This window comes from Marmota monax, unplaced genomic scaffold (genome assembly GCF_021218885.2).
Source record: "Marmota monax isolate L192 unplaced genomic scaffold, Marmota_monax_Labrador192_F-V1.1 WCK01_AAM20220418_F8-fsc00073, whole genome shotgun sequence".
Taxonomy (NCBI): Eukaryota; Metazoa; Chordata; class Mammalia; order Rodentia; family Sciuridae; genus Marmota; species Marmota monax.
In genome coordinates, this window is record NW_026692846.1 from 1769197 (window position 1) to 1833095 (window position 63899).

The 63899-nt window shown below is 61.2% G+C and overlaps 8 protein-coding genes and 1 long non-coding RNA gene across 14 annotated transcripts in view; 6 read left to right on the forward strand and 3 right to left on the reverse strand.

The window, feature by feature from the left end:
- Window positions 1–2838: 2838 nt before the first annotated feature.
- Window positions 2839–10814, forward strand: LOC124095715 (lymphocyte antigen 6D-like). The gene is made up of 3 exons (XM_046448948.2): window positions 2839–2896; window positions 6215–6313; window positions 9495–10814. The coding sequence occupies exons 1-3, from the start codon at window positions 2845–2847 to the stop codon at window positions 9704–9706; spliced, it is 363 nt and encodes a 120-aa protein (XP_046304904.1). The 5' UTR covers window positions 2839–2844; the 3' UTR covers window positions 9707–10814.
- Window positions 10815–19419: 8605 nt separating this feature from the next.
- Ly6d (lymphocyte antigen 6 family member D) lies at window positions 19420–21136 on the forward strand. Its single transcript, XM_046449201.2, has 3 exons — window positions 19420–19570; window positions 20324–20422; window positions 20604–21136. The coding sequence occupies exons 1-3, from the start codon at window positions 19507–19509 to the stop codon at window positions 20834–20836; spliced, it is 396 nt and encodes a 131-aa protein (XP_046305157.2). The 5' UTR covers window positions 19420–19506; the 3' UTR covers window positions 20837–21136.
- Window positions 21137–22303: 1167 nt separating this feature from the next.
- LOC124095832 (uncharacterized) lies at window positions 22304–28979 on the reverse strand. The gene is made up of 2 exons (XR_006852625.1): window positions 28768–28979; window positions 22304–24177 (listed from the first exon to the last, which is right to left on the reverse strand). It is a non-coding gene; the product is annotated as an uncharacterized LOC124095832 (long non-coding RNA).
- Window positions 28980–29328: 349 nt separating this feature from the next.
- Window positions 29329–34657, forward strand: Lynx1 (Ly6/neurotoxin 1). Of its 4 annotated transcripts, none has more exons than XM_058580836.1 (4): window positions 29329–29478; window positions 30379–30531; window positions 30724–30825; window positions 30987–34657. In XM_058580836.1, the coding sequence occupies exons 2-4, from the start codon at window positions 30480–30482 to the stop codon at window positions 31181–31183; spliced, it is 351 nt and encodes a 116-aa protein (XP_058436819.1). In that variant the 5' UTR covers window positions 29329–29478; window positions 30379–30479; the 3' UTR covers window positions 31184–34657. The 4 variants fall into 4 exon arrangements, with proteins under 4 accessions (XP_058436819.1, XP_046305145.1, XP_058436820.1 ...); XM_046449189.2 differs by having other exon boundaries at window positions 29346–29478; window positions 30361–30531; XM_058580837.1 differs by having other exon boundaries at window positions 29351–29536.
- Window positions 34658–35787: 1130 nt separating this feature from the next.
- On the forward strand, window positions 35788–39624 carry Slurp2 (secreted LY6/PLAUR domain containing 2). The gene is made up of 3 exons (XM_046449190.2): window positions 35788–35923; window positions 38870–38974; window positions 39251–39624. The coding sequence occupies exons 1-3, from the start codon at window positions 35872–35874 to the stop codon at window positions 39385–39387; spliced, it is 294 nt and encodes a 97-aa protein (XP_046305146.1). The 5' UTR covers window positions 35788–35871; the 3' UTR covers window positions 39388–39624.
- A 5731-nt stretch (window positions 39625–45355) lies between these two features.
- Window positions 45356–48610, forward strand: Lypd2 (LY6/PLAUR domain containing 2). 2 transcript variants are annotated; one of them, XM_046449185.2, is made up of 3 exons: window positions 45356–45923; window positions 47908–48027; window positions 48330–48610. In XM_046449185.2, exons 2-3 carry the CDS (start codon window positions 47910–47912, stop codon window positions 48533–48535), a joined length of 324 nt encoding a protein of 107 aa, XP_046305141.1. In that variant the 5' UTR covers window positions 45356–45923; window positions 47908–47909; the 3' UTR covers window positions 48536–48610. The 2 variants fall into 2 exon arrangements, with proteins under 2 accessions (XP_046305141.1, XP_046305140.1); XM_046449184.2 differs by lacking the exon at window positions 45356–45923 and adding an exon at window positions 46557–46725.
- A 4934-nt stretch (window positions 48611–53544) lies between these two features.
- Window positions 53545–55020, forward strand: Slurp1 (secreted LY6/PLAUR domain containing 1). Its single transcript, XM_046448949.2, has 3 exons — window positions 53545–53708; window positions 54020–54139; window positions 54613–55020. Exons 1-3 carry the CDS (start codon window positions 53651–53653, stop codon window positions 54810–54812), a joined length of 378 nt encoding a protein of 125 aa, XP_046304905.1. The 5' UTR covers window positions 53545–53650; the 3' UTR covers window positions 54813–55020.
- A 2265-nt stretch (window positions 55021–57285) lies between these two features.
- Window positions 57286–60965, reverse strand: Them6 (thioesterase superfamily member 6). Its single transcript, XM_046449231.2, has 2 exons — window positions 60218–60965; window positions 57286–58795 (listed from the first exon to the last, which is right to left on the reverse strand). Exons 1-2 carry the CDS (start codon window positions 60728–60730, stop codon window positions 58682–58684), a joined length of 627 nt encoding a protein of 208 aa, XP_046305187.1. The 5' UTR covers window positions 60731–60965; the 3' UTR covers window positions 57286–58681.
- A 1754-nt stretch (window positions 60966–62719) lies between these two features.
- Psca (prostate stem cell antigen) overlaps window positions 62720–63899 on the reverse strand; it is an 8059-nt gene continuing 6879 nt past the window's right edge. For both annotated transcript variants that reach the window (XM_046449117.2, XM_046449116.2), the window contains exons 2-3: window positions 63740–63847; window positions 62720–63375 (exon numbers count right to left, since the gene is read on the reverse strand). In XM_046449117.2, coding sequence (XP_046305073.1) covers window positions 63164–63375; window positions 63740–63847 — 320 coding nt within the window. In that variant the 3' untranslated portion in view covers window positions 62720–63163. The remainder of the gene's footprint in view (window positions 63376–63739; window positions 63848–63899) is intronic.

Here is a 63899-nt window from a genome sequence, read left to right on the forward strand (position 1 = left end):
GAGACGCGTAGGTCAAGTGCAAATGCTGAGCCATCCTACGCGAGGGCCTCGAGCATGCAATCATGCCGGACCGACTGCTGCAGAGACCAGCAACGTGTGCTGCTGCCCCTGCCAGCTGAGCAGGAGAGGGCGGGGTGCCTGCCCACACGCCTCCAGCTCCAGCCCCCCCACAGGTGGGAGCAGGCAAAGTGGAGGCTGGGAAGGGCCTCAGGAGGGAGAGAGCAGAGCGGGCCTTGGCCCTGGCTCACTGGGAAGTCTTGGGGCTCCTAAGGGGACGCAGGGTCCTTCCTGACAGTCAGCTTGAGCTGGGCCTGGTAGAGCACTAGATGCTGACCAGTGCAGCACCCCACCCTGGCCCCGTCCCTCGCCTGCCCTGCACACCCCTGGTCAGGGAGGCCTATCCCTGGTGGGCTGCTCTGGGAATGGAGGCCAGTGCCTGGTTGGTGAGGCCAGGGGTTAATTATGGCCCTGAGTGAGCATGGGCTACAGTTAGTGCACACCCAGCTCATAAAGGAGTGAGTCTCTGATGCCTGATTAGATTAATGAAGAGGGTCACCGCCAGGCCGCAGCCTCCCCGGGTCCCCCGCCCCACCAGCCCCCAGATTAGAGGTCTCCCTTTTCTAGGACCACCTGAGCACCTCCCCCTGGGGGCTGAGGAATCTTTGCCCCGAGAAGGCCCTTTGAGATTTGTTGAGTGCAGCATTTCTCATTCCTTACTTTCATGGGTTCCTGACAATATAGACCCCAACCTAAGACCCTTCTTGGGCAAGGAGTAAAACCCGGCGACTTTGCCGGCACCGAGACCGTGGAATCCAGCAGGCCCTGGCTCACCCTGTCTGGGTGGCTTGTCCTCCACTGTCAAGGGTCCATTGGGACGTCCACCTTCTCCAGAAAGTGCAGCCTGCCCCTGCCCTGCTGTCCCCTGGCTGTGATCACTCCTGCTACTGTGGGTCCCCCCAACACACAAGCCACCCCAGGCCCCTTGTCCCTTCACTGGTCAAGAGTCCCAGCCTCCAGCAGGAGGCTCGCTGCCTGGGGCAGGGAAGCCTGGCCCAGCTGCTACTCCCCTGTCACTGCCCTCAGCTCTGTCCCTTTGCACTCGGGGCCGGTGGAGTCTGAGCAGGGTGTGTGGGCTGCGGGCGGGGAGCAGATCTGGGTGTGAGGATGGAGGGAAGCTTGTTCTCATCGACCGTCCAAGGCGCACACCGGCCACTGGCACAGCCTCCTGCTCGGGGAAAGGTTCGTCCTGCCCTGAGGGCCCGTCTAGAGCCCACCTGGGGGAGGTGCCCAGCGGGACCTGCTCTGGGCCACCTCCACTTCCCTCAAGGGCTAGGCCCAGGGCCTGTGTGCTGCTGGCTGCCGACAGCCTGTCCCACCACACTCTTCCCACTGCCTTCCCAGCCACAGAGCAAGAGAACCTCGGGTCAGGCCGAGGGCTGGGGCTGCATCTGAGGAGGAGCCTAGGCCGGCTCTAGACAAGGCTGGCTATGGGCCTGGGAGACTGGGGCTCATAGCACAGGAGGAATGAGCCCATGCCACTGGCCCCGGGTCAGCCAGGGCCTCCGGGGCCTGCCCCTCCTGGCTGGGCTCACTCTGTCGTGCCCAGCACCAGGGGCTCCAGGCTCAGAGGAGACAAGAGTGGGCTGAGCAGAGCCCAGGCGGTCAACCTGGGTGTGTACAGCCGTGTCTGCCCTCACAGCCCACAGAGGTGTCCCTGTCCCAGGAAAGCTTACGAGAGCCCAGGCCTCACCGTCCCCCACGACAAACAGCAGCTCACACACCATGTGTCCAAACTAGGGAAGTTCTAAGGAAGTCTAACACACAGTCAAATAAAATAGACCATCCCAACCCCCTGGAGTGCCTGGTATGTGGGAGGGGAGTCGCCCCAGCTGACCCTCGTCTTCCCTCCCCAACCCCATCCTCACAGCCCCACGTCCCTCCCTGGACCTGACAAATGCCCCTTCACCTGGGGCCCAGCAGCTCGGCTACACTCCAAGGGGGCGGGAAGAGAGAGCCTTGGGCACCCAGGTCCCCAGAGAGGGTGTGGGAAGGGGTCAGGCCCCATATGAGTGCCTCCTGGGCACAGCCAGGACAGGGGAGGTGGTGTTCTAGACAGAAGGAGTTTTCCTTGGGTTCCGTGTTGTGAGCACAAGGTCCTGAAGGGCCTGGAGGTAGGTGCCAGTGGTCCACACAAGAGGGCCAGAGCCACCTGGAGTGCAGGGAGGGGTCGAAAGGGACAGGGGGGCCTGGAGGCCAGCTATTAGAGGGATGGAGGAGAGACCAGGGACCAGCGCTCCTCCCTCAGCCTCCGAGACCCAGCGAGACCCGTGGACCAATGCAAGCACAGACCCTTTCCTGTGGCCCCTGGGCACCCTGGTCACACCCTGGTCACTCTGCCATCCCCAGTCCAGCCTGGAGGCCAGACTCAGGAATCTGGTGGGGATTGGCTGCTGGGTGCTGCTCGGCTCTGCCTCGGGTTCGGCTCTGTGGGTGATGGACCAGTAGCACCATCAGCCCCAGGACGAGCCCAGACCTTCACCCTGCCCGGACCTCCACGTCAGAGTCAGCATTAGTCCCCAGTAGGCCCAAACAGGTGTCCATCATCGACCTCAGGGAGGAGAGGTGGCTGGCTCAGAACCTAGGCACAGCCAGAGTGGGCACAGAGGACCTCCTGAGAGCCCTGAGCCCTGGGGGTGGGGCCAAGGGAGCCTGGGGGCATGAGTCAGACCAGCCCTGCCATCCCAAGCTCATCTTCCTGCTAAATTACCAGGTCCCACCCCGGCACCCGCAGCTGTATAAAGGCACCCTTACCCAGGCGGCTCCCAGTCCTGGCGGATGTCCACGATGAGGCCCCTCCTGGTGTTGCTGCTCCTGGCTACTGTGTGTACTGTCCTGGGTAAGGCCGCTGGCTGCAGGCGGGGGACGGGCTCCCAGACAGGGCGCGGGGGCCTGGGCACTGGCGAGGCTGGCTCTTTGCCGAGGAGACCGAGTGCTCCCTGGAGCCTCAGCCTGGGTTGGGGGTCACAAGGAGCGAGGGGAGCCCCTCAGGCAGTCCCCTGCCTGGAAAAATGTTGTGGCTCTCTACTTAGGGCCTGGCTCTTGTGGAGACAGAACTCTGGCGGAGGGCTGGAGAGGCAGACTGTGTGCCCGGGGCACCGGGGCTGGCCTTCGACTGGGGCAATTCCATCCCCTTCCCCCCCAGGACAGGGTGCAGGACTGTTCACTCTAGGAAGGAAGTTCCCAAGCAAAACAGAATGAGTGGGTCACCCCCACCAGCCCACTCTGCCCTGACCCTGATAAGCTGGTTTGGGGACAGAAATGAGGCCAGGGGTGGGAAGGGATGTTCTGCAGCAGGCGATTATCAGCTGAATAATTATCATTTGGAGGATAATTAGCCCCATCAGCTTCCCCTGGGGGTGTGGAGAGGGAACCTTGGGGATCCATCCAGCTGGAGGGACACCTTCAATAGGAGGCTGGAGAGGCAAATGCAGGGGCATTGGGCAAGGGCCTGAGGCTGACTCCAGAGGACATGGCAAGGACAAAGCTTAGGCACTCACCAGAGGAGGCAGGGTGCTGGAAGATCCCAGGCCACAGCACCACTCAGGTCTCACCAGTCCTGGTCAGGACACCGCTGTGGAAGAGAGGGGCTGAGAGACCTGGGTCAGGAGTTAGGACACTGGCCAGACCTTTACCCTAGGGCTTAGCATCTGTGGGTAGCTGATGAGGACATAGTAAGGGTTATCCTGGGTCTCTCACAAGTGCCCAGGGCAGAGGGTCTGCAGAATCTCAGGAAAGAGACTAAGGTAGGGTCCTTGCTCAGAGAACCCTGGGAGTGCCTCTCGGGCCTGGCAGGACCAGGGACCAGCTGCAGAGAGAGGAGGCAGAAATGGCCAGGGGTCACCCCAAAGGCAGCTATTTCTCCTTGGGTGGTTCCAGAGCCCTGACCTGAGAAGTGTGGCCTCTGAGCTCAGAGTGGGGACTAAGCACCTCCCCACTCTCTGCCCAGGGCCGTGACAATGGCTGTACATGGGCTGACCCATGAGTGGAAGGTGTGATCACCTCATTGCACAGGTGGGGCTCTTCAGTCACAGTAGGTGTGCATATCCAAGGGAACCAGGACACCCTACAGACCACCCCTACAGGACACCCCTTCAGAGAACCCCTATAGGACATCCCTACAGAGAACCCCTACAGGACACCCCTACAGGACACCTCTGCAGGCCATCCTTAGAGGGCACCCCTGCAGGGCACTCCTACAGGACACCCCTACAAGACACCCCTACAGAGAACCCCTACAGGACACCTCTGCAGGCCATTCTTACAGGGCACCCCTGCAGGGCACCCCTACAGGACACCCCTACAGAGAACCCCTACAGGACACCTCTACAGGACACCCCTATAGGACATCCCTACAGGACACCCCTATAGGACATCCCTATAGGACACCCCTACAGGACACCCTTACAGGACACCCCTACAGGGCACCCCTACAGAGAACCCTTACAGGACACCCCTACAGGACACCCCTACAGACACCCCTACAGGCCACCCCTACAGGCCACCCCTACAGACCACCCCTACAGGCCACCCCTACAGGCCACCCCTACAGGACACCCCCATATGACAACCTATGGGACATTCCCTACAGAACACTCCTTACAAGGCACCTCTCCCGGCAGCCCAGCCTCCACACAGGACACCGTGGGGGAGCCTCCTGGCCCCTGCATGCCCCCTTGCAGCCCCCAGGTCCCTGCATCTCTTTAACTAGCACGTCCCTTCCCCAGACTGCCCACAGAGATCCTTACTACAGGCCAAACTCTGGGCCTCCCACTCCAGAAGACCTTTCCAGGTCACCCTCTTCACTCTGTGGAGACAGCGTCCACAGAGTGACCACTGTACCTTCTGCTCCAACCCGCTGCAGGTCATACCACTGTCCCTGGGCCCGCCACACCCAGGCAGTTTGTCCTCTGTTAAGGGAAGCATTGACACAGTCCTTGTAGTCAGAAGTTGGGGTGTCTCCAGGGCCTGCCCAGCTCCTGACCACTGGCAGCCTGGACCAAGGCCTTTTGCTGCAGACTCTGTTCATCCCAGGGATGAGGGTCACCCCATCCTGGAGGCTTCTGCCCTCCTTCCTCAAGGAAGGAGAGGACTGGACACACACACGTCATGCATCACACCACTCCATGATCTGAGAACTCCAAGAGCATCATTGTTAATCCCATCTCATCGGTGAGGACACCCTGGCTCAGACAGGGAGGGGACAGGGATGGTGGGATTAGAACCCAGATCACCTCTGAAGCCAACCAACCCACTCTGCACAGATCCTGCTGCTGAGGACTGTTGCTTTCTACCACCCATTCATGCACCCGTGCATCCACCCACCCAGTCATCACCATCCACCCTCCCACCCATTCATGCACCCGTGCATCCACCCACCCAGTCATCACCATCCACCCTCCCACCCATTCATGCACCCACCCACTCGTTGCCAAACACCCATCAGGTCAAGGGGGTGCCCGTGGTCTGCAGTGGCCCTGTCGGCACTCTGGACCCACTGTCCTGACGGCTCCAGTTGGGCACAAGTTAGGAACAAGAGCGGCCAGATCCTGCCCTGCAGGCATCTTGCTGGGAGAGGAAACAAGGTGCCAACTAGAGAAACAGATGCCAGGCCCCAGGGCCACTCTTCTCCCCAGTGGTTCCCAGTAGCTCAGGACCACTCACCTACCCATCATCCACCCCCACCCCCCCCGCCCCATCATCCACCCGCCCATCCATCCATCTGCCCATCACCCATCCATTCACCAGCTATCTACTCATCAGGACCTTTCCTGGTTCAGCTGTCATGGCTCCACTACTCTCTCTAGTCCTCTCTAGAGGCACTGCAGGGCAGAGACAGAACAGGAGTTCATGGTGCCAGGAAAGCCTGGGCAGAGGGGCTGTGAGCCCAGCCCCAGGGCAGCCTGTCCACACCACACCCCACACCTACCTATCCCTCAAGCTGACGGCCTGGCACTGACACATGGGACCAGAGGGAAGGGAGTTGGGAGCATGTCCAAATCACCAAGTCCCTACCCCCCAACCCTCCAAAGACCTGGAGCACCCCTGGAGCAGGGAGGAGGAGACCCAGAGAGGAGACCCTGAGTGGGCCGCAGGGCAGGCAACTGGGCCTTCAGCCCCAGCCCAGCCCAGACTGACGGCCTGTGCTTCCCCCCAGCCCGGGCCCTGCACTGCCACGTGTGCTGCGGCCACGAGAACTGCGAGTCTCTAGTGGAGTGTGCCCCGACGGACAAGTTCTGTGTGATCACCAGGGCGAGTGAGTACCCTGGGCCACGCGGCCCCGGCCTGCCCACCTCCACACCCAGCCAGAGCCCAGTGCCCAGCCCCACCTCAGTCAGATCCCAGGGACACCCTCCAGTCCACAGTGCAACCCATGAATCTATGTAGGAGATGAGGGATCAGGGGCAGCTGTCCACACACTGGCACCTGGAAGACGCTAGCCCCACTCCACCCAGGCTCCTAAGCCCAGCCTTCCACATACTGTGTGCCTCTTGGCCTCTTCCCAGCTCCCTCTCAAATCAGCCATGACTGGACATGACCTCCTGCCCCAGTGCCCACTCCCTGAGCTGGATCTCTGCCCTGTCCACATGGTAGCAGAGCAGCCTCCTCCAGAAGTCACTGCCTGCCGCCCTTCCCACACCTCCACAGGCCAGAGCTCCTCCTTCCTGTGCCCCTCTGCACCCAGGCTTTGGGGGCTGAGCTGGGGCCAGAGCTCAGGTGTGGGGCCAAGAGGTGCCTGTGACAGGAGTCCGGGCAGTGCACGGGAGTAGCCCAGAGGTCACCTCACAGGGCTGAGCAGGACAGAAGAGAAGGTGCTGCGCACAGTGAAGCAGGTCACCGTTGGTGACCCCGAGGGCTGTAAGGCCTGACCCAGTTGCAAAGGATGAGACTGGGCAGTGGGGAAGCTGGCCAGAAGGGGCAGCAGGACCAGGTGAGACTGCAGAGAAGGAAGGAAGTGTACAGGCAGAGCCTCTGACCTTGGTGTGTCACCTCTGGGCAGTGTCACCTCTAAGCCTGGGGTGCTCTCCCCTTGCAGCTTGCTGCCACCATTGGGATCATGTCCATGAGGTTCTCTGGCCCCTGATAAATGGCAGCTGCAATGGTGACTGTCCCCAGGCTCCTGGCCTGCGTGTCAGGCAGGGGAACCAGGCAGCACTGCAGCTCTGGGCCACTCCCTGGGCCACAGACTCCTACAGCTCCCAGAGATGACAAAAGCCCCCTCAGACTCAGAGTCACCCCATCTACCGAGGCAGTATCCTCCCCGGGCCCTACAAGGACCCAGGTGGCCCTTGTGTACCTGCCAGCCCTGGAGAATGAAGGGGAAGCAGCATGTGCCCCTCCATGCCCCCTACTCAGCAGAGCAGGGCCCTGCCTGGAGACACCTCCTCGCCCCACTCTCCACCCTGCTCCACCCTGCTCCACCCTGCTCCGTACCCCGAGCGCGGGCACACCCGCCCTTCAGAGGCTCACGTGATGCAGGGGTGGCAGGTCAAGGGGGTGCCCGTGGTCTGCAGTGGCCCTGTCGGCACTCTGGGCCCACTGTCCTGACGGCTCCAGTTGGGCACAGGTAGGAACAAGGGTGGCCAGATCCTGCCCTGCAGGCATCCTGCTGGGAGAGGAAATAAGGTGCCACCCAGAGAAACAGATGCCAGGCCCCAGGGCCACTCTTCTCCCCAGTGGTTCCCAGTAGCTCAGGACCACTGGGCGCCCCTCTCCTGAAGCCCCGGGTCTCACAGCCAGACAGTGCCCAGTGCCCTGAGGGCCCTGGCCTCCTCGGGATGGGAGTTCTCTCAGGCCCTGCAGGCTCCCACTCCACGCCCCTTCCCCTAAATAGTCACTGTGTCCCTGAGTGCCAGCTGGGGGTGGGTTCAGAGATGGGTGCAGACTTCCGGTCCTCCAGGGACCTCAGGGTCACCGCTGACCGTGGGACAATGGGGTGCCAGGCTGACAAGCAGTCAGGGTCACTCCTCTGAGGGGCACCAGGAAGCACCCTGGAGCAAAACAGGAGGCTGGGGACACAGCCTTGGCAGGAAGGTCCAGGTGGAAGGACCCCACACCCTGGGCCACCAAGCTGACCCCAGCAGGGGGTGGGACTCCCTGACTCTCCTGGCCCTGAGGAGGGAGGGAAAGGCCATGAAGCTGCGTCGGAGACTGACCCTGCCGAGCCTGGCCCGCGTCCTTGCCCACCTCTGACTGGAGCCTGCAATGGTCCGGCTCAGTAGCCCATCTCTTGGGCGAGGAAGCCAGCTCAGAGCCCAGCCAGGGAAGGAAGGCCAAGCTCCGGCCAGAGCCAGAGCTTTCTTTCTTCAAACCAGTGCCGGCAAGGACACTGTGCCCGTCCATGTCCCCAGCAATCACTCAGAAATGGCCGGTGAACATTGCCTCTCCTTCACCTGACCCATCAAAAAAGCTCCTTGCTTAAAAACTGGGCATAATGACATACTGACCACAGGTCTCAAGCCACCACTCACGCAGGGCAGGATGGGAAGGGGTGCCACGGCCTGCCATCCTGTGCCACCCTGAGAGGCTGTGTCCTCAGAGCCTCTCAAGAGGGCCACTCAGCCTTAGCCAGCAGGTGGATTCGCACTGACCTCAGAGGCTCCCTGGTGTCCAGGAGAGCTTCGTTCCACCTGGACCCAGCGGCTCTGTCCTTCCACTCTGCCAAGGCCGGGAAAGGGCTGTTCAGACTTGGCCCCGAACTCTGCTGTCAACCACCAATGCTCCCAACACGACCCCAAGTTCACTTGTGACCCCAGAACAAGGGCAGAGGCTGCTGGCTCCACTGTTACCAGATGGAGAGACCGAGGCACAGGGACCTGGCCCGCGAGGGGCAGAAGCACCTTACCCCACCCACCTATTTCTGGGCCAGTTGTAAACAAGAGGCCCCTGGGGGCTGGCCCGCGTCCTTGCCCACCTCCGACTGGAGCCTGCGTGTCAGGCAGGGGACCAGGCAGCACTGCAACCCCACCCCACAGCCCCCGGCCTCCCCCGAGCCCTGTGCACACAGATGCAGAGTCACCTCCCAACAACAGCCGTGAGGCCTGGAGGCAGCGTGCAGGCCACGGGCCTTGCCACCCTGTCCCTTACTGCCATCGCAGGTTTCCTAATCCCCAGGTGACCAGGGCTGAGGGTGGGGTTGGTGCCTTCCTGAAGCCCAGAGGAGGAGAGGGGAAGGGAGGGAGGAGCCTCCAAGTTGCTCCTTGGACTCAGAGACCACAACGGTGCCAGGCAAGGGGGAGACAGGTCACTGCAGGTGCCAAAGTAGGACCCCACCTACTCCTCCAAGGCTCTACCTCAAGCCCTCGCAAGCATTCGAAGTCCCAGGAGCCCCCCAAAGCAGGCTGCGCCCTGGGTGTTTAGGTGGCAGGGCTGGGTGGGTGCCGGGGCCTCTGGGCCTGTGGTTCATGCCACCCATGAACCCTGTCCTCTCTCCACAGCCAACCCCGGCGGCATCCTTGTCATGAAGTCCTGCGCCCCGACCTGCCCCAACAGCACTGTGTCCTCGGACGGCCGCGCCCTCTCTGTCTCCTGCTGCGAGGGCAGCCAGTGCAACCGCAGCGCAGCCTCGGGCCTCGGGGGCAGCCTGGGGACCCTGGGGGCCAGCGCCGCCGCCAGCCTGCTGTGGGCCCTGCTCCACGCGGCTTGGTGAGGGTCCAGCCTGCATCTCTGCGCCTCGCAGCAGGGGTCTGTCTGCACCTGAGCAGTGCCCCACTCAGTCCCAGAGGGGGCCCCAGACCCAGCTAGCACCCCTCCCCCACTTCCCAGGACCACCCAGCACCCTCCCCAGCCCTTCCCCAGAGAGAAATGAAGGACCACAGCCCCTCAGTCCCCTACCCTGATGAGGAAAGAGCCCCTCCTGCCCTGGGGGCCGTCCAACAGGCTGCCCAGGAGGGGACATCTCCAGCCCTGCTCAGCCCTTTCCTGCTCCTGAGGCTTCCTGGCCACTTTGGAGTGGGAGGGGTGCCCCAGGTCCCCCAGCTGTCTGCACCCCCACTCAGGGCTAAGACCCAGGGGCTCAGGCTGGGGTTTTCCCTCTCAAGGGTGCCTGTAGGACCTGGTGCTCATGGCCGTCGGGCCCCTGGGCCTCTCCTGTGCCAGGAGTAGCCGTGACATGGAGAACATGGCTGTGAGTTTGGGGCCTCTCTCTGCACTCCCGTGCAACCCCCGTTCTTACCCCACTCACCCACCCGCCACCACCCACTGCTGTCACTCACTGTTCCTCACTCTCACACATCCTATCCACCACTGACCACAGCACTGACCAGTCACAGACCTACCTCCCAGGGCTTCCCAGGGACTCCAAATGCTAGCCAGTGCCCCCAGCCCAGGGACCACCACCAGCCCCTGTCCAGGTGAACACAGGCTTCTTAAATGGTCCCTTGGTGGCCCCCGTGGGGGTGGGGCAGGGCCTCGGGACCTGGTATCCGGCATTGAGACGTGGGGGGTGGGCTGTCCATTCCCACTGGGCATGGGGAGACCCTCCTATTTCCAGAGAGTGTTGCCTCCCAGCCCGTTCCCCAGGGTGTCCTGAGAAATGAGTAAAGTGGCAGAGATGTCAGGTCTGGGGGTCTTTCTGGTCCTTGGTCTTCGCACTCAGAGAGAAGACGGGCCTCAGCACCTCAGACAGCCGGGGGGCTTTGGGAAAGGCTGCTGGTTCCCCTGAGGCCAAGCCCAGGCATGAGGGAGAGCACTTGCTTCGTACCTTGGTCTACTGCAAGCCTCAGGAGGGCGCTAGGAGTGCGTGTCCAGTCAGTCCCAGTGGGGGTGCCCTTGGGCTGCTCTGGGGAGCTCTTCTGAGCGTTGGTGTCCCCCAGGGTGCCCACATCCTCCTTGGTGTCCCCACGTGGCCTCACCCTCCTGCTGCCGTGGGCCCCATGCCCTCACGGTCCACATCCCCTCCACCCCCTGACAGGCCCTGGGACTCTGAGGCCTCTCAAGGCCATGTCTCCTCCCAGGGCTCTTTCTGGGGAGCAAAACCAGAGCCCCCCAATTCTGGAGGAACTCTGTTCCCCCACCTTCAGCCCAGGGCTGGCCTGCAGGGGCAGCAGGAGGCCCATTCTCAGAACCCGCCCAGGTCCTACAGGCCATGGCTTGGGTTTCCCTGCTCCCGCCATGGGCCTGCCTGCCCTGCCCACTTTAGTGTCCAGTCCTGAGTCCTTCCCTGCTCTTCTGCCTTTTGGAGTTCAGAGGCTGGAAGAGATGTCGTTTCCCTTCCCCTACTTCTTTATCCCCCATATCCCTGCCCCAGGTGACAGGAACAAACACTGGGCCCAGGCAAGTGGAGGCAGGCCTCCTGCCCACCTGGCAGAGCCGGCTCTCATGGCCAGGTGTGGCTGCGAGATTCCCTAAGCAGTGTCTGTCTCCACTCTGGGAGTCTGGCAGCGGGGGAGGCAAGGCACCCAGCCTCCCCCACAGTCTCCCTTGGCCTCTACCCTCTTCACCTGCCTGCTACAGGGTCACACCCAGAAGGAGGAAGGCCCCACCAGAGCCCCACCTGTCCACTGGCCACTGCCCCTTTGTGCCCAGACTCGAGCCCCCTGCCCTGCATGTTCCTGAACAGCCTTGCCTGGCTGATCCCGTCCTGTGCAGTGGCCACTCTGTGGGACATGGGTGTAGCTGGAAATGAGGTCAGGACACCGAGATCTGGAGGGCACACTTTATTAGTGGAGCCACGGCCCAAAGGGATGATTCCCAAAGTCCGAGCCCCGAGCGCAGCCGGGTTCTTACTTTCATACATAAGCAAGTTTAGGGTGCAGCAAGGCAGGGAGTTGGTGCCATGTCACTGGGGGGTGTGTTCTACATCTCCTGTGCGGGCACAAGCTTGTGGACAGTCCGGGACTCCACATACAACTCAGGGACTTTCACTGCACTAAGTCTGAGGGGACGGTGCCGTTGCTTTGTTTTCCTGCTGCTGCTCAAGTTCCTATTGTGTCCTTCTACCACGTGGGAAGCGGGGGGCTGGGGCATGGGGTGGGGTTCCCGTTCGGCTCTCACCACACCTGGCGCTGGGAAGACAATGAAGGGCAGTGCCCCCACTCTGAGCCACCCCCTGGAAGCCAGCCTGTCGGACCCCTCACCCTCTGGCCCCAGCCTCCAGGCCCTGCGTGGCCTGCCACTCTGGGTTCCCTTGGGAGTGCTATGGCCCCCGGGAGGGACAACCATCCAGGAACAACATGGGTCTTCTCTTCTTAAGGGTGGCAAGCCCAGCATGACCCAGGAGGGACCCACCCTGAGGGCAGTCCCCACCTGCAGGTCCCCAGGGAGACCATCAGATGCCACATGGCATCACACCCACCTCCTCTCAGAGCTCCCTGCTCCACGGGCAGGCGGGACAGGGAGGCTATTCCCCTCCCACCTCCAATGGGGAAGTGGGACACAGAGAGCTTCCCACCCCAGCCCCCAGCTCCGGGGGAGTGGCGTGGGCAGCCTGGGTTCTCCACCTCCCACACACTGAGTCACCACACCCAGGCGCCCCCTGCACACCAGGCTCCTTGGACTTGGGATATCGAGGGACAGCAGACTGGGTCCCTGCCCTTAAGCAGGAGAGGCGGGGGGCACTGCGAGCAAAGCAGCTAGCCCACGTGGGCCCCGTATCAGAGAGGAGGGAGGACAGGCCTGGGGAGCGTGGCCGAGATGCTGCCCATGGGAAGACACTGACCGTGGGCACAGCACAGCCAAGGCCTGGAGGAGGGGGATGGGTCCCGGGACTAGGAGGAGCCCAAACGCTGGGAACAAATAGGGGTGGGCCCCTGAGAGTGGCAATAAGCCTGGCCAGCCCAGAGGGCGCTAAAGCAGGGCCAGGAGGCGGGTCTGACCCTAAGGCCCTCTGTGGGCAGAGGCCCTCCATCATCATCTGTGTCTAGAGTCTGGCCCCCTCCTTGGGACAACACTGGGGATCCCAAGGGGATGGCAGGGCTGGGGCAGCAGTCTCAGCCCCCGCCAGCCAGAGATGGGGCTACAGAGGAAAGAGAGGAAGGAGGGAAATGGGGGACCAGGACTTGGGGAGGGTTTAGATGTGCCCTCCTAGGTCCCTTCTTGCTGATAGACTGGTTCGGGAGGAGCCATTGCCATATGTGGGGACAGGAGCCAGCAGGCTGGGACAATCACCCTGAAGGCCAGGACGGGGAGAGGTATCCAGAGCCCACAGGAACTCGGCCAAGACTCAAAGTGCAGGCGAGCCAGACCCGGGGCCCAGCCCGTGGCGGCCCTGCTGGGAGGGCAGTGGGGAGCTCTGGAGCGGAGGCGGGGCCCTCTAGACTCTGCCAGCTCAGCTCATCAGACCTGGGCCCCGAGTCAGGCTGCACCTCTGTCCAGGCACGGCTCCTCTGCCCCACAAGGGCCTGCCAACGTCTCGCCCTACATAGCCCTAGGTGCTCACAACACACTGCAACTCTGAGCACTGTGGTAATGAGATCTCAGGTAGGGCCCAGTGTGGGAGCCTCCTCCATCTCCTGGGGTTGTCACCACACCCCAAGAGGGGACTTGTAACAACATGCAAACTCCTGGGTCAACTTCCCCGTCCCTGCCCCAGACAGAGCACCAAAGTGGGGTCCCTGGCTACCAGGCCAAGCCCACCTACTCCAGACTCAAAGCTCAGAAGCCACCTGAGCCTTGAGGGACCCCAGTCCCCCCGCTCCCATCATGCCATGTGCAGAGAGCTGGCTGCTCCCAGAGACGAGGACCAATGACAGAGGCCAACCTGGCAAGCAGGTGCACAGGCACGCCCTTTGCCCTCTGGGCGAGCATCCCAAAGCCCCTCCCAGACCCCTCATATCATATAATCCTTAAAAAGAGCCTGTCTGAAGACTGGGTGTCTCAAGTCCCAGAGCTACCGCCCTCCACCTGCAGACCCAGGGTCTCGGAGCCCCCCGTAGCTACTCTACAGCTTGAGAAGGACCGCTCTCCCGTAGGGAAGGTGCGTGTGGGTGGGCAAGGGCAGGGGAGACGAGAAGCAAGGCAGAGGCAACCTGGCATCTGCCCTATCTCCAGGGGGCACAGCCCTCCAGTGGGAACTTCTAGCTGGGGACAGGGCCTGGAGGAACAAAGCAGACCACCAGGTGGCCCTTTCCTGGGATGAGCTAAAGGTCTCCATGCCCCTGGGCCTTGTGGGACTCCACCCTGGGAGTTGGTCTGCACTGACTCACAGGGAGGGGTCCCTGGGTGGGGTAGGAACACTCCAAAGGCACAGGGAGGCCCTCAGGGAGAGTCAGAAGACCAAGGCCCATCCAGAGGGCGGGGAGCAGTTGGGAAATGGATATCACCGTCCTGGGACTTGTTCCCATGACTAAGGGAAATGTCATTGTGCAGCACTGCTGAATTCACCCAGGTCGTGACAAGATCCAAGTCACTGCTTCTTCTAGAACAATCAACCCACACGGCGCCCCACTCCTCATCCCCCACCCTGTTCTACTCCTCTTCATAGGCTCTGTCCATACCAGATGTCCCAGAATGCATTTTGCTTTCCTTATTTAACAAAATAAAACCTTCGGCTCAGTCCTGAAAAAGTGAATTCTGTGGGGAGGAATGCTCCTCGTTCTTGTGGGTCTTCCTGTGTGCTGTCCAGCAGGCAACCAGCCCATGTCGGTGCTCTTCCGACCATATTTATGTGACGGAAGATGGATGAATGGGCACAGTTTTGGATAAATGGATCAGTGAATGGATGGGGGATGGATGCACGAATAGATGGGTAGATGAAGGGATGGACGGATGACGGGTAGGTGCATGAATGGATAGATGAGGACCAGTGTGTGATGATGGATGAATGGGTGATGGCTAGATGAACTAGTGTGGGGGTGGACGTTGGGAGCAAGTGAAGGCGGGGGCAAGGGAGGAAGTGAAGAAGACGCTGTGTTCTCTTCCCCCATGGAGCTCAAGGCTTGGCAGCCACCATCTCTGGGCTGTAACGGAGGTGACGTGAGCTGCAGCTCGGCAGAGAGGTGAGGCCAGAAGCTGAGCATAAGCGCACACCCTCGTCCTTCCCTCGCACCTTGGAAGGAATTTATCTCAACATGCAGAGAGCAGATCACCTTCCAGGTACCTGGCCCTCGGGGCCTTTGTGTGCTACAAGCCCACACTGCCACAAGCCTGCCGTCCTGGTTTGGGGTCCCCATAGTCATTTGTGCCAAGGTCCCATGGCCCCATGGCTGTGCCCTCTGCACTCTGCCCCACTTCATCATCACTCACTAAAGTCTTCTCCGTCATCACCCAGACCGTGGCCCGAGGCACCCCTGGCTGAGACCTTGGTGCCCGTGTCTGTTGGTCCTACCACACAGGCCTGAGAACTGGTTGCTCCCTCTCTGAAGCCTAGGGCCCCAGTCTTGCCCTTCCCAAGAGCAGGCCCCACCCAAGGCAGGGCTGAGTTGCTCAGGCTGACTCCGTGACGTGCTCCTTGGATGTGTACCGTGGCAGGCAGAAAGGAGAGGCCCAGCAAGGATGGAGGGCCAGCACAGGGCATGGCGCCAGCCACACACCCAGACCCCGACCCAGTACCTGGACACTAACTACACCCAGCCCAGCCCAGCAATGGGGGGAGGGTACACTGGAGAATGACTGCTGGGGGCCAGGGTCCCAGAGAAGGAGCAAAGATGCAGGCAGGGTCATGTAGGCCCTGGGAAGCAGGCGAGCAAGACCCACTTCCAGGCTGTGGCTGAGCGCAAAGGTGACTCCTGTGCTCGGAGGGAGGGCTGTGGAAGAAGAACCCCAGGCCCCGGGGACAGGCCCAGCTATGACTCCACCGGCAGGGTGATGCTGGGAAGGCCCCACCCCTCCCTGTGTCACCGAGGCCCTGCCTGCCAAGTGTGTGATCTGGAGGGACTAAGTGGCCCAAGGGAAACCCTGCCTCACTGACTCCTCTGGGAGAGCCCCAGGTGACAGGGGACTTGGAACCAGGCCCTGGTGCACTTGTCAAGATGTCCTCCTTGCTCCACAGCTGATGGCCACCTCGGGTCTCACTTAGATGGCTCCACCCAGGTCTGCCCTCCCGCGGCCCCAACCTTCTGGATGGTCACATGTCTGCAGCGTTAGGGGCCAGGCTCTATGGGCCACGGCCAAACAGACTCCATTTTACCCGAGACTCCATGTCATGGACGACGTGCTTCTTCCAGGGAGAGCCCCCTCTGTGCCCAGGGACAGTTGCTTACAGAGCATGTTTGGCAACACAAGATGGTGATTCTCATACAGTGTAAAATCGTTCTGTTTTGGTTCCCATTTTTCTTGGACAATGTACCCTGTCAGAAATTGACTGTCTAGATGTTAGTAACCATTCTCTAACTTGTACTCAACTAGGGACATTTGGGGTCACTCCCCCTTCTGCTTATGATTTTAGATCTCATGACGTTTCTTTACGGTTTTAAATCATAGCAACAGCCACTTATGATTAATATGGTTTGGGACCATAAAGATGCACTCAAACCCCAGGAGGGGGTCAAAGGGTGTAGACTTGCAGCCTGCCCCTTGGCTTGCCAGCTGGTGGGTCCAGACTCCGGCTGGTGAATAGAGCTTCTGTCTCCTGCTTTAAGATCAATTTGGTGATTTATTGCAATCTCGCCTTAACAGCATAACCGCGTACACCACAGATCAGTCTGCCATCTCTCTTTCCCCCGCTGACCTGGGGCCTGAGACCTGCATATGGTATGTCCTGATAGAATGTAGACTGAATAAGTGAAGTGCCTGGAGGGGCCTGGGGAGTGGCCAGGACTCGTGCCTGCCCACATGGCAACCTTCCTTTGCCCCAAGATTTTTGGACATCTCCAGTCCAGGGGCCTGACCTGCGGCCTGGTGTCCGACTTCAGGCCAGGGCAGGACCAGGGCTACACTTTCAGAGGGCCTGGAGTAGCATGCTCTGCCCCCAAGCCAGGACCTTCCTTTCTGAGCTCAGGCACCTGGTGACCTCCTGGCACACACAGGGGGACCACAGGAAAGCAAAAGGGAGGGACGTCAGCAGAGGTCTCTGCTCCAGAGCGAGGTTCAGGCCTGTTCCCCAACTTCCTGGCCACCCAGCCAAGTTCAGGGAGTGGGCTGGGCGAGGGGCAGCACAGTGGAGTCCCTGCTCTCTGCTCTCCACCATTCCTATTGCCAATGTCCTGAGGGTACAAGTCACATCAGGGTCCTGGTCCCAGGGACTGAGAGAGAAGGGGCTCTGTGGGAGGAGGGTACTGGAGGGCCATGGAGATGGTAAGAGGGCTTGAGACCACTCCAGGGGTGCTGCCTGTCCTCTCTGCCCTCATTTCCACTAGTAGACGGGTGCTGGTGGGACAGAAGTAAGGCACCACGGGCTCCTGTACCTGCCATACCTCCAGGGCCCCGATCTGGCTGCTGCCTACAGAGAGCCCAGAGTCCACATTTCCTCCTGAGAGTGGATTTCCTTAGAGGCTGCTTCACACGTGGGCCAGGAAACTGCGCAGGGAAGCCAGCTCATGTCCTCTCGGGCAGCCCTGCCAGGGACAAAGGCCCTCCCCACAGAACTGGAGCCCAGCTTCTCTCTTGGCCTCGGGACACACAGCCATTGTGAATCCCGAGGCCCCACCAGCTCCATCATACCCATCAGAAATTCCAAACCTGTTTTTCCAGCAGATTCCTAGCCCAGTGAGTCACCCCTCCCACCTGCCATGCCCCATCTTCACCACCCTGTCCCCAAGCTCTGGGTTCTGCTTCCCAAGGCCTCCAAGTCATCCTCCCTCCAACCACCCTGCACACCCTGGGCCTGTTGTGCCCAGCGGGCCTGGAGCTGGGGTGGCCTTCTGGGCAGCATGGGCCCTGCATTGCCTGCCCACCCTGTGAGGCTGTGGCAGCCCTAAGCAAGCGCCCGGGGACCGGGATCAGCCAGGGAACAGGAGCCCTGACACACGCAGGCTGCAGAGGTGGGGCCGCCCCAAAGGGCTACTCCCGACACCCCTCCGGGTCCCAAAAAGCATCACCCGTGCCCCCTCTGTCCTTGGGCAGGTCTGGCAGGCCCAGGAACTGTCAGAGAGCAGCCTGTCCTCTGTTCCCCCGCCTACAGCCTTAGCTTTACCCCCGGCTCAACACAGAGCCAGCTGGCCCAGGTGCAGGCCACAAGGGCTCAGAGAATCCCGATGTTGTGGAGGGCTCGACTCTTGGAATCTAGAGCAAAACGAACTCCATTTCGACTTGGCAGAATCCCAGACTTAGGGCACTTCAGAATCAGGGAATTTTGTAATGCACCAGGAGAATCTCGGGCTGAGAGCCACAAAGCCTGGAGTTGTCTTGAGATGCCGCTCTTCCATGCCTTAATTGCATCTGCAGCAATTTGTGCGTATACGCCAGGATCATATGCAATTTGTTGCTGCTGATCCTCATAAGGTCCCTTTCCTAACAACAGCAGTGTCAGAACCACAGGGCTCCCAAGAACTTCAGACTGGCCCAGGCCCAGAGCTCCCTCCATGTTAGCCTGGCCCCCCAGAGCAGGGGCAGCAGCCGGGGGAGCAGGAGGACCCTGCAGGGTCCACCCACACTCCCAGCTGGGCCCATAGGGGAAGCCCCGGCTCCAGTGAGGTGGGTGCTTGAGAGACTAGCTCACGGGGAAAGAAAGTCCCTCTTACACATACAGAGCAAGAAGTGGCCTCTGCCTCCACTCGGCACCAGAGCCAGCACCTGCCAAGGACCCTGGATGCTGGGCCCAGACTTGAGGAACTCCGGCCTGGGAGGATTGAGCAGACGGGCAGATCAGGATGGTGCTGGTTCTGTGCCCCTGAGCAGGGCAGGGAGTGCTGGGTGGGGAGGGTTATGGGCTCCAAGGGAGGGAGGGGGTGAGTCCTGCCTCCACAGGCATCTGCAACGGCCAGATCTCCACAGCCTAAGGTCTCCACACCACCTTCCCGGCCCACACTCGACTTCCAAGAGCTGTTCCTGCCCAGTGGCTCCTCCTCTCCACCCACCAACCCAGCTGCCCCACAACCTCTGCCTCAGCAGGGATGCTTTACTCCCTGGGGTTCTTGCTCCAGGGTCCACGGGGCTGACCCAGCACCCTGAGTCAGAACCCAGGCAGGCAAGGTCAGCGCCTCTCCCCTGCCTCCCTGCAGTGGGTTCCCCAGAGCATCTGGGACAAGCTGTGGCTTGAAGGACCTCTCTGGGGTTGGGAAATGCAGGGCAAAGACACAAGGTGACAGACCAGGTAGATGGTTAGAGACAATGTGACCCAGGACCAGCAGACAGACAATGAGGGGACTGAGCAGAAGCAGGGAGCCGCAGGGCAGGACGGACACGGAGGCCCTATGCACACCCAGCCCTGGCTAGGCCCAGAGAGGTGGGCTAGGGGCAGTGTCCTTCCAGCTGGCAGGAGCCAGGCATGAGTGGGGCTGGTGGGTGTGGACCAGGCAGAGTGAGGCAGGTCCAGATGGCATGCCACTGGCTGGCGGGCTGCCACCCCACACCCTCCACGGCACCATCCCAACTATAAGTCCTCCCCAGAGGAGGGGCCCCCACTGCTCCCAGATGATGCTCGGTATGAAGACGGTCCTGCTGCTCCTCGTCATCCTGGCTGTGGCCATGGGCCCAGGTGAGAGGCTAGGCCTGGGGGTCAAGTGAGGGTGGGCAGCTTTGGCCTGTTTGCCAGACCCTCAGCCTCAGCCAGGGCAATCACCAAACACTGGAAGCCTGGAGGAGTTCAGGCTCAGAGAATCCCGATGTTGTGGAGGGCTCGACTCTTGGAATCTAGAGCAAAACGAACTCCATTTCGACTTGGCAGAATCCCAGACTTAGGGCACTTCAGAATCAGGGAATTTTGTAATGCACCAGGAGAATCTCGGGCTGAGAGCCACAAAGCCTGGAGTTGTCTTGAGATGCCGCTCTCCTGGGAAGGACAGACTCAGGGCCATCGGCCCCTGCTGCCAGCCCCTCCCTGACAGCCCTGGGGTGGCTTAGCCCCACTTCCCCAAGACTCAGGAAGCCAAGCTAAGGACCCGCGTCCTCAGAACCATCAGGGTGGAGCAGCAGCTGTGTCCTGACAACTGTCCTGGCCTAGTCCCAGGGCTGAGACCTCTAGGAAGGGTCTAGGAAGGGTCTAGGAAGGGTCTCCCCGGTACTCCATCCTCTTCACTTCCTGGCTGCTCCCCAGGCATGGTCCAGGACAGGACCTCTAGGAAGGGAGTCTGAAGGGCCAGCAGACTCCCCCAAGCTGTGCAGGGGGTGAGGGTCCTGTTCATCAGTGGGCTCAGGGGCGGGGGCAGGAGTAGAGAGGGTTCTGTCCTGCAGGGGTCTCTGTGGGCAGTGGCCCCAGGCCCAGCTGAGACACTGACCCCTCACCCCCTAGCCCGGGGACTCCGCTGCCACGTGTGCTCCAGCTCCACCAACTGTAAGCAGCCGCAGACCTGCCCAGCCAGCTCCCGCTACTGCAGGACCATGACCACAGGTGGGTGGCAGCCCAGCTGCTGCAGGGTGTGGGGGACCACGGGGGAGCCACGCTCGTGACGGTTTGGTCTTAGTGGTGATCCTAGCCCGGAGGTGGAGGGTGCCCGTGGCAGCTGGACTCGGGGCTGTGTGGGCGTGGGCTGGGGCGAGGCGGGCAGGCCTGACACCCCGTCTATGTGCAGTGGAGCCTCTGTCGGGGAACCTGGTGAGGAAAGAGTGCGCAGACGCGTGCATGCCCAACCACAGGCAGCAGGGCCAAGTCAGCAGCGGCGTGCAGTCCACCCAGTGCTGCCAAGACGACCTGTGCAACGAGCGGCTGCACAGCTCTGCGCCCGCCCACACCCTGCCCAGCAGCGCCACCCTGGGCCTGCTGCTGGCCCTGGGCCTCCTCGCCAGCGTGGCCCCCAGCCTGTGACCCCCCAAGGCAAGGGTGTCACCCCTTTCCCTCTCTCCCCTGGGGCCCCCCACAGCCCCCTTCCTCCCTGGCCATGACGGGAGTGCCCGATGCCCAAGGCTGGGCCTTCCCAGGAGGCTGGGCCAGGTCAGGGTGGGTATGGAGAGTCGACCACCTGGAGCAGCACCTCCCCCAGGACGGCAGGGTGTGGCCGGCCAGGCACGCAGGAGGGCGGACAGGCCACCCTGGTCCCCTGGTTTTGTCCTGACTCCTTTATTTTTCTACTTGAGCCTCTGCAAGGAAATAAATGATGTAAAACCAGCGTGGGTGTGGAATGGGGGTGGGGCTGGAGACCCCAGTCTCCAGCACTTGCCGCCTGGGGCAGCCTTGGCAGCGCACGGGCAGTGCAGGAGGCTTCACCACCCCTGGAGGGATCAGGCCTTCCCCGGTGCCTCCAGCAGCCACAGAGGAGGAAGGCGCCCCTGGGGTGAGGCACCCTGGAACACAGGCCAGTAGCGCCCAGAGGCGGAGGGACACCCACCCAGGCCACATCCCTGAGATCTGGGTACAGAGGCTCAGAGAGACCCCAGTCTTGAGCTATGCAGACACTGCTCCAAGGCCAGGCCAGCTGTCCCCTGACCACACAGAGCCCCGCAGCCCCTGGGCCAGAACTCACCCAGGGGAGCTGGGGGCCTGACTCGGCCAGAGGCTAGGTGCGGTGGCCCAGGGGCAGGGAAGGGCCTGAGGACAGCACAGGCTCCAGCTGGCTTCCTGCCAGGCTTGGACAGTTCTCCAATTTGGAGGCTGAGGTGGAGTGAGAGAGGAGTCTATTTACAGATGCCCAAGCAAACATCGTACCCATCCTGGGAGCAGGCCAGTCCCACTCTCCAGTAGCCATCCTCTGAGCCTCCTGGGGTCAGCACAAGGTTCTGACCCCGCCAGGACTGGCACCGTGGCACCCTGGCTCCCTGGTTTGGCGAACTCCTCAGTGGCCCAGCATTACCCTGCCCCCAGCAGACAGGAGGGATGGCCCTGAGGAGGGGTCTGGCCTCTTTTCCCCGTGAACCTGCCCTGAGATAGGCATTCTGGACACGCTGGCTCAAGCTGAGGGCCCTCAGCCTGGCGCGCTGTGAAAGGTGGAGTGTGACCCAGGAAGCGGTCACTCTTAACCCCACCAGCATCTCGCCTCCCCTGAGACCTGGGCCAATGTGTGACCTCAATGCCCAGGCTGCCCCTTCAGCTCTGGGTATGGCCTGGGTGAGCCCCACAGCCTCACCCTGTCAGCCCCCTCTCCATACCCAAGCCATTCCTCAGGGCTGGCCTGGTCATTCCTGGTCCTCACCAGGTGACTTGAGCAAGACACTCGACCTCCCAGAGCCTCACCCACCTGGTGGGATCAGCATCTGCCCCTGGTGCTGGTGCCTGTAAGGGGTCCCCTGGTCTCCTGCAGGGCCACTGCTGAAAGAATCCTCCACGCAAGACAACTCGCCAGGGAGAGTTCCAATTTCATTGCAAAAGGCTCTGTGCTTATATAGATCTAAGGGGAGATGGCAGGGCTTAGGTAAATGGCAGGCCACCCGTTCATTGGCAAGTTCTTCCAGATATCAGCTCCAGAGCCCAGGAATTAGTTCTTATTGGGGCTAAGGTTCCCCGCCAGCGAGATTTGAAATTGGGGCCGGCGGGAGAGTTCAACCCGCGGGAACTTTTCGAGCCAGTGGAAAAAAGGGAAAGTAGGAAGAGATGGTCCTTAGACGCCACGTTGAGGTTTTTCTCTGGGGTGCGGCTGGCGTTATACTTTTCCCAACAACTGCCCCTCCTTCCAGCCTCTGCAGGGCAGCAGGCTTTCCCTCTTGCTGCATGTACAGCACCCAGTGATCGGCTCCCATTGGCAACTGTGCCCCAGGGCTGCAGGGAGGAGCTCCTGGGGCCCCTTTTGGACCAGCCACCCCTGGTGGCTGCCAGATCAGGTGTCTTAAGGCACCTGCCAGGATCATTCTCTTCCCCTGACCAAGCCACCCAGAACCCGTGTGTGCCTCTCACTATCCCCGCTGGGCACCCAGGACAAGGTATAGTCTGGACATGGGAGTCAGGCAGAGCCGAGGGCAGGGGCACCCATGATGCAGACCCATTCCCCATGTGGACACAGAGGACAGGAACAGGGAAGTGACTCCTGCTCACTCCACAACAAGCCAGCTACAGAGTCCAGGGGACAGCAACAGCCACCTTGGGCAAGGGAGGCTCTGTGTCCAGCATGGAGGCAGGGAGAAGTGTGCCCCCACCCCAGAAATTAGGCCACCGAGTGAGTGCCGTCTGGCGGGTCAGAGAGGGTTTCTAAAAGTGGTGGCCAGTAAAGGGACAGCAGAGGTGGTGGGTGGGCGTGTGCAGGCCCCAGGCCAGGGTGCAAAGCTGTCTGCACTCTCAAGGGCGCCAGGCTCCTGTGTGGCGCAGCAGTGCCTGTGACCGGGCAGCTCTCCAGAGCAAGTCCAGAGCCACAGCTCCTAGCCAGACCCTGTGCCGTGGCCTGCAGTCCCCGGGGCCTGACTAGCCTCCTGGCTACCTCGGCGTGACCCCACTGGGCAGCCCCTTCAGTGGTCTTAGGATCAACCTGACCCCAACCTAACTGGGATCCACCTCAGGCCAGAGCCCTGGGCAGGGTCTGCAAAGGTGAGGGCCCTGTGGGTGTGGACAGAGCTTCCGACCAATGGGAGCCCCAGCCCTGCCCTCTCCTTCCTGGTGCCCTCAAGGAGGGACTCCCCCTGTAGAGCCCAAGCCCAGAACCTGCACAATGCTGTTGGGGAGGTGATGGCAAGGGGCAGGGCTCCCGGATGGCCACCCAGAGGTGGGTGCTGACCCCTCCAGGAGGTCTGGATATTCCTGACCACGTGAGACAGGGAGGGCTGCTTCTCTCTGCCTTAGCAGAAATGCTCCACACAGCCCAGCACCAGGGCAGCCCCTAGGCCATCTTCAGCCTCACCAAACACTGGTCCTCAGCCTATCAGGCCTGGCTTCCCCCTAGAAGGAAGGACGGGGGTCTGTGCCTCCCTGGCCCCTAGCATGGGCATCCCATCCTGGACAAGGCCGGGGGGCAGCCCCAGCACCTGCCCTTCTGGTCAGCTACCAGCCAGCTGGGTTGGCATGTGACAGGCCCTCTTTCTGGTCCGGCCATGGACAAGCTAGATGGTGCCACCTGTCTTCTCCCCGATGCTCTCAAAGAACCAACAGGTGGGTTCCCGGCGCTCTTTGGTCCAGCGCTTTCGAGCTCGTGATTCTGTGGCTGCTCTTCTTCTTCTCACAGCTCCCCTGTGCTGCCTGCTCTGGTTGGTCTGCTCATCACGTTCTATTTTCTGGTGTTGTGCTGTGAACTGATGAATCAGTAAGAGTGTGAGTTACAGGTTCTAGATTAGTAAAAAAAAAAAACCAGATTATAGATACAAGGTCTTGATGAGTCAGATAAGACAATTATAAAGCAAGAACTGTCACAGGCAGGCCTCAGCCTCCATTTTGCTGCCTTCTCTAAAAAACTGTTGCAATGGGGCTGGGCCGGGGCTCAGCGGTACAGCACTCACCCAGCACGTGCGAGGCCCTGGGCTCGGTCCTCAGCACCCCATAAAAATAAATAAATAAATAAATAAATAGAATGAAGTGTCCAACTGAAACTAAAAAATAAAAACTGTTATAAGAGCTGTTTCTGAGGAGCTGAAATGAAAGCTGTTTTCTTATAAGAATTGTTTTTCTGCACTTTGTACCCCACAAACCGTACCCTCTTCAGGATGCAGCGGTGGTCGTGGGGAGCCACATCCTGGGTGCCCTTGTGGGTATGCATGACTTTGAGGTAGCTTCTCGCTCCCACCAACCCCTGCCCCAATTCAGGAGGCGACTGCCTAGCGCCTGCTGGAACCTGGGACTGTGGTCAACTGAGCTGCAGAGCTGACGCCTTTTCTCGCTTCTGTACTCGTTGCTTGCTAACTGGAAAATTCCAGTCCTGCTTAGGGCTTGCAGGTCCAGCTTACTGTTGGTTGACCCCTGTGATTGGCTTACTTGCATGACGTCTTTACGTTCCCAGGATACAGGCCAGGAGGTTGCTGTTCTCCCACAGAGCTTCAGTCTCAATGGGTGGGTGACAGTCCCTGACCAGATAGATCAAGTGCTCATTGATTTGAATGTGGACTTAGAGTGTTTTCTGAATGGCTCCCCATTACACGGAAGGTGGAAGATCAGGTCCTTCCCGAGGACCTGCCCTCTCCAACACAGCCCCTGGGCCTGCGGCAGCTACCTCTGCAGCCTAGGACTCCCCTTTCACCTTCCTTCAGCTGGAAATATTTTCTGATTTCCTTTTTTATCTCCCCATTGATCAATAGGCTATTTAGAAATGTGTTGTCAGCCAGTTTCTAAATATTTGGAATCTTATCAATATCTTGGTTATTAATATCTAATTTCATCCCATTGCAGCTCAAAAAGAAAATAATTTGCATGATTTCCATCCTCATACGTCCATCGAGACTCGGGACCCAGGCTGTCCTGGTCGGGGTTGGGTGTGTTCTCTTTCTGCAGGACACAGTGCTCTGTGGGTGCCCCCACGGCCACTGGGGCTCTCCCCCGTACCTTGCATCCCATCAGGAGTGTCTGCTGCTTTGTGTGCTTTGAAGGTCCGGTGTCAGGTCTTGAGCTTTAGGCTGCTCTGTCCCCCGATGACCCTCTACCATTTGGAAATGGCCTCTGCTCCGGTTTCTTCCTTTGCTTGAAACCTGCTCTGTGGGATATCGCTAAGTCCTTCCTGCTTCCTTTCCCCACCCCGTGGTACCGGGGATTGGACCAGGGGTGCCCTAGCACTAAACTGCGTTCTCAGTCCTTTTCATTTTTCAACCTTGAGACAGGGTCTGACTGAGCTGCCTAGGCTGGCCTTGAACCTGTGACCGTGCCACCTCCACTGCACCTGGCTCTTTCTCGTCCTTGGTGTCCCCTTCCCTCTGTCTCCACTCTTCAGTTCTAACCTACTTGTGTTTGCACGAGTCCCCTGGGGTTCCTGGCAGCGGCTGTCAGTCTTCCTCTCGTCAGTCCGCCTGTTCTGGCGGAGGGTTAGAGCATCATGGTGGGTGCGCGTCAGATGGAGTCCTGTTCCACTTGTCTCTTCTGTTTTTTTTTTTTCCCCCTTTTTCCTCTTTTTCTGTCTTCTCTTTAATAAACAGGTTAATTTTGTTACGATTTTATGTTGTCTCCTTGGTTGATTTATTATCCAGAACTTGATGTTTCCCTATTTCTTTTCTTTAGTCATTATTTAATGCTTACACCTTAACTTATTACAGTCAACCTTCAAGAAATATTGTGCTGGACACAGTGGCACATGCCTGGAATCTCAGCAGTCTGCAGGTTGAGGCAGGAGGATTGAAGTTCAAAGTCAACCTCAGCAACTAAGTAAGACCCTCAGCAACTTAGCAAGACTCTGTCTCAAAATTTAAAAATTTTTTTAAAGGGATGTGGCTCAGTGGTTGAGTGTCCCTAGGTTTAATCTCTAGAAGAAAGAGAAAGAAAGAAAGAAAAGTAGATTGATTGCATCGAGCTGAGATATACCTGTAGTCCCAGCTACTCAGGAAGCTGAAGCAGGAGAATTACTTGAGACCAGGGGTTCAAGACCAGCCTGGGAAGCACAGTGTAAGACTCACCTCCCCCAAAAGAAGAAATAAATCATTCCACACTTAGTCTAATACTTTAAAACAGTAAGCTTCCATGTTCTCTGTCAGGCACTTTGGCTCTAAGTTGCTAAAAGTTCCATAATACCTTATTATTGTTTCTGCCCCGAGCGATCAATTATCTTCTAAAATGATCTAAAAATCAGAAAAGTTGCCATGTGCCTCCCAGGGCTGGTACTCTGTGTCTCCCCTTCTATCTCAGGGCTTCAGAGACAGCCTTCTGCCTTGGTGTCTGAGACTTCTCCATTTCACCTTTATTTTTCAAAGATATCTTTGCTGGGCATAGAATTCAAAATTGACGAGTGTGTGTTCCTCTTTATTTGGGGTTGGGGAGGGTCCTGGTATTTTAGACACTCCTTTGTTCTGATGCCTGTGTTGATTCTGACAAGAAGTCATGGCCAGCCTTATCTTTGACCCTCTGTACAAAAGTCCGTTTTTAAATCTGACTCTTTTCCACAGTCACAAGTGACGTGACTACCATGTGCTCTGGGGTGACACTCTCCCCGTTTCCAGTGCATGGGGATGTGCTGAACCTCTGGGTCCACAGTTCATGGCTTACGTCACATCACAAAACGTTTGGCCATTACCTGCCTGTTGGAGGTCCTCCTCTCGGAGACCCCGTGCCATGTGAGCCCTCCTGAAGGTGCCCGGCAGGGCTCCAGCCTGCTGCTGTGTGCTTCCTTCCCAGTGGACCCTAACGTGTCCTCAAGTTCACGGACGGTCTTCTGCAGTCTAATCTGCCCTATCCCGTGTATTTGCGGTGTATTTTCTCAGTCTAACTTACTTTCACCTTTCGAAGTCAGGTTCTGTTTTAAGCTTCCTCTGCTGCCTCCCCACCCCCCCACCCCTCCACCCCTGTTCATGTCCTCCTCTACCCACTGGGACACATGAAATGGCAGCTGTGTCTCCCTGTCCTTGCCATCGACGCTCATCTCTGTATTCCCAGGCTTGTTTCTGGTCATTGGTCTGCATCCTCCGCCTGGCCAGTGATGCTTAATTGTGTCAGGCATTTCACTGGATGGGCTTCACATTGATCAAACTTTGAGTTTTGTTCTAGGAAGTGATCAGAAGCTTCTGAGGAGTGCTTCAGCTGTGATCCTGGGGCCAGCAGGGGCTGATTTGCCTGCCATAAGGCAGGTCCCTGCAGAGCAGGCCCACCATGGCCTGTGACTGGCAGGGTTTCTCCTGGCCACGCTAGTGAAGCTCCCAGATAAGTGCTAGCTCCGGGGATTGTCTGCCGGCTCCTACCAGGGTTCCCCAAACTCACACAAGGATCAGAACTCAGTTGAAGGTTGTGGGGAGTCCTCTACCAACCTCCTGGCTCTCTTCTGGGATAGTTTTGCCCTGTGAATTCCAGCATCTTTGCCCCCCTTAGACACCCCCAGTCTCCTTCCTAGGACACTGTGCACTGTTCCAAAACAGCCTGCCCAGTGCCTGAGGGCAAAGATAGCTCACTCCCTGCCCCCTTTATTCAGGGGTCACTGCCCTGTGACACCTGTAGAGCAAGATCTGAAAAAGCATTATTTTGTGTACTTTCCCTCGATTTTCAGTTTTTAAAGTCAGGACAGTGAATCCACTTCCCATTCTGTCATGGGGTCTGATGGTTCCACACGGCTGGGATTGTGGGAATGGGGTGGGCTTTACTCCCTCCTGCATCAGGACTTCTGGCACATGTGGTGAAAAGCACGACCATCCAGCCCAGTTGCCATGAACCCCAGAATCAAGCTACGTATCCAGCAGCCAGGCCCATAATAGAGTTAAAGAAGAGAAAGAGAAAGAGAGAGGGGGCGCTGTCAAGGTCAAAGGAACCAACACTCTTGAAATAAACCCATACAGCAACAGCTGAGCGTGTTGAGGGCTTAAGCATCAGATCTGCTTGAAGAAACAGGAAGTGCACTCACTGTCCTGTCCATAAAAACTGAAAAACAAGGTAAAATATCCAAACAATGTGATTTCTTTCACAATAGAAAAAACGAAAATTTTAGGGCCCAGAAAGTCTCTTAAATTTTGCCTTAAACAGGCCATAAAATAAAATGAAAAAGTTTTAAGTCATATAAAAATAATCATTTAACACTGGAATCATGACAGTGGGAGGGAAGCGTTAACCACATGAAATGGCAGCTGTGTCCCCTGTGTCTCCCGGACTTCCAAGGCTCCTAAGCTCCCAGGCAGTGAGTCACCGGGCAGCGAAGCCGGCGTCGGTCCGGAGTCAGCTCACCCAGGGGAACGGGTTTAGCCCGCCCGGCCGCTGCAGTAGAAGCTCACCGTGGGAGGACTCCGGCGGGACACGGGGGACAGCGCTCGGGAGGTGCGCACTCGCCTGAGGTCACCAGGTTGACACTGCGGTGCTCCTTGTGTGTCGAGGTCTCCGCGGGCAACCCTCGAGCCGGCCAGGGCCACTCGAGGCAAAGTACACAAAATAATGCTCAGTACAGGGGCAGCCCAGCGGCTGGGCCGGCGGTGAGCTCTGGTGGCGGAGAGGCACGGGGCGGGGCGGGGCGGGGGCGGGGCTTTCGGCGGGACAGGGCGGGGCCTACGGTGAGGGGGCAGAGAGGCACGGGGCGGGGCGGGGGCGGGGCCTATGGTGGGGGGCAGAGAGGCACGGGGCCGGGGGCGGGGCTTCGGCGGAGCAGGGGGTGGGGACGGGGTGGGGTCTGTGATGCGCAGGGTGGCCAGAGAGGCACGGGGCGGGGCTTTCGGAGGGACGGAGGCGGATCTGGGGTGGGGCCTGCGGGCAGCTCGCGGGGCGGGGTGGTACTGGGGCAGGACCGGGATGGCGCCGGAGGTGAGCTTGCGGGGCGGAGCGGCATTGGGGGCGGGAACAGGGCGAGGACGGGGCGGGGCCATTTGTGCGCTCGCTCCGCTCAGCCCTGGCTGCGGAGCTTGCGGGGGCCGGTGATGCACCACCACCAGCACTGCGGAAAGTTCGGACCAACGCGCAATCAGACCGAGGGAGGGACCGGCTAGAGGCCGCGGGTGAGTTCCTGGCCCGGCGGGGTCTCGAGCTGTTGAAGGTCACTGTCTTGGTCACCAGGTACCGCACCCGTCTGGAGCCCTCCCTTGGTTGTGCCGCAGTCTTTGGGGCGGGGCTCTCCGAGAGGGGGCGGGAAGCTCCGGAGCCGCAGGCTCTGGGAAACGGGTCGGGAAAGACGGGAGTGTCTTCCAGGGAGTCTGATTTAGTCCCTGGGGGCAGGGTCGGCCCTTGGATGCGGTGGGGAGAGACAGTCCTGGTCCAGATCCCCGCTTCCCGGCCAAATCCCTTCCCAGACACGGGCCCTCTCCGCCCCAATCACCCGGACTGGGAGTTCTTCCTCCCGCCCTGCCCGAGTGCCCTCCCTAGGCCTGTCAAGTGCATCTCCCTGGGTTGTGGTCAGAGCTCATCGCGACCCGGGGCTCCTGCGGTGCTGAGGACTCAGACCTGAGAGTCCAAGCAGGCTCCAGTGGCCTTCCTGGGAGACGGAACACAGGGTCGCCCAGGGGCAAAGTGGAGGGAGACCAGGGAGAAGAGACGCTCCTGGGGCGCAGTCCTGCCCTGCCCTGCCTGCTGGGCCCAGGGCCCTAAGGGGAGGGAGCTGGGTACCAGGCTTCCGTCGCCTTCCACAGGGCAGCTCCTGTCCAGGGTACAGGTCTTCAGGGCCCTCCAGCCTCCCCTTCTCTAGCCCTGCCCCTCATCCTCCAGGCTGTGTCTCAGTCTTGGACTTGGTCAGTGCTGGTCTCTGGTTGGAATGCGCTGTCTCTGCTGCCTCTAATCGCAAGTGTCCAGAAACCCTGTCCTGATATCTATTGAGTTGGGTGACTCCTTTGCCCACCACATGCCTGCCCAGCACTGACCACCTGTCTTTGTCACCAATTATGCAGCCTGCCTCCCTCCTCTAGGCCTGGAGCTCTGGGAGGGCAGGGGCTGTCCCCGTCCTGAGCTGGACCTGGGACTGGTGCTGCTCACCTCCCCACCACCACACTGTCGCTGCCCTCCAGTCATGGCGCCCCTGCTCGTGCTGTTCCTGGCCGTCCTGGTGGGCCTGCCTCTAGGTAAGGTAGCCAAGGCCAAAGGGGTGCAAGACCCATGTTTGGGGGAAGCAGGCTGGAAGTGGAGAGGCTGGCTACAATTCCCAGTGACCACCTTTCCTTTCCTTCCAGTTGTCCCGCGGTGGGGAGGGATTGGGCTGGGCAGTGGGTGGGGCTTCTCCCAGTTCTGTGACCACCCCCTCATCCTGACCCAAGCCCAGGCTCTGGACTGCCATGTGTGCGCCTACAATGGAGACAATTGCTTCAACCCCATGCGCTGCCCGGCCATGGTCACCTACTGCATGACTACACGTACCTGTGAGTCTGGCAGACCCTGGTCCCTGCCCCAGAGCATTGGGGTACAGGAGGGAGGGTCCTTCCTGGGAGTTCCTGCTGAGGGTCTGCTTAATGGCCCTGCATGCCGGGATTGAGCCAGGCAGAGTCCCTCCCCTCTCAGGAAGGCCTTCTTGCCTCTTCAGACTACACCCCGTACAAGATGAAGGTCAGCAAGTCCTGCGTGCCCAGATGCTTTGAGACTGTGTATGACGGCTACTCCAAGCACGCGTCCACCACCTCCTGCTGCCAGTACGACCTCTGTAATGGTGCTGGCTTGGCTGCCCCAGGGACCCTGGCCCTGGCCCCCCTTCTCCTGGCCACCCTCTGGGCCCTGCTCTAAAGCCCTGGTTCCCCGGCAGACCTACTCGAGGACAGAGCTCTCAAGAGACAGCTGCACGCTCTCACATGGTGTCCCCACCTGACATTCTGCCTCCCAAGACCCCCTCAGCCACACCCGGACACAGAGCTGTCTGCAGAGGGACTCCTGGCCTCCCACCGCCCACAAGGCCTCACTCTGAGGCCACGGGCTTTCATTTTTAAACAGCTGCTGTGTGGGACTGGGCCTCCCAAGGGTGCCTGGCCTTGGTGGGCAGGCTGGGCCCTGCCTGGGTCCAGGGACAGAGATCTGGGAAAGTGCTGTTTATGGGGAGGTCCATCAGCGGAGAAGCACTGATTTGATGGGAGTAGCGCCAGCCCCACCCTGTGTGCAGCAGCTGGTGGGTGTGCTGGAGCGGGAGGGAGACAGGAACCCACTGTGGGGCAGGCAAACCCAGCAGGACCTCCCTGCATCCTACTGAGGCCAGCTGCTGCCCAGGGCATGTGAGGAGGAACTCTCATTGTCAGCTGTCACAGGAACTGTGCCTGGCCTGGTGTCTGAGTGGCCCTCAGCATAGGAGGGGTCGCCCTGCCTCGACAGACCCAAGGAGAGATTTGTGCCCTCCTGATCAGCCAGACCTCTAGCTTTCCCATCCCCACCCCCACCCGGGTGCTGGACAAGTTTCATCAGCCCAAGACTGGCAGGACTTGGAGTGGGCAGGCCAAGCTATATTTGGTCTAGCCTGCACTGACCAGGGCCAGGGCTATTCTGGGCAGGGCAGGGCAGATAGGCCACCAGGCCTGGTCCTCAGCCCAGTGGCCCTGGTAGAGAAAGAAATGTGCCCACAAATCAGGCAGCCTTGGGGAACAGGAGGACCCAAGGGACAGTGAAGTGTGACAACAGGAGTGGGATCCGAGGCTGCCTCCTGGGTCCTGCAGGCCCCTCCGCCCTGCTGATTGTTCTAGATCTCAACAGAAGGGAAGGAGTACCCAGGGAGGCCCCCAGGGCTGCACCCTCTGCCTGAGAGCCCTTGACCCCAGGAGCTCCACCCAGCCCAGAGCTGGGAGGCTGGGTCTGCCCAACACCTGCCATTCAAATGTAGAGGGCCTGGGGAGCATCTGTCCTTTCCAGTGAGACGAGATGGGCCTGGATCCTCTTCCCTGACCAGTGCCCCAGACCAGTGCTGGCTGACGAGACCCTGAAGCTGATCCAGCCCAGGTGGGCAGGATGGTGGCCAATGTTCATGTGTAGCATTATCCCTGGCTCCAAAGCATGGTCCTCATGGGGGAGGCCTGCTGGACGCTGCATCCTGAGACCTTTGCTTGTGACTACACCTCCAGGGGTGTTCAGGAGATGAGGACTTCCATCCTGGGGCTCCTCTCCCCAGCCTTATGCTGGGGCTGGGGGGTGGATTTTCCCACCTCCGTTAGCTTCTCTGGAGACAGGTAGCTGGATGGGGAAGTGGAGTCCCACGGAGGGCTCGCCAGTTCCTCAGGGAGGACAGTGTGGACCTCTTGCAGAGGTGACTCTGGTGGGAAGGGGCCCAGGGGTAAGAGCACATTGACTTCCCAGAGAGAGAAAGGAGTAGCACACACAGGGGGCAGGCCTGGACACACACTGTGGGGCCAGTGCCAGGCCCAAGAGACCACCCTGGCTCCAACTGACATCTCCTTCCCCCAAGGCCCTCTTTGCAGGCTGGCAGAAAGCCAGGTACTGACCTGAGCTCCCACTGGACCCCCACCAGCAGGCAGCCAGCCTCAAGACAGTAGTGACCAGTGCAGGTCTCAAAGTACTGGCTGGGGGCAAGGGACAGGTGTGGGCCCTGACTCCATGGGAATGGCCCAGGAAGCTGTCACTACCCCACTTGTGCAAGTCCATTGTCCCCAGTCAGATGGCATCCTGTGAGAGCTGTGTGGGGCCCCAGGCTGGTCCTTCCTTTGCTCTCTGTAGCTCCCCAGGGTGGCTGGAATGCTGCAGGGGCAGCTGCTCAGACCTGCCTCCTACATCTATCTGTCCATGTCTCCCCCCCCGACCTGCCCCAGCCCAGTGACCACACTGCCCCCAACCCCAGTACTGTGCTGCCCGTGCCACCTCCACAGCCAGGGGTCCTGCCTGCCTGGCCTGTCCCTGGGACCTACTACAGAGCATGTGGAAGGTGTCCTGCTGGGCCAAGGCTGGCCGAGGGAAGTGACGGCTTGCATACTGGGGAATTGGGACAGCAGTGCTGGGGGTTGGCCTGTCCTGATCCTGCCCACTCCCACTGCAGCTGGCTCTGAGCACTCCATGGCAGCCTGCAAGGCAGGAGCCACAGCCATGCCCCAACAGGCGAGGAGACTGAGGCCCAGAGAGGGGAAGCCATTAGTTGCCCCAAGGCCAGCTGGCCTCCCACAGGTCCGCAGCCCAGCCACCTTGCAGGTTCTTCCCCCACAGGCTGCTCCTCCAGGCCTGGGAGTGGGTGGAGTGCTTAGAACCTTCAGAGTCTTGCCATGTTATGTAAGAACCTAGGAGCAGGAAAGCTTGGAAGGGAAAAGTGGAACCATAGGTTTGAGAAGCCACAGGCCAGTCGCATCCAGTCCTGCAACCGGCTGTGAAGGGGAACGCGGTGAACAGGCAGAGGAGGGCAGAGGGGCACTGGGCACCAAGGGCTGGCCCTCCTGCCTGCGTCTGGGCTCAGGTCTGCAGGCCAGGCAGTGGATGTCCCTGCTCTGGGAGAAATAAGAGCCCCTCCAATGTGGGTGAGTGCTCAGGGCCATTCGCTGCTGCTCTCTGTGGAGTCCCAGCCTCGAGACAAGCTTCGGTTGACACTGTGGTGCCAAGAGTGTTGTGTGTTCTCCGTGGCCCTGTCTAGCTGCCGCTCTGGCCACCGCCTGCAGGCCAGGCCTGCACCAGCAGCAAAAGGCACGCTCGGCAGCTGTGGGCCTGGGCTGGCCCTGTCACAGAGAGGCTGTGAGGTGGAACTGTGGCAGGCCAGGCCCTGCCGTGACATCTGGACTCTCCCCGGGAACTGGGGGTGGGAAGGGAGGCGACTGGCAGCTGCACCTCCCAGCTTCCTCTCAGTGCCGGTCACAGGGCATGTGTGTTCTCAACCCCAACTCTGAAGACACACAGAAATAGAGGGTCCCCTTTCCTCGCCACTCCATCCCTTCCCTAGCACACTTTGTGGGTCCCAGAACTCTGGGCTTCTCAGCAGAGCTCCAAACCTCAGCCCTCTCGTTGACAAGACGGCCATGGGTGTAAGTTTCCAGCCTGGGGCCCGGACACCAGGGGCCCCAGATGGGTGGTGCCCTTCCATCCTAACTCCCTAGGGTCCAGGAGCTTCCTGGGGCCATGTGCCTGCCAGCAGCTAACGTTAACCCTAAGTCCCAACTCGCACCTGGCCAGGATGTGAAATGCCACCCCTGTGCCACAGGTGCCCCTTTACTTAGCACACATACCCAGCCCCCAGGAGAGGTCCTGTCAGTGTCCCCTGTGGAATGCATGAATAAATGGACAGATGCATGTGTCTGCCCCTCTCTCCCTCCGACAAGCTGGCCTGAGCCCAGCCTCGCCTGTCCAGTCTGCTTGGTGGGGTCTCCTGGCCCGGGTGGTCCTGTCTCTGTCCACCACAGGGTAGTCCTGCCTCTGTCTACCCCAGCCCTTCCATCTCCAGTTTTCCTTCATCTCCTCCAGGCCTGATCTGACCTTGAGATCAACCCAGGCACGGGGTCGGGGGCAAGAAGTTTCCTGGGGCTCCCTGGGAATCACCCCCAGTTCCATGAGAGAGAGACAGACCCACCAGCTCTGAGGAGCCACAAGCCCTGGGGAAGGCCGGGGGCCTGGGAGCTCAAGACCTGCTCTATTTCCCGTCCCTCTTCTGTTCCTGACCTATTTCCCCACCTCCCCCTAGGAAGAGGGGCTGAATCTCAGAATCTCCCTCCTCTGGGCCCCACGTCCCCAGCCTAGGAAGGCCACCAGACAGGAGTAGACCAAAGCCACTGGGCAGCCAAAGCAGACAGCAGGGTGCCAGTCAGCAGGGTCAACTCCCTCTGATAGCCCCCAGCACCCCCTGTCCCCACTGGCTTTTGGTAGAAAGGCCCCTTCCTTGCAGTGTGACTCTTCTGGCTCCTACCCCATCTTGGGGCCCCCTGAACACCCAGGGCCTTCTGCCCCACCCACCCCGCGGGGGCTCGCTCACGGTCCAGCCCTGTACCGCACAGCGCCGGCCTTGCCTGGAGCTGCTCACTGCTTCCCAGAGACAGACCCATGACAGACTTCCTTGGCTTTCCTCAGTCCCCGGGACGTCGGACAGGTCGGCAGGCCCATCTGGCACCAGCCGCCCTCTAGGTGGGTGCTGAGGAAGGTTCTGGCTTCCAGCCAGCCCTCAGTTTCAGCTGCACTTCATGGCGCAAGGGGTGGGCTGGCCGCCTGTGCCAGACCCTGATCCCAGCCGCCGGGGAGAGCGCCCATCCCACGCCAGCCCCTGCCACAGCCTCGGTCCTGACAGCAGTGGACAGGGAAGCAGGCTCAGGGCTCCGACCAGGCTCACTAGAGGACAGTCCATGGCACCTCTGGGGCAGGCTGGTTCCACCACCGCCTGGGCCAGCCCAGCTCCTGGCTGAGCTGGATGCTGGGTGACTCAGAGCTGGGAGCCGGTGGCCGGGAGGCAAGGTGGGGTGGGAGCAGTCAGGTATAAGGGCACGCCAGGGCGCCAGGCCTCCCTTCACCAGGAGAACATGCGGCTCCACTTCTGGCTCCTGCTGGCTGTGGTCTTGGGCCTGGAGCTGGGTGAGTCCGGGGGTCGGCCCACCCCCACCCCTCCTCCCCTCCCACGCCTCCCTCCTGTCTGGCCGCCACTAGCCCTGGACAGAGTACCCCTGGGGAGCCCCTTACCTGGCCCCCTTTCCTCGCCACTCCATCCCTTCCCTAGCACACTTTGTGGGGCCACCAGCGGCACTCACAGCTTTCCTCCTGAAACCCACCCTCCGGGCCCACGAGCTGCTCCCCCGTGCGCGCCCTCCCTCTGGCCCTTGACTCCTCGGGCACTGCCTCTGCCTGAAGCCCCCTCTGCCCCCACCCACCCCAAGCCCCTCAGTTCCACGGTGACCCCTCACGCACACATTAGCAGGTGCACGGCCACTCAGCACAAGGGTGCTCCGGCTCTCCGGCCTCGGCCCAGCTGGCCTGTCTCCTGAGGCCACCCTGTCCCGATGCCCGCCCCCTCTGTCCTCGTGTCATCTCCTTCTGGCTCTGCCTTCCCTCTGACGATGCCCACGTCCCCTCCACTGGATCTTCCTGCCCAGCCTTGAGCAGCTGGCCCACTGCCTACCTGAGGGTCCCCTGCCTGAGGGACACCACTCAGACACCCAGCGGGGCCTGGCCTCTCCGTCTAGCAGCTGGACAAAACCAGCCAACCCGTGACCCACCAGCTCCTTCACCTCCAAACCACACCAGCCCCAGTTCCTGCGGCCCCACCCGGCAAAGCCTCGGTGTCCCCATCTGTGGGTGGGCATGCCCTGGGGACACAGAGCCCCCTGAGATGGCACCCATTCAGACGTCCCCATCCCCAGAGACACCCTTCTTGGCCTGGCCCCACAGGGACCTTCTGTCCCGGGAGAGGCCACACCGCTGATCCTGAGGGTCTGACCGGGTCATCAGGGCAGACCCACAGGCCTCCTGGGATCGAGCTCAGAGTGAGGGGAAGCCTCTGCCATTGTCAGGCGGGGCTCCAAGGGGCAGCTGCACTGTCCAGGGTTCGTACCCCAGAGCATCCCGACTGGAGGGCGCCCTGGGCCCTCCCTGCCCCTGCCCCAGAGGAACAGACCCCAAGCTGGTCACAGACGAAGAGTCGGTGCCCGTGTCCTCTGTGTGGCTGGGTGCCTGCTCTGTCACACATGGGCAGAGCCATCTCTCCAGAGCTCACGGTGGCCCAGGAGGGGCGGGCTGGCCCCCGCCTGCTTCAGATGGGCAGACCAGGCCGGAGGGAGGCGTCGGGCTGTAGCGGAGAGTGGCGCTGAACGCCCACAGGCCTTCTGCCCCCAGAGCCCACCCCTCGGCTGTCCTCCCTCCTCTCCAGACCCCCTGCTCAGGCGCCAGGCACTGCTCTGGCTCTGTCCCTGTGACCCCACACTCCATCCTGCAGGCAGTGTCCCACTGGGCACTAACACTTGTGCTGAAGACAAACCCCCATAAGGGACATGACCGTTCTTTTCTTGATGACCCAGCCTCCACCCAGAGTCATCCCGCAGGCCTCTCTTGGCCTCACTGGGTGTGGAGGAGGGTTGCTTGTGGTGGATGCTTTGGGGGACACTGAGGAGCAGGAAGAGAGCCCCACCTCCAGGGCCTCATGTCTGGTGGGGGTGGGGAAGGAGTCCTGAACACGAGGCCATCAGTGTAGCCCTCAGCTGGGGGCTGGTGTGCCAAAGGAGGCACCAATACTCCTGTGTGGAAATCCAGGTGGCCTTCCTGGAGGAGCTGGTCTTGTCTAGACCTGAACCTTTGACACTTGACAGGTATCTGCAGCAGTAGAGGTCAGAGGGGAGGGGCCTGGGACACTGCCATTAGGGTGGATGGGGCCGCCTGCACACTCGGCCCACTGCCTATCTGAGGGTCCTGTGCCTGAGGGACACCACTCAGACACCCAGCAGTGCCTGGCCTCACCGTCGAGCAGCGGAGCCCAAGCTCTCTGGGTAGCTTCAGCAGCTTGGGCAGGTGAGGTGCCTGGGCTTCTTGCTCCTGGACGGGGTCTCGGCTTGCTCCGCCGTCCTGGTAGACCACTGAGCTGCCGAGGGGCCCTCTCCCTGTTGGGATGTCCTACTGCCACTGCTTCAATGTGCACAGGCCGAGGGCTCCACCAAGGCCCAGGGCTGAGCAGAGACCCCCGCACACTAGCCCTGGGGGCGCTGGGCTGCTGTCCTCAGGACTGGGGGAGGGCGCCTGGCCAGGTGGGCATCAGGAGGGCTGTGTGGGGCCCAGGCTTCGACTCGGCTCCCTGGAGCACAGCAGGAGGGAGCCAGCTCGGGACCAGGAGGGGCCGTGTGCGCCAGCATGGCGTGGGGGCTGGCCCTCTGCAGGCGCCCGAGCACCAGGACACTCTGCTTTCCTTGGGAGAAGGGAGGAGGGAGACAGGGAGTTGGGGATTAAGAAGCAGATGCAGGGCCTGGGGCAGGGGCAGAGGGCAGGAGTGGAGAGCAGGGGCATCGGGAGGTGGCAGCCAGGGGCAGGGCAGCCGGGACAAGGACCCCCATCCGCAGGAACAGGCAAACAGAGCTTAGTCCGCCCTGCATTCCTTCAGTCAGCCTGGCCCCATCATCTCAGCCACCAGATCGGAGCCCCCAGCTCTAAAGGGTCTGCCTGGGTCTCCAGAGGCGCAGGTGGGCATGGCCAGAGAGCACAGCCAGACGCCCACCAGCCCACCCTGCCACTCAGCCTCCCCCCAAAAGCCCACCCTCCCCACTCCCCCAAAGCGCCACTCCTGCTTGGTGTCCTGGCAGAGGGAGGCAGGCCAGCTGGCTCTGACGTGGTCACCTGCACCCTGTGACGAGCAGCTTCACAATGGTGGGCTGAATACCCACCTCTCACCCAGCCCTCAGTCGAGACCTGGAACAGGGTGCCCCAAGGTCCATGGGGACTGGCACCCCAGGATGGGACCGGGGGACTGGCCTGAGGGTAGGAGAATGGGTGTGGCCCTACAGGAGGCACCCACCTGTGCCCCGTCTGTCTGTCTGTCTGCAGCTACAGCCCAGGGCCTGCGGTGCCACCTGTGCAAGGGCTTCGGAGGTTGCTCCCACGTGTCCAACTGCCCGCGGGGCTCCACCCATTGTGTGATCATCGCCACCCGTGAGTGGGCGGGGTGGCAGGCTACACCTTTCTTGCCCAGGTTTGGAGATCCAGGCTCAGAGGGGGAAGAGCCAGACCCAGGTGCCCAGCAGGTCAGATGTAGAGTGGGGAACATCTGTCAGACTCTGCCCTGGACAGGGTCCAGACCGGGGCTTGAACATGTCCGCTGTGGCCCATATTTCTGATGAATCTGGATGTGACCCTGAGCTCAGGGGCAGGTGGGACAAGGGGATTCGGGCTGCTCAGAGCCTCAGGGACCCCCTCCTGCCTCCCCAGGGTCCCCCATCAGCTTCCAGGACCTGCCTCTTGTCACCAAGATGTGCTACAACGGCTGCCCTGATGTCCCCAGCCTGGGCCTGGGACCCCATGTATCCATTGCCTGCTGCCAGTCCAGCCTCTGTAACCATGACTGACCACTCTCCTCCATCATGTCCAGCCTGACAGACCATGTTCCCTACCCTGGCGTAGCCCCTGAAGACCCTCTCAGACTGGCCAGCCCACACCTCCCCAAACTCACTCTTCCTGGGGAAGTCCTGCGTGAAGTCTTGCCTCCATCCGCTGCAGTGCACGCCTAAGCACCCCTCCCTGTATTTCATCTCCCCCACCACCACAGTCCCCACAAACCCCCAATAAACTGTGGCCACCACTCAGCACAAGTCGTCCAGTGAGAGCAGCGACGCACATCAGGCTTGGGGTTAAAGCGATGGGTCCACCAAGCCTTGGCCCCCCCACCTCCTCCAAGCTGTGGCCTCCTCACCCCAGGCCGTCCCCAGTGACACCCACTCCAGCACCCTCCTCTACCACAAGTCCTCCCAGCTCCAGCCAGACAGCAGGGCCTGAAAGGTCAGCCCAGAGATGGGACCTAGTGACCTCCAGGCCAGCGCTGCTCCTGAGCCGGCGGGAAGGGGAGCTGGGCTGAAGTCTCAAGGAGAGAGACTGGGAGGCTCTGGAGGCCCAGGGGAGGGAGGGGGCCTCCTGGAGGAGGTGGCGCTGCGGTGACAGGCCTCGCTGAACCTGTCAGCTAGGGTGGTGGCCCCCTGTCTCACGCACAGCTCCGTCACTGCTCATGGGAAACCTGTCCCCTTGGCCTGGGTGCTTCTGACACCTTCAGCCACGCCAACCCGCGGCCCTGGGCTTCCCGCTCCCCTCGCCGAGCTCCCCCAGGAGCCTCCGGGCCACTCAGGCCCTGCCGGCCCCTCGCTGGGCAGAGACTCTGCCTCCAGCTCCTGCAGGCCACCAGCCTGCCCACAGGGCCCAGTGCCCACAGGCCACAGTGGAGCTGTGCCCGTGAGGTGTGGGAATGGGCTGGCCACCTCGGTGGCGATCGCTGTCTCAGGGTGGACACGGGAGTTAAGGGGGAGGGTGTGTGGAAGCTGCCCACTCACTCGCTCAGCAAATATTTAATCACCAAGCCCCGGGCTAAGTTTCGGGCTCCTGGTTTCGGAGACGGTGAGGGAAGTCAGCGACCGGGTCCCTCCCCAGGTAAGTCCTGCCAAGGAAGCACATGGCAGGTCCTTCCCCCAGCCTCCCGTGCTCTCGCTTGGCAGCCTTCTCATGAAAATAAACAGATGCCCCCGGGAGGGAGACTGCCCCAGACAACAGCAGCCCGACGCCTGGCACCCCAGCGCCCACCTCACCCAGAGAGCAAATAGCCGCCACGCTCGCGGCGCCCAAGTGGGCACAAGAGCGGGCAGCAGGGAGCGCGTGCCAGCTAGGGTGCCAGGGAGGTCAGCAGGGAAGGACGCCGCCCGCCGGGCGGGCAGCTGGCCACACCTGCGAGAAACCAAGTGAACAGGCATTCCAAGGAGCCCAAGACTCCAGTGCCCACGGTTCAGAAGTCCTCCCGAGGCTCTGACTGGATTTTCTCGTCTGGCAAACCATTAACTGAATGGAGAAGCCCAGAGTTACCACATGCCCCACAGTGGCGCCCCTGGGCACATACACCCAAGGGAGGTGGGGCTCGCCCACACAGACAGGCCACAGACGCTCAGAGCACTGTTCACAGCAGCCGTGGAAAGCACCCAAATGTCCTCGCCTGGCAGCCCAGGGACAACAGGCGAGGCGCCCAGGGCGGACGCCACCCAGCCCCGCCACCTGGCTCGGCATGGAGACCCTCGCAACAACACTGAGTGAAAGGTGTCACACACACAGACCCTGTCCTCCAGTGCTGTCCCAGGAAAGGGCAGAGTGGGGACATCGGTGCAGTGATCTGAGGCTGCTGAGGACGGAAGGCGATTCCTGGGAGCGGGAAGTTGTGCTTCCTTCTGCCACGGCTCAACACAGCACCGCCTCTGCTCCGCTAAATCCCGAGGGTTCTCTTGTCCATCCAAATAACCGGGAGACCCTCTCTGAAGAACAGTGGTCTTATTTTGGAATAACGGGGTGTTGCAATGGCAGACTGGGGCTCGCTTGAGGAGGCTGAGGGCGGGGGAGTTTTTAAAGGCAAAAGGGAGAAGCTCGGGAGCTGCTTGGATCCAGAGCTCCATGGTCTTGGAGACCCCCCAGGACTCGGCGTCAGGGCTTTGGTGCAGGGGCCTCTGCTGTGCTCCGGCCAGAGCCTCCCGTCTGAGCTGCCCCTGTCCTAGAGAATGCTAAGGTGAACTGTGCAGGGACCTGTGTGCACGTGTGCCAGGCGCACAAAGCCCGGGACGGGTAGGACAGGGAATCTCTTGTGAGGCTCTGGGGCATTCCTCGAGCAGGAACAGGAACGAGTGAGGAGCCCTTCCCAGCGGTTACTTCCTGGCTCTGGTTCTGTCTGGTCTGAGAAGAGGATTTCATCCTGAGATCACCGACTGTCACATGCCCCAACAGCAGGCAAGCAATCTTGAAGCAGGCATGAGCTGGGCTCCTCCTGGCACCATGGGCATGGAGACAACATGAGATGGCATGGGCTGAGGGCTCACTTCCAGAGACTCCCCCTCTTCCCATACGAATCCCCAGGATGTGGCCTGCGCTTCTGCCTGACCAGCCCTCACCCCTCCTGGGGTCTGAGGAGCTATTTCATCATGTTCACCCAAAAAAACTTATCATCAAGGACAGACAAAGGATGCGGATGGACAGGGGAGGAGAGGTGCAGAGGGTGAGGCTGTGGGACAGGCACGGACTCCCAGGCCCTCCCTGGGTGCGCCACCCTCTGGAACCTCTGTGTGTCTGGCTGCCCAGAAGCTCCTCGAACCCTGTCCTTCTGGGGTCTTGGGAGGCCTCAACACGTGGCCACGGTTGGCACCCGACCACTGGTGTCCGACTCGACCTCCAGCCCCTCGGACCTCCCCGGAGGCTGGTGAGGCTGCAGTGTATTTGGGGTGACCAGTCTCACCGTGAAACTATCCAGGGGCACCCAGCTGTCAGTCACCTTTTGAGCTCACAGAAGATACTCTGTTGCTCTGGAGATCTAGGAGATTACACCAAGAAACTGGGTTGGGGACCAAGTGTGTGTTTCCCAGTAGCTGGGGAAGGGAAGGACAGGTGGTGGCTGAAGACGCTGTGCCTTTGAAATCAGAAGTGCTACCCACTGCAAGTGACTAAGACGGTTGGACCACGTGTGAGGTGGTGAGCCGCACATTGTGCGCAGCAGGTTCAAGCCGTCTGTCAAAAACTTGAAAGAAAAAGATGAACAAGGTGCCAAGTTCAGATGGAGAAATGTTCACGGATGACTCCAGTGCGATGACAAGGGACACCACAGCAAAGGCAAGGTGACCAGGAAATGCCCGCCCTGCAGGCCAAGGACTGTGCTCTCCAGGTAGAGCGGGGGCTTGCAGCTCCCCAGGGAGGGGAAGCCCCGCAGGAAATGGGCAGAGGTCCTGCCCAGCCAGGCTGGTGGCTGACCACAGGGACTGACCACAGGGGTAGAGAGGGAAGCTCAGCCACAGCCCCACCACAAGGGGGGGCCAGGAAGGAGGGGCGCTGCCCCAGAGGGCAAGTGGGGTGCTCTCGAGTGCCCCTAAACACTGGCCCCATAGCGTCCCCTAGACACATCTGGGATTTGGGAGCCAAGGAGGGGCCAGATGAAACCGGTTCCCATGGCCAGGGGTGTCTCAAAAGGTCCTGTTCAGCCCATGGGTCCCCTGGTTGGTTACTGGTTGGTCATTTGCCGATTCTGTCTCTGGACTTCCTGAAGCCCGAGCCGAGGCAGAAGATGGGGGCGGGGGGGGCGCTTACACTGTGGACGGCCAGCCCTGGGTGGGCTCTGGTTCCAGCGTGACGCTGCACTACCCCATGAACACTCCCAGGAATCTCAAGGGACTGTGCTGGGGACACAGCCAGAGGGGACAACACCAGCTTCCACGGCACTCGTTCCTCTAGACTCAGGAACAGGGTGAGGCCTCCCACGCACCATCAGAGGTGGCCTTTCCTGGCCGCAGCACCCCACCAGGGCCCAGGCAGTCCTCCCCAGAGCATGGGGCTGCCCCAGGGAGACAGAAGACGGGACAATGGAGGGGCCACAGAAAGGGCAGCAGGGAGAGGCAGAAGGCCTGGGGGCTGGGCCAGGCTCCGGGCAGAGGGCAGGCCTCATGGGTGGAAGGCCCGCAGCACCCCCCACCCCTCCAAGGCCCTCCTTGGCCTCCCTTTCTCAGACCCCGGCAGGGACCCGGGAAAGGCGCCAGGGTCCCAGCACACAGCCCCTCCCCGACCAGGAAGACGGGACCCTGGGCTGGCTGGCTGACCTCCCAGGGTGCTGCAGCCTGAGTGGGGGGAAGGGCAGCATGCAGGGCAAACAGGCGGCCCACCCTGGGGTGCCGTGGCCACTGAGGCCCGGGTGAGGGTTTGTGGACGGGCGGAGGCTGTGCTTCCTCAGGGCGGGACAGCGGGGCCAGTGCTGAGGCGGGCTGCCTCAGGGGCAGTGCCCGAAGGGACGGTCAGGTGGGGATTTTGTTTGTTGCAAGATGAACCAGGGACGAAGAGCTCCTGCTGGGGCAGGAGGGAAGGCCCGGGAGGACCCCGCCGTGGCTGAGTCGCACGCGGGGCGGGTGGGGAGGACTGCGGGTGGCCCAGAGCAGTCCCACAACCACAGGACCTGGGTCTGCCAGCTCCTGGGTGAGCCAGGACTCCCTTCCTCCCCAGTGAAGAGTCCGTCCAGTCCACAGCTTGATTTCCAGAGGGGACCTGAACACAGAGCCCAGGCAAACCCACATGGCAAGAAAGAAGTGAGCCAACAATGGCACTCTTTCAGCGGTGAGTTCTGGGTGACCTGTCCATGGCAGTACACGTGCAGCTAGCTTGCTGGCTGGGAGCTGGGGCTTACACTGTGCTGGAAAGGCCACGTGGCAAGGACCTGAGGGCTGTCTCCACCGACACCCGTCAGAGCCTCCCTGCCAGCTGCACATGAGCTGGGAAGCTGCCCCTGCCCGTTGAGCAGGGTGACTGCAGCCTATGCCAACCTGGACAGTGGCCTGGGAGGTGCCCTGGAGCACAGCAAAACTAGCCCATCTCTGACCCACAGAAACCTGAGACAGTGCATGTAGGTGACCATCGGATGTTGACTTATCACAGACGTTGGTTGACAGTGGACATGGAGTGACATGGGACACTGGGGACCACAGACACTGGATGAACACAGACTTTGGGACATGGTGGCGTGGGACACTGGAGACCATGTACCTCTGTAGCCATTCCACACTGGGCACTGGCTGGGCCACTGAGCTCTTAGCAGACACAGCCAAGGGAACTGACATGGCCTCTCCTCACACTGCACCTTCACCTTGACCTGTAGGGAGAAGTCTGATCAAGGCCTGAAGAGGGTCTGTCCAGTAGAGTCCCAGAATACCCAGAAGTCAGGCTGAGGGGCAGGGGAGGAGCAAATGGGCCACCTTCAATTCCTGGATCAAGGTTCAAGGGCAAGTTCTTGAGGGCCCAGCTCCAGGGGCAGAATCACCCCAGGTGAGCAGCATCTCTGCAGAGGCCCGCCCTATTCACACACTGAGTTCTGACCGTGGACACACGCTGAGCCCTGCCTGACCCTGGACATACACTGAGCCCTGACCCTGCTCACACACTGAGCCCTGACCCAGAGGTTCCGGGAAAAACTGAGGGAAGGGTGTGGCCCTCTTGGAGCACAGGCCCCAAGCAAAGCCAGCCCAGACCCTGGCAGGCCACATTCCTTCCTGCCCCAAGCAGAGAGGTGCAGCCCGTCTCCCAGGAGTCAGGCAGGAACTCTAGGAGGAGCCCAAGCCTGGGGTCTGGGTGGGTGAGTGTAAGGGGAAGGAGGAGCCCCTGCCTGAGGACAGGAAGGAGCCGTGGGAGGCCGCCTGGCAGGGGAGCTGGGTCAGACCTAGGGAGGCGCCTGGGTGTGTGTGGTGGGTGTCTGATCCAGTTAGCTGCGGCCGTGTCCCTCCAGGTTACAGCACGGTGGTGTGGTGACTGACATGCAAAACCAGACAGGCCCAAGCTGCTGCCTGGCTCACCAGGTGACCTTGCCTAAATCAATTAGCTTCTGAGAGCCCAGTTTCCTTATCCAACTAAAATTAATTAGCACTGTGCACCTCCAGAGCTGTCATGAGGAAAAACAGATCCAGCAGCTGCCTCTGACACACACTGGACTCTGGGCTGCCAGGCCCTCTCCCCTCCCGCCATGCACACTCACCCTGCCCAGGGCCCAGGAGGACGAAGGCTCTCCCGCATCAGGGGAAGCCCAGATCCCAGTGGAGCTGACCCAGTAGAAGGCCTAGGACCATAAAAGGACCATCAGAGACCCCCATAGGCAAAATTCCATCCATTGGAGGGGCATCTTCTGCAGTGGGGACCGAGAAGCAAGAATCAGGAAGGGAGTGAGACTCTGACACTCCACCGGCCCCACCCCCACCCCAGTGTGAGTCCTGCCCAGCATGTTGAGACTGTGCCCTGGACCACTAGGGGAGAGACAAGCCAGGCCCCGTGGACCCAGCCATACTCCCCCCACATACTCTGGCAGCTGGGCCTGGAGCAGGGGTGACCAGGACCCCTGGGGATGCAGGTAGGGGTGGAAGCTATTGGTGGCTCTCTCCTGGTCCTGGGGCAGGGAGGGAGCTTCCCTCAACTTCTTTACCAGCAGTCGGGCCAGGGAAGTCCCTCTGAGGGACCAGCAGGGTGGGGCTGGCCCCCAGAGGACACTGGGACTAATGTCCCCAACGTGACCCTGGCCCCTTCCCTACACTCACCCTCCAGCCAGGCCCTTTTCTGTTGACCCAGCAGTTTTCGTTTTTTGTTCCTTAAGCCTCTGAGCAAACTCTGGGCTGGTTGTGGATGGCACTGCAGCCCCACACCCGGTGCCCCAGATGGCCACCTCAAAGGAGCCCAGAGAGGGCAAAGTGGTCCTGGGAAGATTCCCGCCCAGAGTGCTAGAGCAACAGTCTGCCTGGTCGGTGGCAGCAGAGGCAGCGTAGAGGGACGTCCTGGGTGGGAGGGAGGAGGAGGAAGCAGAAAGGTCAGGAATTGGGGAGGGAGGTGGGGCCCCGGTGGAGAAGGGGCAGCGCCCCAGGGTCCACAAAGGAGCAGTGCCCGAGGAATGAGGAAAGGGCGGGGAGGGGTCCTGGAGGGTCGGAAGGGGCGGGAGGAGAACCCTAGGGGGTGGGGTGTCCAGAGCAGCAGGCGGGGAGGGCCGGGGCTGGGGCGGGGTCGTCGCGCCTCCGCCCGCCCAGAAACAAGATCCCGCTAATCCGCTGCGCCGACTGGTCGGACCACCGCGCTGCGTTCGGAGCCCCGCCGGGCAGCGGGGACCAAGCGAGGGATGAGGCTGGCACTTCTGGCGTTGGCTCTGGCCACCTGCGGGGAGCTCGGTGAGGGGCGCGGGGCTGGTGCGGGACAAGTTCTAAGCAGGACTGGTGGGTGGGTCTGTGCTCTGCAGGACGCCCTCACCTGTGGACACTGCGTACTGGTACTGTCCTGTCCGCAGTGAAGGCACCTCAGGACAGAGCCGCTGGGAGGAGGAGGACAGAGGGGAGTGGGAAGCTGTGTCCCACCAGTTCTGTCCAAGATGGGAAGGGAAGCAACCGAGGGCTGGGTGTGTCCCGTGTGGAAGGACTGGTCCCTGGGCCCAAGTTGGACCGAGAAGGCCAGCCTTCCAGGTAGGGCAGAGCCTGGCCAGAGGGGCTTTGTACAGGGGAGGAGAAGGGAGGCCCTGAGGCTGGGGGGAACCTGGGAGTGCCCGTGGGGAAGGAGAGGAGGGAAGGGGACCCAGAGGGGTCCCACAGTGGGGTGATTCCTGGACCTGGGGTCTGAAAGAACAATTGGGACCCACATCCTGGACCTGAGGGGCCCCAACTCAACAGGAAAGGAGTTGGGTGGTGTGGGCTAAGCCAACATGCTCTGCCCATTGTCCAGAGTGAGAAACTGAGGTCAGCCTGAGTACCACAGAGGGGACACAGGGACCTGTGGCCTCCCTGCACACCTGGGCTGGGGCTTGGGCCAGTTGGAGCCAGCCAGGTCCCTGGGCCCCTGGACTTGGACAGGGACACCGTGCAGGGAAGTGCAGTAGCTGGCAAACAGCTTACCCACCCGCACCACCCTTGGGGAGAGGACACTGTCCAGCTAGGACTTGCAGTCTCCTGAGCATAGCCAGTCACCCTGCACTCTGTGGACCTCCTTGCCTGACCCCTAACCCGTGTGCTGCTGAGGAAGTGGAGGGGATCCTTGCCTGTTCTCACCGAAGCCCTTCATCCCTTAGTGCCTCTTGCTGTGGCAGTGTCCAGGGCTTGGTCCCCTGTGCCTCCCAGCTGCTCGGAGTGGCTTTTCCCCACAGGTGGAGCCCACCTCCCCCAGGGCACCCTTGGCCTCTGGAACCCAGGGGTCCAAGTCAGAGCCTGGCCTGACTGTGTCATCTTCCCTAAGCTTTGGCTGGTGGGCAGCTGGCCCCTGGCTAGTGTCACTGTCCTCTGGGGACTGGCTGGGTATGGCATCACCTGTCTGGAGTTTGGGAGGGGCAGAGCCTGCTGACCTGCCCTCTCATCACCTCTCTCCAGCAATGGCCTTAAAATGCTACACCTGTTTCGAACCCACGGGTGTGTCCAGCTGCATCACCATCACCAACTGCGATGCCAACGAAACTATGTGCAAGACCACGCTCTACTCCCGAGAGATTGGTCAGTAGGCATTGGGTGGGGCAGGACTGGGACCCAGGGTCACAGCTGCCTCCAGCCCAGTCTCCCCTGGCCAGCTGGGCCCCCTGTCAGCATGAAGCCACCAGCTATAGGACCACTTGGGCCTTCTCCCTCCTTCCCCTCTTCCTCCTCCTAGTGAGTGAGGCCAGGAACCAACCGCACAACGCCCTGTGTGCCCCTGGCCCCTCACTCAGCAGGGACCACGGGGATGGGGGACTCTGGGGCTGGGGCTGGGAAGCAGTAAAGAACTGACCCTTAGGGCCAATGCCTCCTGTACTCCACAGTGTACCCCTTCCTGGGAGACTCCACAGTGACCAAATCCTGCGCCAGCAGGTGTGAGCCCTCGGATGTCGACGGCATTGGCCAGACCCGGCCAGTGTCCTGCTGCAACACTGAGCTGTGCAACGTGGACGGGGCGCTCTCCCTGGGCAGCCCCCACAGCCTGGCCCTCGCCCTCACGCTCACCCCGCTCCTGGGGCTCCTGCTGTAGAGCCCTGCCCACCCTACTGCCCCACCAGTGCCCGGCCCCACCCTCTGCCTTGAAGAAATACAGCTGCCTCCGGAACCGGGCCTCTGGGTCTCATTGCTGGGCACAGGCCTGCCCTGGGGGCAGGGAGAAGGGTCTCCTGGCGGCATCTGACTTTGTCCCCATCCCTGTCCACGTCTGTTTCTCCTCCTGTCTCTTGTGATGGGTTCAAGGTCCACTCCACAAGCAAGGATAGCCACCAAGTCTGGGACCCCATCCAGATCAGGCAGATCTTTGCCTCTCAGGCCCTTGGGGACCAAGGGGAGCCAGGTCAGGGTGGGCAGGGGTGGAGAAGATCTCCTGGGCCCCGCTCATTCACCCTGGCATCTGCCCGTCCTCCGACTCTGCAGACCCCCACTGGCCCTGCCCATTTCATCTCCCTGCTCCAGGGCCCTGCGTAAGGTGGCCCCCTCAGCCCCTGAGTGGTGTTTCCAGCCACACTGAGATGGGCAGGGCAGGCTGCCCCCTGGCCCTGCCTGAGTCCTCCCTGAGCCATGGCCCCTCTCAAAAGTTTCCTGCCTCTGGCTGGAGGGAGGCTCTGTCCCAAAGGAGGCTCCCATGGCTGGGCACACGAGGACATGCCTGTAGGAGAAGAGGTCCTGTGGGGCTCTGCAGTCCTGGGCCTGGGTGGAACCCACAGCCCAGTGAGTCCCACCACCAGCTCCAAGGCACAGCCCAGCATGGCCACCATCTGTCTGGAAGCTCCTGGGGACAGAACAAGGGCAGCCTCCCAGAATGGGGGTGGCATGGAGATAGAATGTCTAGTGCTGGCCTGGGTGCCCCCATCTGGGGCTGTGACCCTGAGCCCTGACTGTCAAGAGGGAGAGGGGTCCTGTCCACATCACCTGGCTTTTCTCCCATCACACACACACACACACACACACACACCCTGCGCGTACATATGTGCTCCTCAGACTGCAGACCAGGCCCCGTGGTGACCAGAGTTCAGCCTGTGATCAGATCAGGCTCAGTCTGGAGCCAAGGATCAGGACTAAACCGTGACCATGGTCAAGCAAGGCTCAGTGTGTGGTGGGAAGGAGTCTGTTTTGTGGCACATGTGCCCTGGCACAGGTGTGTATGAGGCCTTAGGCCCAAGCCTTGGAGTTGTGCGCCTGACCGCAACCGCACTGGCTGAGAGCCTGACTCGGCAGTGCTGTCGCCTGAGTCCTTCAGCCCCACTGACTCACCGGTAGGGAAGGACGGCCAGAAAGCGAGTGCTAGGGCAAGGACTCCACCTGAGCCAGGCCTTACCACTATGGTGGCCTGGAAGTCCCACAGCCAGTAGGAACTGGACAGCAATGAGGGTAGGAGAGAAGGGAGGAGTTGGTGGCTCCAGATTCTGGCTGGAAGAGCAGACAGAAGCCGGCAGGGAAGGAAAGAGCTGAGTTCAGTCTGGTGGGCCTGGCCAACCCCAGCCCTGGTCTGATTGGTGCAGTGGGCTGGGCTCTGCTCGTCTCCTGGACCCTTCACCCTGGCCCTGAGATCAGGAGGGACAAGACCACCTACCTGTCTCTGACCTCACTCTTGCACCGACTCTTGCCCTGACCAGCAGAGGGAGCCCCACCAGTGATGGCCCGCCTTGACTTTCCTGCCCAGGAGTGAGTACCCTGCCTCACCGCCTTCAGGGCACAGATATCTGGGTCTCTGAGGCAGACAGACATGCCCTCAGACTGCCTGGCAAGCCTGGGCTTGAGCCAGGGTAAGACCGGAGCTTAGCACCAGCCTCTAAGGGGAACGTGGAACCCACCCTGCTGTCCCCAAGGCCTCGATGGCTCCTACATGCCTTAGGTCCTGGCATCCACCTACGCATCCTCTTTCCATTTCTTACCCATCCACCCACCCTCCAGCAAATGCTGCCCAGTAGTCAGCACGGCAGAGCAGGTAGGATGCAGGAGTCCCAGGGGAGTGGGAACATGTTCCTCCACACAGGGAGCTGTCTGTCTAGCAGGCCCTCAGGCCAGGCAGGGAAGGGCAGGTGTGAGTGCCAGTGGCGGCGATGGCTCTGCCGCATGCTGAGGAGTGGAGGGCAGGAGAGTTTCTGGGGAGAGCAGTGTGCGCTGCACTGGCATTGTCGCCAGTCCCTCTGAGTGGAAGGTACAGGGTGTGGCCAAGGAGGAGGAGCCAGGAAGCCTGGGGATGGGTGTGGACTGGCAGCCACCAGCTGGTTGCAGGGAACAAGCAGGGGCCCGTGGGCCGTCTTGGGAAAGAGGAGAGGATTGCTTTGGTTGCCTGGCCAGGCTGGGGAGTGACCCTGGAGATTGGGGGCTCCCCTGCCAGGGCAGGCTGTGAGAGGCGCAGTGAGGGCAGGGTCCCCCGAGTCTTGGAGGTTTACACACACCCTCTCCAGCAACCCGAGGATGAGGAAGATCATCAGGGTCACGGAGAGGAGAAAGGCCTCTTCCAGTGGAAACCCGACGGGCGTCCCCCCGTGTTGACGATCAACACCTGAGAAACACCAAAGCCAGCCCACAAAGTAGATTTTATTTAAGAAACAGAACAGAGAGAGGAAGAGAGAGACTCCTCCAGAGAAGAGGGCTCCAGAGCTGGTGCCCGGGGAGTGGGGATGTCCCCTTTATAGATTTCAGGTCCTTCCCACCCTGCCTAGGTGACCAAAAGGGCAGGAGGAGAGCCGTCCAGGGGTGAGTGCTTGTGCTACAAACTGTGATCCTTCCCCTCCCCTGGAGGGTGTTAGCAATGGGGGTGTGTGTGTGCCCCCTCACGCTCACACAGTGTGATCTGTCCATTCTTCTTCTTTGGTAATCAGCTACCTGTCCTTTCTCCTGGTCTCACAGTCACCACAAGCAGCTGTCAAGTCCAGTGCTCACCCAGGCCAGTGGAAAGCCTTGTCCCCAACTGCAGGGTCCTAGGCTCAGGGAGTGAACTGCCCTCCATGTCAACTCTACCCTGGTCTGGATTCAAACCTGGCCTCCCCATTGGTTCCACACCTGGGGCCACAAGGATGTGGGCAGAGGGGAGGGCAGCTGCTTAACTGGAATGATTTCTGCGCTGCACAGTGGCGTCTGCCCAGGCATGGGGCTGCTTTCCCACCTCCAACGGGGTGCTGGCTCCGATGGCCACGGTGGTGCCCACTCTGCCTGCAGAAAGCTGCGAGTGCCCCTGTTCTGTCACTCCACCCAGCATCCTCCTCCCTGCCATCCTGACCTCCGAGGTCCTCCCTCCTCAGGCACCCTCCCCTGGCGATGTGTCAGCGTCTCCTGTCCCCAGCGCCCAGGCCTGTACCTTTCCTTGGCACAGGGATACCCGTCTGCCCATGTGCTGCAGGTTCACCTGCACTGTGGGCTGCAGGGGGCTCACAGCTCCAAAGAGACCTGTCCTTTGCTGAGCACTAGCCAGTTTGCACAGTCACCCTCTGGAGCAGATGTCCCTCTGTCCAGTTTACAGATGAAGGAGGGAGACCAGAATGAGTGTCTTGGGGTAAACCCGGGCCACTCAGGAGGCCGCAGGAGGCCAGGTGGAGCCAGCGCGGGGCTGTCTACCAGGCTTTGGAAGCACACATTCCCTGGCGCCTCTCAGAATGTCTGGGCGTACTGTGGCCTCAGCCCAGGGACCAGCTGCCCCTGCTGCTGTCCCTGCACCTCCCCACAGGTGGCCCCGTTGTTTGAAGTATCATTCTCTCCCGTGCAAAAACCACACCCTTTGCTTTCTTGCAAAGCCTTGTACAACTGCCTTCATCCACAAAGCCAGGACATCTCCACCCTGCAGCAGACAAACAGGAAGCCAAGGTCTGGAGGGGCAAGGGAGCCACCCAAGGCCACAGGGAGACAGCTGCAAGGGAAAAACTCCTAGGAACCTGCCCAGGAACCCTTTCAGCCTCCCATCCGCCACACAGAGTGTGACCCGCCTCTGCCACAGAGGACCCACCTTCAGCCTTCCAGGGAGCCACGTGCACACCTGCCCAGTGAGCTCCTCATCCACACTCCATTCCCACTTGTCTACTTACCTACCCCTCCATCACTCCACCCACCCATCCATCATCTTCCGTCTACCCATCCATAAATACTCCTCTCCTTCCATCTCTGCACGCACTCACTTTCTCAATACCACCCATCGGAATGTCATTCTCCACCCTCTACCCATCAATCCAGCCATCCACCCATCTATCCATGCATCCTCCATCTATCCATTCTCCCATCCATCATCCATTGACACACCACCCACCCATCCTCCATTCATTCACCCATCGATCTGGCCACACAGCCAACCACCGAGCAGGACCTTGAAGAACAGAAATGGAGGAGGCTGATCCTGGGAAGGGCTATGAAGGAGGAGCACCTGGGTGGCCTTATGACACAGGGAAGATGTGAGCCATCGGCTGGGAAACCATTGTCTACACTGTGAGAGGCCTGGCACAGGAAAGGGTGTGGACGTGAGTTGGTGTGTGGTAAGAGGCGGACAGTGAAGAAGGCCAGACGGCTGGCAGAGCCCTGCTGTCAGGGGCCTAAAACTCACAAGCTCAGGTTTGGTCCAAAGGTCATCAGTTGGGAGAAGACGGGCAATGATGAGGGGCCAGGCCGGGGCCCCACACCCAAAAGGGCCTACTGGCCAGCAGCACCCCCGTGCCACCCCCACTTTACTAGGCACTCGCCCTTTCCCACGTGGGTCAGGCCTCTGCTCTGTGGCACCAGGTGGAGAGAGAGTCCAGGACCGAGGACACCTGCCAGGACCCTGGCTGGCCAGCTGGGCTGTGGTTGTTCCTGTGGGGTCTCCCTGCAGCTGACCTACACCTGGGTCTGGAGGGCCTCCAAGGCATCTGTGAACCCCACGGGCAGAGCCAGGTGACACAAGGGGGTCTGCTGGAGGTGTGCCAGCACAGGGCAGGGCCACACTTCTCAGACTGGGGCTCCCAGGGAGGCCTCTGAGAGGTCCCGCCCCCGGAGGGTTGGTGAGTGACAACAGTTCCCGTGCCACCACCCAGTCCTGCCAGCCCTCCCCACTCTGCCCTGTGCCGCCCCACTGAGTCACGGCCAGATCCGCCGCCGCCCAGGAGCAGGAGCTGTGGGGGCTGGTATAAATCCTTAACATGGGGCCAGCCACCCTCCCAGCGCCAAGCACCCAGGAATGGCCTCTTCCTGGGCCACGCGGCTGCTGCTCCTCGCAGCCTGGAGCCTGGGCTGTGGTGAGTAGTGGGGGAATCTGGCGGGACCCTGCCCTGGGCCTCAGTCTGCCCACCTCCTAGAGGGCGGGGGCTGTTGGGGGCTGTATGGCGCTCAGTGAGCCTCCAGAGCCCAACTGCACCCTGGGAGAGTGTCATGGCTCCACTCTCCTTGAAGGGAGACGGAGGCTGGGGTGCTAAGGTGCAGGGTTCACACCCGTCTCCAGCCCGCCCGCCCTCGAAGGAGCTCAGCAGGTGTCCTCCAGCCCCATCCTCCGGGCTCCAGGATGGGCTGAGCTGGCCAGGTGATGAGGTTCTGCTGCCCCCCCCCCCAGGTGAGGCCTTCAGGTGCTACTCCTGCGAGCGGCCCACGCCCATTTACGCATGCAAAAACATTACCTACTGCAAGCTGGAGGACACGGCCTGCAAGACCACACTGGAGAAGGTGGAGAACGGTGAGGCTGGGCCCAGGGCAGGCCCCAGCACAGGGCAGGCCCACCTCTCCCAAAGGCCTCCCTGGGTGCACCTTGCTCCTCTGGGCCTGGGAGGCAGAGGAGCAGGAAGTGCAGGGTGGAGGCTTCCCATCTGAGAGGGGTGCCTGCAGCAAGGGAAGCTCAGCACCCCAGACCCCAGGCACTGGGAGTGGGGTGCGCTCTGCTCAGACTGTTGGATGGTGCTGCTGCAGCCTCAGGGCTGGGCTCCCTCTCAGGCCCGGGCACCGCAGGTGCTCCGGGCACTAGTGCTATTATTAGAAAAACCTGTCACCGTTGAGGTTGGGGACTGGAAGGCTCCCAGATCTGGGACAGGAATGCCGGTGGGGTTGGAGGAGGTAGGAAGCACAGGTGGTGGTCAGGAGCAGCAGGGGGGACACACAGAGCCAGGCAGGCACTGCAGTGGGTGCAGGCTCTGACGCCTGCCCACCCTGCAGAGTACCCCTTCGACCAGAGCCCCATGGTGACCCGCTCCTGCTCCGACTCCTGCCTAGCCACTGACCCCGACAGCATTGGGGCTGCCCACCCCGTCTTCTGCTGCTTCCGCGACCTCTGCAACTCAGCGGAGGCAGCCCAGCTGGGTGCTGGGACTCTGGCCACACTGGGAGCAGTGCTCCTCGGGCACCTCCTCTCCTGACAGGGCCTAGCACTGCTGGTGGCCACCTCTGCCTACACGTCTCCGTGAGCCAGGCCACTCACTCTGTCCCCAAAACATGTAGAAAATAAATAAGCCAAGGGTGGAGATGAGTTTTGTCCTTCCTGGGCACTGAGAGCCCACAGAGGGGTCTTTAGGAGAGCTGAGCCCGCTTGGCCTGCTCCAGGCTCCCGACCCTCTTTTTTACCCAAGGCCTTTGGATCCGTTTCCCAGATGGGGAGACAGAGGGGGGGCAGAAATGCCTTCTGGGTCACCCTTCCTGCAAACTAGCCCCACGTCTCAGGCCAGAACCTGTTCCTTAGTCCCAGGAAAACTCTTCCTAAGAAGCACCCCTCAAATCCTGGGGGTCAATGCTATCCCAGGGTGGAAAGGGTGTTAGGATCTGATTTTCCCCATGAGTGGGGAGGGGGGGTCTGGTTCTGACCAGCCTGGCGGTGCCATCGATGCAGCCAGGGGAGGCAGAACAGGAGGTCACAAGAAGCCCCCCACCCCAGGTCTTCCCAGGGCAGATGCAACTCCACAGGCTTCAGTCACCCCTCTGACAATGGTCTGCTCATCACCTTGGGACAGCTGGGACAATCAGATGAGACTGGACAGTGCCAGCTTGTCTCCCAGACCCCATGGCCAAGACTGGTTCTGTGCCAGCCTGGACTTGTAGCAGTCCCAGTGAGCACCAGCCAGGGCTGTCTGGGGGACATACAGTCCTCAGGGCTGACCCCCAAGAGTGTGCCCTCAGGTTCTCACTCGGCCCTCGCCCCTCACAGCACTCCACTCCATCCTGGGGTACCCAGTGTTAGTACCCTTTCCAGGCCCCAGTTCCCATCCGTGTCCTCGTGGCATTTTCTGGGTTCTGCCCAGTCTTGGGTCATCAGGCTCCGTAGGCCACCAGGGCATGACCCTGGGGTCCCTTTGGCACCTGCTAAGCGCTGATGAGAGCAGGCTGGCCTGCTTGGCACACACCCCAGGGCACAGGGAAGTAGCTGGGTGGTGGCGAGGCTCCTCTACCTGCCTGAAGGCACCCCTCTGGGCTCTCTGCGGGGCCAGCACCGGCAGTCCCCAGTTAGGATCATTCCCGCCTTACAGACCTCCAGTTCGCCCCAGGATCCTGGATCAGAGTCCAGAGGTCAGAGCCACAGCCTTGCCATGGGGACCAAGCAGATGTCACTCCCCAGCAGAGGAATTGGGGATGTGCCTCCAGGCCCTTTGAGAGGCAGAGGAGGTGGGGATGGGAGAGCCTTGATGGTCATTCCCATCCCTGGGGCGGCGGCAGCGCGGCCAGCAGAGGGCGCGCGTCCAAGCCCGGGGAGTCGCGATAGTCAGGATCCCTCTGCGCACCAGAGCACTGCGGGACCTGGGGGAATCCACACCTCGAGCCTGGCTAAGCCTCCTGCCCAAGAGACGCAGGGAGCTCCGAAAGCCATTGCTCTTGGTTGACCTTGAGAACGCTCACCTGCCCCGACCGCACACATGGATATAATATCTTATTCGCATCACTAAGCCCAGAATTCTGTCCAGGAGAGATGCTCCACCGACCCCAGGGGCAGCTGCTGAGCCAGAGACCCCTGGAGAGGCTCCTCCGCACGGTGCCAAGCAAGGGCCAAGGCCCCATCCTGAGCATCCCCTGCCGGCCCCACTCCCAGCTCCCACCGACACTGGGTACCAGTGGCCCGATGCCCACCACTTCCAGTCTGGAGTTCTGCCCAGACAAGCTGCCCTTGTCTGGCAGCACTCAGTTCAGAACTTGCCACATCCCAGCAGCGCCCCAGCGCGTCCTCTCCAGATGTCCCTCAGACAGCCTTGAAAGGTCTAGCCAGAACCTTCCTGGACCCCTTAGATGAGGGGGGAAAGGCACTGAGTGGCCACCCCTGTGCAGTGTGCCCACAGGCTCACAGCAGGGTGCAGACAACAGAGCAGGGGACAGTCTCTCCAGTCCCACTCCCCTTGCCTTTCCAGGACTCCCTGGGCAGGTGGGCAGAGCACAGACATGGTGCATACCCCCACATTCACCTGCTCTGTCTTGGGGACCACTCCCCATCCTCAAAAGACCTGCACAACAGCTCCTATGCTGTCTCTCCTCCTCCAAGGCCCAGTGGCCTCTGCCCCTAACTGCCACCTCCATCCTGTCCCAAATCCCGAAGTTGAGGGTCCCCGACCCAGAATGGGGCATGACCTCTTGGAGCCATCCCTCGACTGGAAGGAACCAGGAGGCCTGGGCAGGTACCTGTGGTCCAGTGCAAGGCTCATGGGCCAGCAGGGCAGGGAACTTGGGGCAACTCCTGGTCTCGTGTTCTGCAGGAATTGGACAAGTCCTGCCCTGCCAGCCTGACCTCAAGCTCAAGGGTGGCCCAACACGCCTACACAGCATCCCCTGCCACCAGAAAACATCCTGGGAATGGGACCCCAGGGGGTCCAGCCTTTGGAACCAGTTTTCCCAGCACACACACCTTTAAAACTCTTTAATCTTGTGCTTTCTTTAATTAAGACAAAAAGGTGCAGCTATAGCCAGAAGGGCAGCATGGGGCAGGAGGTGGCAGCTCCTGGGGGAGGCAGTTCTGGCCTTCCAGTGATGTCCTGACCCTGGGCTGGCAGGGCAGGTGTGGGGGTTCCCGGAGCAGGCAAACAGAGATCCCCACACCCAGCGCTCCTGGCCTCAGTACCCCAGCTAGACAGGGCGTGGCCAGAGCCTCGGGACCAGCCCCACTTGGTCCTGGGTTTTCTCAGCAGCTCTGGGTTGACCCAGGCCTCAGTTTCCCCCATTGTAAGGTAAGGGATTAGGCAGGAGTAGGCAGCCTGAGCCAGCTTCCAGTGTCCCCTAGGAAGGCCTGAGAGCAGCTGCCCAGGGACCTATATCACAGAGAATGCAAGACCCTTCCCTGACCCCAGTCCATGCAGGGAGAGCGCTTAGAGTGGGGCAGGGTATGGGGCAGGCACAACTGGGGGAGAGAGGTGCTGTTGGCCCAGAGAGGGCAGGCTTCAGCCTGAGGTAGCACAGGCCTAGTGGGTACGGATGGGTGCAGGTAGTTGAGGGTGCCCTTGCAGAATACCCCCCCAGCTGTTCCCTCCCTAACCAGAACACTCCCAGCAACCCTTCTGGGAACCTTTGGGCCACAAACCCCAGTTGCCTGCCCTGCCCTCCAACCCAGCCTGGAAGGAGAGGCAGGAGACCAACGCTGCACCAGGGGACCCTGTTCTCTGGGGCAGGTGCAAGGCTCATGGGCCAGCAGGGCAGGGAGGCCAGCTGGGAACTTGGGGCAACTCCTGGTCTCATGTTCTGCAGGAATTGGACAAGTCCTGCCCTGCCAGCCTGACCCTAAGCTCAAAGGTGGCCCAACCCGCCTACACAGCATCCCCTGCCACCAGAAAACATCCTGGGAACGTTCCCTCCCAAGTGCTTTCCACCACCACCCCGACTCTACTCCCCTCCTGAGCCCGAGCCTTACTGGGGGCCAGAGGGAGCAGGCTTACAATGCTGTCCCTGCAGAGGGCCAGGCGCAGAGCCCATGCCCAGCACTGCTCAGGCCACTCCTGCTGTCCCTCTGCTCCAGGTACATCCCCTACCTGGAACTATTGGATAGTGGCCTTACTACAGGGACGATCAGGGCCCCTCTGCCCATCCATCCCCAACTAGCAGGCAAAACTGGGTCAGGCACCAATGCCACTCCATTGTGTCCAGCATGGGGCCCAGCAGAGGGTGTCAAGCAGGTGAAGGGGACTATGGTGGTCACAAGGTCACTCCAGCTGGAGCCCAGCCTGGCCTGCTCATTTTGTGGGAAAGGCCAACTGACCAGCTGGGTAGATAACCAACTGCCCCTAGGCGGAAGCTGATGGGCAGGCAGTGGAGGAAGCGTCGGTCACTGGTCCTTGATGACATCACTGAGTCCACTCTCAGCCCGAAGCTGCTGGCTGCTGGCCTCATTGTAGGTGATCCAGTGCTGCAGGTCCTCTGGCAGCTCAGGGGGCTCCACCTGCAGGACAGGAGGGTGAGGCTCCGGGGGTTCCACCTGCTGCTATGGGGATGAGTGAGGGGTACAGCCCAGGGTCCTGTACCAGCCAGGCTGCTGCCCTCCCGTCACTGGGCCTCTGCCCATGCTGTTCCCAGGCATGTGACCTTCCATGAGGCCCCTGCCTGTCACCTACTCAATCCCCAGGCCCCTCTGAGCTCAGAGATACAACCTAGCTCTCTAGATACAACCCCGCCTCTGCCAGGCCTGCCTCCCCAGAGCCAGGTGGAATCCTGGAGGCCATTAGAAGACAGCGTGCGGGGCAGAGGCTTTCTGGGAGCCCTTCTGTTCGTCAAGCACCAAGAAGACCCAACTTAATCTCCCAGGTCAGCTCTGGGCCTGTCCACTGTGTCCCCATCCCTCCCTGCACACTCATGGATGAGGTCAGATGCCTTGCAGGGCTTCAAGAGCTGCCAGAATGAAGGGAGGAGCAGGTGCCCACCCCACCTCAGGACAAGCAGCCACACGGTGGACTGGGCCAGGACAAAGTGTCCCACTCACAGGGCTAGTCCAGGCAGGGCTGGGGCTGGGGTTGCTCTCACTTCTAGTACTGATTTGGGAGTCACCTCAATAAAGATAAAACCAAGGGTGTGGTCATTCTGCAGCCCTAGGCAGTACCACTTTCTCTGCACCCAATTCCCCAACTCAGATACAGCCCCTCATAAGGGTGGGACTGTCTCTCCTGTGCTCTGGAGGTGCCTGTCTGATGCGAGAGGGTGCACGAGGGTGAGCAGACCCTGGCATCTTTCAGGAGACAGTCTGTGGCAGAAACCATCTTGGCAACCATGACTGCCCTGGCCATCCCCTGGGCCAAGGTTGCCTGGCTGCAGCAGCCTGCTGCCATGGAGCAGGCCCTGGGAGGGGCCTTCAGCCCAGGAAGGTGTAGGCCTCCCTTCTCCAACTGTGGAAGGCAGAAAAGCTGCGGCCTTCCAGGGTCAGTCCAACCCCATCAGGACCAAGCCCTTTAGCTCTAAGCTGTATGAAAGGGAGGCTCAGGTCCCCCCAAACTCCCAGCAACCACCTTTAACTGCCTTATCCATCCCATGTTCAGAACCAAGAACCAGAGGTGGTGGCTCATTACTCCAGGCCACCAGTACCAAGAGGCCTGGTCTGACATCTGTTTTTGAAGGGGTAATGGGTAAGGAAAACCGTGAGGGGCTGAGCTCAGGAATGGCTAAGCCTGACTGTGAAGAGTTGATCCTGGGACCCTGGGACCCCCAGAACATGGGCACGGGTGAGGAAGGCCCTGAGCCCTCAGTTAAAGGCAAGAAAGGGTACAGTGCTGGGCGGGGTACTCCAGGAGAAACAGATGGCTGGCCTTCCCTGGGGGAGAAGGTCGGAGACGAGGAGCCCCTGGGGTCGTGCCACGGGTCGGGGGCTGCTCACCCTGCGTTTGCACAAGTGCTGCACGACGCGCTCGGGCGAGGTGCCCAGCACGTGCTGCCGGGAACGCAACAGTGCGCACAAGAAGCCGTCGCGCAGACTGACAAAGCGCGCCTCCAAGTAGAAGGCGCGGTCGTCCCAGCCTAGCAGGCGCGTGCGCACCTCGAAGGGCTCAAACAGGCGCAGCGAGCGGCGGTAGCGCGCACACGAGGCGGCCAGCACGGCGTGCGCCCCCAACTCGCGCAGCGCCCCAAGCACACCGCAGCGAGTCAGGTGCGCAGCGCGCGCAACGTCAGCCTCGCGCAGGTAGCGCGCGTTGTTCATGTGCAGCAGCAGATCCAAGTCCGAAGGTAGCACGCGGCCCGCATAGCGTTGCTCCGCCAGCAGGTCGCGGACGCGCGGCTGCAGCAGGCGCGCGCGCAGCACAGCGCACGGCACGCGCACCAGGTACCAGCCATCCAGCAGCGCGAAGAAGGAGAGTGCCAGGGCCAGCGACGCCACCAGCAGCCCCAACATCGCGGCGTGCGGCGGAGCCTGCTATGCGGATGCCAGCCGGAGCCGCTACGCCGCTGCCCGCCGCCAGCAGCTTGGGAGCCAGCAAGCGCCGCGGCTGGAGCAAACCACCGCGCGAGGCCGGTTGAGGGGAGGCGAACCGGAAGCCGCGGGCAGGAGCCCGCCTACAGCTCCCGGCCCCCCCTATCCGCGCTCGGTGGTCGGTTCCGCGTCCCCCGCCGACGCCGCTTTCGCTTTTCGTGGGGCGGGGCTGGGCGCGGCAGGGAAGGGCCAGCCTGGGCGAGGCGCGCTGGGCACCATAGCGACACCCGGCGGCCGCTCCCGGCACTGCGGGAGCAGAGGCGGCGGCCGCGGACCCAGCCACGCAGGCTCCGGTTGCGAGTCCCGAGCCGGTGTCTCTCCAGTTCTTGAAGAGGCGTCCTGAGTCTGGTTCCTTATCTGAGCTGAGTCAGAGCCTCCATTTCTCGGGCCCAGGCTGCGGGACTCTGCAAGGAAAAATGGAACGCAGCGCGTCCCCAGAGGCGCTGCTGCGCGACTCCACCTGCACCCGACGCACCGGCCCCAGGCCTCTCGCCCACAGAGACAGAGCCGCGTGTGGATTTCATTCCAGACTGGGGACCCCAAGCCCATCCCAAGCATTTCTGCCCTTTGCCCCTTTAGAAACCGCTGCTAGTAACGTCCGAAACGGAGGGGGAGGAGCCGGGCGGACGTAAAGGCCTCGGCAACCGAGATGGAGGTGCCAGTGTTTGGCCTCCAGGCTGCCGCACACGCTCTCGGTGTCAGTCCGTTGCCCCCGGGATGGCAGTTGACTCCGAGAAGACCCAACCGGCTCTCTCCCGCAGGCCCCTAGCCTCTCCGATGACCGCGAGTGTCAGTGACCCTGGAGGCCGACCCTTAGATCTGCGCTTGGTGCAGGAACCTGCCGCGGTCCGAAGGCTCTGGGGACCGCCGCAGCAGCGCTTTGTCCTGCACGTTTGAGACCTCCTTGAGAAGAAGCGGCCCCCAGGGGCAACACCACCACTGCCACTCCCCTGCCCCTGGATTTTTTTTTTTGGTCTGGGCAAGCCATTCGCTTTGGTCGGCGTCAAGAGCAGAAACTAAAGTACTTGTTTGTCTGGGTCTGCTTTGCTCCCGCAGCCAGCAGCTGTGGCAGTGGGATGGGTTTCCCAGTTTCCTGGATCTTCTTGGATACCCCCAGAGACAGGGAGCTCACTGCCTGTCAGGGCAGCTCTAGCTTCTCCAAGCATTCATTGCTCACAGATGTCCCTGTAATACCTACTTGTTCTGGTTGGGATCTGAGCCCTGTCTTGGAGAGGGTGACCCCTCCTGGTGAAGAGACAGAGGGTGTTATGTGCTTTGAGCTCATTTGCTGTTGCTCAGAGAATGTCACCCACCAGGCTGCTTTCAAAGGGGCTTTCCCAGGAATGACAAAGGAAGGGGTGGGCGTACCCTTCCAGGGGCCTCCAGCACTCTGTGAGCATGGGCACAGATTCACCCAAAGGAGCCCAGGAGGTGTGATGGGGCAGCAGAGAGCAGAGCATGGGCCTGGGGGGTTGGATGAGGGTGGCAGCCGGTCCCTGGGGCCCCCTCACAGTCTTTGAGTGTTTACTGTACGCCTGCAGCTTTTTGCACAAACTTTGAAAAACAGGTTTGTTGGAACCAAAGGGGGCACTTGCCCTTCCAGCAGGAGATGCTCCTCCCGAGAGCTCTGGGCCTGTCCCCACAACAGGGAGGTCCACAGATGAGCATGCCGGCTCAGAGTCTTGGCCACACACTCAAGGCTGCACATCAAAGGCCAAGGGGGCTGAGAGGTGACCTCCTGCCTCCCGTGGACCTCCTCCCTTCTGGGTGCCACACATTTGCTCTTGCCAAGGCCAGTACTCCAGCCCTCTCAGTCAAGGCCACGTCCACCAGCACAGACATGGCCTAGGTGGAGCCCACACACATCCCAGGCCTGGACTTGGGCTGTCAAGGACACAGGCTCTCTGCAGCTTGCCCAACAGGTGTTTATTAAGAGCATACTGTATGCCAGGCTGCTCCCAGGTTGTCCATGAACGGGGGGGCTTGTCCCTCCCTGCCTGCCTCATCTAGATCCCAGGGCCTTGTGACCCTCCCAGCCCGACTGCTACCCAGCCCATCTCATCTCAGCCTTGGAGGGCCCTGGCTCAGTCCTGGAGGAGAGGGCAGAGAAGGCTTCCTAGAGGAGGCACCTGAGCAAAGGTGGCCAAAACATGGGCTGTGGCAACAGCAGCAGCCGAGGCCTGCAGAGGAGCCGCTGCAGGCTGTTCTAAGGCACTGCAGTCCAGCCTGCTGGGCAGGCAGGCACTGGGCAGGAGTCCCAGGGGGAGCTGTGGAGGTGGGGAGCAGGGTGAGGGTTAGACCTCTGCCAGGTCACGAGGTCAGGGACACGGCATTGGCTGTGGACCCTCCTGGAGCCTACAGCTGGCTGGGCCCCCACAGCAGCAAGCTGCCAAGCGTGGCGAGCAGCCCCAGCGCAGTGGCTGGCTGCAGGCCGTGGGCCCCACTGGCATTGCACAGATCCGTGGAACAGCACGTGATGTTCTTCTTGCCCACGTAGTAGTTCTCCGCATCTTCCACACAGTCCGAGCTGCAGCCCTTACTGATAACGGTCACGAGCCCAACTGCACCTGGAGGGGCATGGTGACGGCTGGGGAGGCCAGTCCTGTCCCTAACTGAAGCTCCACAGCCACACCCCAAGCTGGTCGCAAGGCTGCCAGCAGCAGGAGACCAGGGGCTTGGTCTTGTCCATGTCCAAGGACCCAGGGCAGCTGGGCCTTGGGCTGAGCACCAGACAGATTGAGTGGGTAGGTGAGTGCAGGATGGGGTGGGTAGATGTGTGGGGTGATGAGGGCGCTGGAAGGGGTGGGGCATGTGGGGATTATGGATAGATGGTCAGGTGGGCAGAGGACAGAAGGCTGAACAGTGGTGGAGACCAAGCCCAGGCTCCTCAGTCAGCCAGTGGCAGGGAGGGAGCCGGGCGAAGGCACTCACGGATGCGCTCCGTCTTGCACTGGGTCTGGCCTTGGGTGCAGTTCTCCACGTTGTGGCAGTCCCTGTTGCTCATCTGGGCCGTGCAGGAGTAACACTGGAGGGCGGTACCTGCGGGGCGGGGCAGCGAGGTCAGAGGCTGTCCTCCCAGCCTGGGCCTGCC

What these genes read in the sequence shown, in the direction of transcription:
- LOC124095715 (XM_046448948.2), top strand. Translation starts at nt 2,845, where the DNA reads ATGAGGCCCCTCCTGGTGTTGCTGCTCCTGGCTACTGTGTGTACTGTC. An exon ending in TACTGTGTGTACTGTCCTGG is followed by an intron (nt 2,897 to 6,214) that starts GTAAGGCCGCTG and finishes GCTTCCCCCCAG; the next exon opens with CCCGGGCCCTGCACTGCCAC. An exon ending in CTGTGTGATCACCAGGGCGA is followed by an intron (nt 6,314 to 9,494) that starts GTGAGTACCCTG and finishes CTCTCTCCACAG; the next exon opens with CCAACCCCGGCGGCATCCTT.
- Ly6d (XM_046449201.2), top strand. Translation starts at nt 19,507, where the DNA reads ATGATGCTCGGTATGAAGACGGTCCTGCTGCTCCTCGTCATCCTGGCT. An exon ending in GGCTGTGGCCATGGGCCCAG is followed by an intron (nt 19,571 to 20,323) that starts GTGAGAGGCTAG and finishes CTCACCCCCTAG; the next exon opens with CCCGGGGACTCCGCTGCCAC. An exon ending in CTGCAGGACCATGACCACAG is followed by an intron (nt 20,423 to 20,603) that starts GTGGGTGGCAGC and finishes GTCTATGTGCAG; the next exon opens with TGGAGCCTCTGTCGGGGAAC.
- Lynx1 (XM_058580836.1), top strand. Translation starts at nt 30,480, where the DNA reads ATGGCGCCCCTGCTCGTGCTGTTCCTGGCCGTCCTGGTGGGCCTGCCT. An exon ending in CCTGGTGGGCCTGCCTCTAG is followed by an intron (nt 30,532 to 30,723) that starts GTAAGGTAGCCA and finishes TCCTGACCCAAG; the next exon opens with CCCAGGCTCTGGACTGCCAT. An exon ending in CTGCATGACTACACGTACCT is followed by an intron (nt 30,826 to 30,986) that starts GTGAGTCTGGCA and finishes TTGCCTCTTCAG; the next exon opens with ACTACACCCCGTACAAGATG.
- Slurp2 (XM_046449190.2), top strand. Translation starts at nt 35,872, where the DNA reads ATGCGGCTCCACTTCTGGCTCCTGCTGGCTGTGGTCTTGGGCCTGGAG. An exon ending in GGTCTTGGGCCTGGAGCTGG is followed by an intron (nt 35,924 to 38,869) that starts GTGAGTCCGGGG and finishes GTCTGTCTGCAG; the next exon opens with CTACAGCCCAGGGCCTGCGG. An exon ending in TTGTGTGATCATCGCCACCC is followed by an intron (nt 38,975 to 39,250) that starts GTGAGTGGGCGG and finishes CTGCCTCCCCAG; the next exon opens with GGTCCCCCATCAGCTTCCAG.
- Lypd2 (XM_046449184.2), top strand. Translation starts at nt 46,677, where the DNA reads ATGAGGCTGGCACTTCTGGCGTTGGCTCTGGCCACCTGCGGGGAGCTC. An exon ending in GGCCACCTGCGGGGAGCTCG is followed by an intron (nt 46,726 to 47,907) that starts GTGAGGGGCGCG and finishes ACCTCTCTCCAG; the next exon opens with CAATGGCCTTAAAATGCTAC. An exon ending in GCTCTACTCCCGAGAGATTG is followed by an intron (nt 48,028 to 48,329) that starts GTCAGTAGGCAT and finishes TGTACTCCACAG; the next exon opens with TGTACCCCTTCCTGGGAGAC.
- Slurp1 (XM_046448949.2), top strand. Translation starts at nt 53,651, where the DNA reads ATGGCCTCTTCCTGGGCCACGCGGCTGCTGCTCCTCGCAGCCTGGAGC. An exon ending in AGCCTGGAGCCTGGGCTGTG is followed by an intron (nt 53,709 to 54,019) that starts GTGAGTAGTGGG and finishes CCCCCCCCCCAG; the next exon opens with GTGAGGCCTTCAGGTGCTAC. An exon ending in ACTGGAGAAGGTGGAGAACG is followed by an intron (nt 54,140 to 54,612) that starts GTGAGGCTGGGC and finishes CCCACCCTGCAG; the next exon opens with AGTACCCCTTCGACCAGAGC.
- Them6 (XM_046449231.2), bottom strand. Translation starts at nt 60,730, where the DNA reads ATGTTGGGGCTGCTGGTGGCGTCGCTGGCCCTGGCACTCTCCTTCTTC. An exon ending in AGCACTTGTGCAAACGCAGG is followed by an intron (nt 58,796 to 60,217) that starts GTGAGCAGCCCC and finishes CCTGTCCTGCAG; the next exon opens with GTGGAGCCCCCTGAGCTGCC.